The sequence below is a fragment of the Bidens hawaiensis genome, unplaced genomic scaffold (assembly GCF_021521415.1).
Source record: "Bidens hawaiensis isolate Kalapana, Puna unplaced genomic scaffold, B.hawaiensis_p1.1 tig00005873_1, whole genome shotgun sequence".
Lineage (NCBI taxonomy): Eukaryota > Viridiplantae > Streptophyta > Magnoliopsida > Asterales > Asteraceae > Bidens > Bidens hawaiensis.
Genome location: NW_027491386.1, coordinates 125,851 through 197,939, shown reverse-complemented (window position 1 = coordinate 197,939; position 72,089 = coordinate 125,851). Strand labels below are relative to the sequence as shown.

Below are 72,089 nucleotides of genomic sequence, written 5' to 3'. Positions count from 1 at the left end.
AACACCTTCAGCTAATGTTCCATCAGTTGAGGGGGAGAGTCTCATCAAACAAGTTTTCGGTAGTACTCTCATTCCAAATGCTATTCCGAACGAATACATTGCTAGTACCTCGTATTAGCATAGTACAGCAGCTTCTGGTTGGAGAAATCCTCTAATCGATTCACTTGACGAACTCATAAACTTGCCGGCCACCAACAGTGTTCCAGATCATTCTGTTCCATCAAAAATTCAACAGGATCATCCAATCGAAAATATCATTTGTCCCCTTGAGTCGGGTATGTCAACCAGAAGTCAAACAGGAAACATAAACAATTGTCTCTACTCCTATTTCATTTCTCAGATCGAACCAAAATCAGTTGACATGGCACTTCAGGAACCTAGCTAGGTAGATGCAATGCATGAAGAGCTGAATCAGTTTGACAAGCTAAATGTCTGGAAATTGGTGGAACTGCCTAAAGGGAAAAAGTCGCTTGACACAAGATGGGTTTATTGAAATAAACAAAACGATACTGGGGTTATTGTCAGAAACAAGGCTCGTCTTGTAGTTCGTGGATTTCGTCAGGTAAAAGGGTTGGACTACATAGAAGTTTACGCTTCCGTAGCTTGACTTGAGGCAATTCGTATATTGTTGGCATATGCATCCTATATGGGATTTACTGTCTATCAAATGGATGTCAAGACCGCCTTTCTGTACAGGGAAGTAAAGGAAGAAATCTATGTGGATCAGCAACCAGGTTTCAGAAGTTCTAAGTATCCTGATCACGTCTACAAGTTAGACAAAGCTCTTAATGGTATTCACCAAGCCCCTCGAGCGTGGTATGCTAAGATAACGGCTCACTTGTTGGAACATGGTTACAAGTGTGGGACCATTGATCAGACACTGTTTATTAAGACGGTTGGAAAGGACCTCATCCTTGTCCAAATCTATGTGGATGACATCATTTTTGGTTCTACCAGCACCACTTTTTGTACTGAATTTGAGGGGGTTATGAAGAAGATGTTTGAGATGAGTTCACTAGGAGAGATAATGACATTTTTGGGTTTACAGGTTCGTCAGAGTGCAACAGGGATTTTACTGCATCAAGGGAAATATGTCGACGACATTCTAGCAAAGTTCGAGTTCCAAGATTCCAAATCGGCAGCGACTCCCATGGCGGAAAGACCACTTCTTTCTTCTGATGCTAAAGGGAAATCCGTAGATCAAACACACTATCGATCGATGATCGGATCTCTCATGTATCTCACTGCTAGTCGTCCTGACATCATGTTTGCTGTTTGTCAATGCGTGCGTTTCCAGGCTAATCCTAAAATCTCATTTAATTGCTGTTAAACGTATTTTTCGTTATCTGAAAGGGTAACCGAAGCTTGGTCTTTGGTATCCCAAAAACTCAGAATTTGATTTGTATGCCTTTGCTGACAGCAATTATGGAGGTGATGATATTGACAGGAAATCAACATCTGCGGGATGTCAATACTTGGGTGATCGCCTGATTTCGTGGCAATGCAAGAAACAACAGACAGTGTCTACTTCTACCGCTGAGGCTGAGTACGTGGCTGCTTCCGCATGCTGCTCACAAATTATCTGGATGCAACATCAATTGCTGGATTACGGTTTGGAATTTCTTGACACTCCCATTTTTTGTGATAATGATGTTGCTATTGCTATTGTTAAAAATCCTGTTCAGCATTCCAAAACCAAGCACATTGACATCAAAGTCCATTTTATTCGTGACAGTTACAACCGGAAACTGATTCATCTTGAACAAATCCACACCGAAAATAACGTGGCAGACTTATTTACAAAACCGGTCGGAACAGCTAGGTTCAATGTGCTTGTGGGATTCCATAAGATGCTTCGTTTTGATGATTGAGTCTTACGTGAGGTAAATTTGTACGTAAAAGTTTTTCGGTTTTAGGTAAAATTTATGTACAAATTTAGGGGAAGAAAAAGAAAAATACAAAATGAGTGTGTGCTAAAAAAATAAACTAAAATAAAAAAATAACGTTTTGTTCACTTGCTTAAAATCATGCCGGTTACTCAAGTTCAACGGACATATTTCATATGTTTGGTCCTATCATTAATTCTTGACTCACGGGATAGTCATTAACCTTAGGGCTTAAAGTGAACGGGGCAACTAAACATACATAAAAAAACTGTTTTTGTTTAACTATCGTTTTAAGTTCTCCCACTGAAAATTATGTCGGCCGCCTAAAGTTTGAGGGACACATTTTATGTGTTTGGTCCTATCGTCTACCTGTAGACTCATAGGATAGCCATTCACCTGAAAACTTAAGGTAACTGGGGTGATTGGATTTCAAATTGTCTTCGGGATTATCATCTGGGAAGTGATATTATTATTCAGCTAAAAGCTTTTTAGAAGCTCAAAATATTTTCAAATGAAAATTGATCCAACCATTGAGAAATGATAGATAAATTGATTTTGTGTGCCTAACGTGTGAAGTTATTAGGCTAAAAAGGCTTTTGAACAGTCATTGATGTGTATGGTAGCTTTCCATGATAATTAAAAGTTTTAAGTGATATAAACTAAATCTGCTAAACTTATTGTGGAGAGTCATTTTAAAGATGCTTTGCATGTCTCTAGATACATCTCTTCGAATGATAGGCAGAAAAGTAATTACCCAGTCATATACGAGCCCGTTAGTGTCTTGATCACCAAAAATATTATATTTAAAAAAAAATTATGTAAATATATATGAAAATTATTGTCATTCAAATTTGTTTTCCTTAAGCTTAAAGGGGTCCCAGGGAACTACAGGGGTGGGGCATACAAATAAGTCCTAAACACTCTTAATGTAAGGCTTGTAAGTCTAGATGGCATGTAAGTCTAACGTTCAACCTTAAAGCTTAAAATTCTTTTTTGTATAGAGAAAATTCTTTTGATCAAGAATTAGGGGGTTGGAGTCAAATTGGGGTGATCTAGGGAAAACCAAATACGCCTTTTGAATAGATAAGGGGCATCATGGGTCCATAAGTGATATCCATATAAGCTTTATGCCTAATTGAATCTAATCATATCATTGGCGTAATGAAAATCATGATAATTACCTGCTATCAACCTTTTCACTATGTCACAATAATGCTGAAAATGAATCATTGTGAAAGTATCTTGATCAATATGATTTCATGTTCGAATCTTTTCATAAAAAAGGTGTCGTTTGTTAAAACAGCTGAAATTTGATCCCAAAATATGTTAAATTTACTGAAGGCCTGATGGTTAGATTTTTTTTTGTTTTAGTTTAGTTTTTTTTTTTGTTATTTTTAATTTTTAGGTTTACCTCATGTTTACTCGTGTCGAAACAAATGTCTTAAGAAATTGTTTTCACATGAATCGGGATCGTTTTTTTTAATTTGACGGTTGCAAAATGTTGTGGGCCATTAAGTTGAACCAAATGTGTTCTCGGCCCAGTCGTCTTTGGCCCAAGTTGTTTGTGATAATGGCGTTCTCGGCTCTTTCTAGTTTTCAGCCAGATCAATTTGGCCCAGAAAACTCAGTCTTGTGAGTTCTCTGCTTTCAGTTAATGGTTCTCGGCCGTATGTTCTCGGTAAATAAATATTCTCGGCCAAGGTTGATGTGACCAGGTAGTTTAAAAGGCACTCATTACTACTTATTGATCATTCTTGAAACTCACAACTTCGATTATCTTCTAAAATCTTTTCTCATTATAACCATCGAATCTTTCACCTACTCGCCGCCATACATCTATTCTTGTCTCCTTGAACTTTCAAGTAGATTTCTTTAAAAGGTAAAGAACTCCATTATGGTTGAGAGGTTTTCGGTGGTTATAAGATTTTTATTGATTCATCATTCAGAAGGTTTGTTGTTCTATGTTGAAGTTACCGATTATCGGTTTAGTCATTGATTGTAGTTACAGGTTTGGTCATAAATGGTGATTGGCGGTATGTTGAAGATGATGAACAATGCTCTGAGGTTCTCGGCATGGACTGACCAGATTCTTTTGATCAATCAGAGAGATCTTCGTCTTGAAGAGGTTTTGAAGCATTCTCAGTCAAACCTTGACCGAGGTGTAGGTTCCCAGCCGAATCAACACAGGATTATCTCGTAACACGAGGGTGCGGAATCCCCTACGTATACGATACGAGTGTTTAGACGAGACACACCTAAAGGAACACGTAACATGTAAGACAAAGGTTACTTTTCTATTAGATGTGAAGACATGTAGCACCAAGAACCTGCTACACCTTACAAAACGAACAACCCTCAAAACCTTACAACTGACGGCGCAAGTTAGGTTATTATAGGACGACAACTTCGCCTAACACCCAAGGCGAAGTTGTCCCTAACTTCGCCATAACACAAGTTCGCCATAACCAAAACAAACTAACTAGTTTATCATGACAAACCAAACAACGTAATGATTACAGACACGATAAACTCGAGACAAATGAACTACTGGCATAATGCACCAACAGACTCCCCCTTGGCAGTAGCTTCATTTCTCTTACATCTTCGTCTCGTCATGTAATCCAAAAAGCCATACCTTCCATCTTCAAGCATGTACACCTTATCTCACACAAACTGAGACCACCATTTGATATTTCTTCGCTTCATCTTTCCAGGCAGGAATATAAAAAATCTTCTTTTCGTTGAGTACCTGCAAATCAGCTTGAGACAAATTAACCAAGTGCATAGGATCATACACCCTTAAGATCTCCTGTTCATCTTGATCTTCCATCACGGCTTCAGCAGTTTGGCAATCAACATACCACCATTTAAGATCTTTTAACACATCTTGAGGCATAGTCTTCATTGGAACTTCTTTCATACAACGAATCGGTTTGTACTTCATCACCATCCAGGGCTTGCCATCAACCCTCATTCCTCGATCGGTATCTTCAACCAACTTCCCCTTTTAAGGCTTCAACAACTCAAACTTTTTCTCCTTAACAACTTCACTCCACACTATTTTACCAACCTAACTAGCAAAGTTGTCCCCACTCCTATTAATCAACCTTAAATGAGCCAAGTCCTTCACCTCACACTCAGGTAACGTATTGAATGATCTCAACTACTTAGCAAAATACTGAATCCCATCATATCTTTTCACCACAAATACTTTTAGTTGATCATCATACATCCAACAGATAATACCTTTTTTCGATTCAGCATACCCTTTAATATTATAACTCTTTTTGAACATCATTGGTACCACTGGCTTCTTTATTTTGTTAAACCAATGAGCATATTCTTCTTTCCACCGTGGCTGTTCCTCCCACTCAGAATCACCCGACATATTATCATCTTGATCCACACGTTCTTGGCTTGGAATATCATTTTCAACACTATAATCAGGTATCTCACCTTCCTCTAAGCCACTGTCAATCTCAATCTGTTCACCAAGCTTTTCAATCTCACTAAGAGGCAACACATCTTCATCCATATATTCCTCATCATCCACCACAACAGTTTCACCACTTGTACTGCCAGATGGATCAATAGCTTCATCATCCACCACAACCGTCTCACCACTTGCACTGCCAGATGGACTAGTAGACTCCCCCTGAGATGTGGAAGCTCCAAGAGTTTGTTCAGTTCTTGGAAGCTCACCACCTGCATCTTTCAAAGCATTGGGATCATCATCTCTGTCCTCTCTCCTCTTGGTTCTCAACTCATCCCCTTTGCAATTGGTCTCCCCCAGAGATGCTAAGAACTGTTTAAGCGTATCAAAAAGTTTACCATGTTCAATAAGAAGAGATGACTGAATTTGGTTCTCAGCCACTAACCGTTGAAGAGTTTATGTTATTCACAAAAGACAAACGTATAAAATAATATAAAATAAACATAAGAAAAATAGCATTGACGGGATCAAATTTAAGTCTGTAGAGAACCCAACATGTTTAAGAAAAGATCCGAACATGGAATCATACTGATTAAGAGGCTGTCACACAGATCCATGTTCAGCATTATTATGACATAGAGAAACAGGTTGAAGGCATGTATAAAACTTAGCATGATTCTCATTGCTTCAGTGATACGGATTAGGTTCAATTAGGCTCAAAATTTAGATGGACATCACTTAAGGAACTGTGATGCCTCCTATCTATTCTCAAGGTGTATTTGGCTTTCCCTAGATCACCCCGAGTTGACTTCGACCTGTAGTGTCTGATTTAAACAATGTACATCTTGCACAAGACTCAGTTGTTGCCTTATCCATGTTTTTTTAGACTTTGTGAATTTCAAAGGCAATAAGACATAATAATCCCTTTTTTTTTAGAACTATAACAAACGTCTGCAAGTCCCGAATCTGGATCACTGTAGAAGGATAACACAATATACGCGGGAATCAAGACACTAATGGGCTCGTGTATGACTGGGTAATCACTTTTCTGCCTATCATTCGGAGAGATATATGTGGAGACATGCACATTTCAAAATGACTCTCCACAGTAAATCGAGCAGATTTAATTTGTATCACATTTACTTTTACGTACCACGGAAAGCTATCGTACCAAACAATGATTGTTCTAATGTCTTTTAAGCCTAATAACTTCACCCGTTAGGCGCACAAAATCAGTTCATCTATAATTTTCCAAAGGTTGGATCAATTTTCAATTTAACGTCAATTTTGAAGCATCAAGAGAAGCTATAGACTGAAAAAGTATATCATTTCCCAAAAATTTTATATTCAGACGCCCCGATCACTTCTAAGTCTTTGGGTAAATGGCTATCCCGAAAATCCAGTAGATTAGCAGGACCAAACACATACAAAAATGTGTCCCGCCAACTGAGTGTAACCGGCATAATTTTCACCGAAGGAATAAAAACTCATCACAACCGCCCTAGTGGCTTTCAGTTATTAGGTTAACGGCTATCCTTTGAATCTACACGTAGATACAAGGACCAAACATATTTAAGAATATGTCCTTCAACCTTGAGCAACTGACATAATTCTCAGCGATAGTGGATTTTCTTTTTTTTCTTTTTTTTTAAGACAAAAGGAAAACATGGTTACTCGGGATTGATCATCCTATTAAGCTCAATAAGGTTTTGAAAACGGTACCGGTCAAAAGCTTTTGTAAAAAGATCGGCAAAATTATCCAGTGAATCAACCTTTTCAAGCACGATTAATTTCTTCTCAGCACAATCCCGTATGAAATGATGACGAATGTCAATATGTTTTGTTTTACTATGTTTTACGGGATTGTTAGTTACTGAGATAGCAGCAATGTTATCAATGCAAATAGGAGTTGTGCTTTAATCTTCCACAAAATCTGAGAGACGCTCAGAAGATTGTGCTTTAACTCTTCCACAAAATTAACCTTCTCCAACTTGATTTTCCCATTTGTAACAGTACCGACTCCATAAATTCTTCCTCCACTTTCTCCTGAAAAACTAACTCTTCCACCTTGTACAGCTTTCAAATCACGTAAAAATTTCTTGTTACCAGTCATGTGCCGGGAACAGCCGCTGTCGACAACCCACATGTTGTTCACAGCCCTGTTCGACTGTTCCTGCACAGTTAAAGAAACGAATTAAAAACGGGGGACCCAAGCCCTTCTGGTCTTGGGTTGGTCAAACCTGTCAAACGGCATCCAACTCCTTGGTTGCCTAAAGTTCCCTTGAGGGAGGTTTTCATTTGATCTGAATGGAAGATTTCTAGAAAACTGATTATGGGGCCATCCATACATCCTTGATTTTCTAGCGTTAATGGATTCGAAGTTACCTATTCTATGATTAACTGGGAAAAAACGAGGTTGGTTTCTTTGAAATCTTAAATTTGTCCAACGATTAAAGTTGGATGCATTAGAATTTTTACCCGTACCAGTTTTAGTGTTCGTTCCATTTTCAGCTTTGGTTGGCCTCAAATTTTTAGATTTCTTCCTCTTCAGCGGACAGTTGCTGACAAAGTGACCTACCTTGTTACATCGAAAACAGCTTTTGTTCGGACAATTAATTTTCTTTAGACAATCTGTGTCTATCCGAACATTCTTTTCAGAAGTTGCAGCAGAGGATGAAGTTACTTCACTGACAGTTTGTTTCACATAAGGGGGAACAAATGGGTTTAGAGAAGATTTCATTTTGCTAAAAGTATCACTCTCCCCCCTTCTGAGTAACACAACTTCATCATCCACTTTGCGAATGTTCACAGACTCCTTATGCGTGGAGTCTTGATCCACAACTGACGATTCTGTCTGAACCGATTCATTAACATCTTTATTGAGGTTCTCATGATTGCTCAATTTAACGTTGGTGTTGCTTGATTGAACTCTAACGGGTGAGTCGATGGAGCTGACATTTCCTGTTACTGTCTGATCAGGTTTAACAAAGACAGGTGGCTGATTACAAGGATTATAAGTGTAGTTATTGTTAAAAGGTGGTGGAACTTCATTGTATCCAATTCCTCCTTTATCGTTAGGAGAACGTTGAACACTTAGGACATGATTAAGCATCATTGAAGAATTCCTAAACTGTTCAAGTTTTATGTTTAGTTCCACCACTTTCACTTGATAATCAGCTATCTGTTTGTCCTTTTTAGCAATAAGTTTGGTTTTTTCTTCCACAACTTCATAACTTAGATCGATTACTTGGATTTTCTCAGCTAATGTTGCCTTAAGGCATCTTATGTCTTTTTCACCAACATTAATTTTGACTGAGTAACTGCTTTCCCTTTGTTTAGAGTAATGATGTTCTTCTTTTATAATTTTTAATTCTTTTTCCAAACTTACATACTGATCAGTTAAAGCAGTTAATTGATCAGACAGTTTTTCACATTGTTCACAATGAGGCTCAGAACATACCTCTGAGAGCTGATCATTCACTTCTGCCATGTATGCTTGATTCTCCACTGGTTCCTTGTCACATCTTTCACTCACGATATTCACCAGATTTGCTTGCTCAATCACCTCCTCAACTTTGATGTTCCAATTATATCCACCATTCTGTTGAGACACCATGGCCCTTATTTCACTTCCATTCCCATTCTGCTGAGTAGGCCTGTTCTGACCCCGTTCAACTCTCTCATTTGGGCACTCTCTCGCAAAGTGTCCATTCTGTTGACAGTTGTAGCAACGAACCTTTGACTTGTCAAATCCCGGTCTCTCTCCCACGAACTTTCGTCCAGTCTTCTTCATAAACTGTTTTACCCTTCTTACTATCATCGCCATTTGCCACTGCAGATCCATTTCTTCTATATTATCAGCATCTATCTGATCATAGTCCTCATCTAAGGTTGCAGGGTCAACTATCTTCCCCTTGATGTAATTTTCATAAGACGCAATGAAAGAGGCATAAAGAGCAAATTGTTGTTCAGCAGATTTTACACTCATAGGCATCTTTGAGTAATTTACATTGGAAGGACTAGTAGAAGAATTACTGACTGAGGATTGAGATTTTGAAGAACCACTTCCATTTGCTACAAAGCATATATCTCCATCCATAATCATCATCACATGACCATCTTGCGTAGAATTTGGTTCCCCGCCTGAGTAATAGGCGGTCGAATCTATTTTAGAGCTTGAGTTTGCAGAGCCTTTTGCACCATACATTCCCAGATCCTGAACCTGATCAGTAGGCGTCTCTTTTCGTAACATGTTAAGCTCATAATTACGTAACTTGTTAACCACCTTCTCTAAATCAAAACTATCAAATTCTTTATCTTCTTTCATCAGAACTGTGTACATCTCCCATCTTGATGGAAGAGCATCAAGAAGTTTTTCCACAATCTCACTCTCAGAATACCTTATGGAGTAGTTGTCCAATTCGGTCATCAAGTGATAGTATCTTGTAATGATGTCATCAAGCGATTCATTCTTAAAATACTTGAATACCGAGAACTGAGTTTTTAGTAACTTTTATCTTGGAGTTTCGAATTCCGACGTTACCTTCATAGCGGCTCTCCAATGCTTCCCACAATTCTCTAGCCGTCTTGTACTTTCGGAAAGTATGAAGAATTTCCTGAGGTAGTGCCATGGTGATTGCAGCTAGTGCCTTACTTTCTGCCTCATACATCTTCTTCTCATCGTCCTCCATCTTATTATATTTTTTTAGTTGTTCACGTCCTTCAAACTCAGTTGTTGGAGGGATATAACCATCCTGAATGCATACCCACATCTTTGCATCTTGATATTTCACATACTGCTCAAATCTGTCTTTCCACGCAACAAAATCAGTGCCTTTAAGTAACTTTGGAGCTTTAGTCGCTGACCCAGCTTCAACTTCCATTTTCACCAGTTCAGTGATGTTTATTGACGTCATTTTTAAACCGAAACAGGAGCTGGAACAAAATGAAACGGTATTTCGTGAAGACGAAGAAAGTATAACTTCACCAAGGAATAACTTCGCCAAAGAACAACTTCGCCAAAGAACAACTTCACCAGATTACAACTTCACCAAGTAACTTCACCAATGCACAACTTCACCAAATAACTTCACCAAGTAACTTCGCCAATGCACAACTTCACCAAAGAATAACTTCGCCAAAGAACAACTTCGCCAAAGACTAACTTCGCCAAAGAATAACTTCGCTAAAGAATAACTTCACCAAATAACTTCACCAGTTATAACTTCGCTGAAACCCTAGCTACAGGTGATGGCAACTTTGCAGGTCGCGAGATCTAATTTTGAGCATTGTTTTTCTTGTTTCGAATGATTAAAAGGTAGTATGGAGTGCGACAGGGACAATGTAATGTAGGAATGGACTGAACGAACGGTGTTTTACGTGAAACGATTCCGCGAAAAGTCTAGCGGAGTTCGTTTAACACAAGTGTGAAAATCCCGAACCACACAATCACGAGCAAACGCTCTGATACCAATTGTAGGTTTCCAGCCGGATCAACACAGGATTATCTCGTAACACGAGGGTGCGGAAGCCCCTACGTATACGATACGAGTGTTTAGACGAGACACGCGTAAAGAAACACGTAACATGTATGACAAAGGTTACTTTTCTATTAGATGTAAAGACACGTAGCACCAAGAACCTGCTACACCTTACAAAACGAACAACCCTCAAAACTTACAACTGACGGCGCAAGTTAGGTTATTATAGGACGACAACTTCGCCTAACACCCTAGGCGAAGTTGTCCCTAACTTCGCCATAACACAAGTTCGCCATAACCAAAACAAACTAACTAGTTTATCACGACAAACCAAGCAGCGTAATGATTACAAACACGATAAACTCGAGACAAATGAACTACTGGCATAATGCACCAACACGAGGACTTGTTGGTTCTACCAAAGATACATCATCTTTGACTTTTCTGAGTCAATCAAGCCTAATACTTGCTGCTATTCATGATAACAAAGGTCATGTTCATCTACTTCATATGGGTAGTAGCATGACCTATGCTGGATTTCTAGCCAGGTTTTAATAAAGGCCCTAAATAAGACACTCAACTTCCAAGTGTCTATTTAGGAGCCACAGTATATATGCCGAAAGGTCTAAATGAAGGTATAGAAGCACGAAGAATTTGTGATCAAGCAATAAACCAAGGGGGAGAATGTTGGGCAATGACTTGTGGTTTATGCTTGTATTTTGGGCTTAGTTTGGGCTGTATTATGTAAACCGAGATCTGTTGATCTCGGTGGGCTTTTGTTGTTTTGGGCCTAGGTTGGTATAACTATATTTACGATGTATGTAGTTTAGGTCAAGGTTGTTCGTTCATTTTGATTATTCAACCGTGTAAGTTAAGGGCTTAAGCACCCGACGTATAATATATGTGTGTTTTGAAGCTTCTTTGTGTGTTTTGCTTGTGTTCTTTATTGCCTCATAGAATCAGCTTGGTGATTAGTTTCCGCCTAATCATCGAGTATATTTATATCACATTGAAAGATCCGTTCACGGGACTTACATAAGGATTGATGATTATAGTTCAATTACACAAGAGCTTAAACCCTAAATGTTGATGAACAACCAAACAAACGTTACACAAATCAATAATCGCAAACACAAACCTTAATCAACCAAATAACTAATTAAGCAAGACAAATTCATATAAAATCAATCAAGCTATATTCATTAAGCACAAGAATCTGTTCTCAACAGTATTTCACACAAAACCTTAGCCTAGAACGAACACGGGAACTTAGCCGAGCATCGACATAATCATTAAAACAATTATCTTGATGAACATATGATCAATGATGGAACCGGAAGCTACGGGATGGATGAAAATCGTCTTGGAACACCTCTTCTGCCTTTGGAAGTCGTAATAATCCGAATAGGGTCGAAAAATTGTTTATATAGTGCAAACCCTAATTTTTGCCAAATTTAAGCATCTTCGCGTATCGCGAAGATGTCCTGACCTGCTTCTTCGCGTATCGCGAAAGACAAAATAGTCGCGTCTGATTTCTACAACTTCGCATATCGCGAAGTTGCCCCTCCTGCATCTTCGCGTATCGCAAAGATGCAATTTTCACCATAATTATTATTTAATTCTTTTAAATGCCTCGTGATGCGTGCACTTCCAATCTCTCACTTCTAAGCCTTCATTCCAAGCCTGTAAATATCCTCGATAAGCTCCATAACTTCCAAGTTCCTGAAAACACATAACAATGCTTGAAGTACCAATGTTCGTTCATTTATTTAACTAAAATAAACTAATTAATATATAAAATTAACTAACTTTTACCTAACCATCAGTAATCAATTTCATATAAATTTGAAATTTGAAAGATTTTAAAAGATGCAACAAAAATTGGAAAGTTCAAGCCTATAATTTATCTAATTAATACTGTATTAAAAACCATTTGACAATGTGAAATGCATCCTTACTAAATTTTCAACTCTGGAGGTGGTCAATGTGAATCTGAAGTCCAAATTGAGCGTACATTTACAGCGAATAGCAAATGAATTAACACAATAGAGTGACAATGTCACATATACTAGTATAATATTTAATGCTCAAATAAAATAAATCATGAGATGATTACCATACTAAGAAATCGTGGAAGATAAATCGGTTTCAATAAATAAACCCACGAAAACAAATTATCATAATAATAAAGTTGGTTTAACCTTAAAATAGGTTGCATACAAAACCCTGTAAAGAGATAATTAATAAAATCCAACAAGAGATTAACGAAATCACATAAGAGATTAGTCAAACCCCGAAAGTTGATAATAAGTTTATACGAGAAACTAAAATACCAAACAAATATGATATCTCGACAAAATTATGTACAAAAAGTAAAATGTGGAACCAACATAAAACACGTGTTAATAAAATATTTGCATATGCTATAGAAACAAATGTAATTGATGAAAATATTGCGCGCCTAAAACGCTATAAGAGTTCATACACGTAAATGAATGCCAAAACAGCAAGATGCCTTTAAGGCTAAACTAGAATTGCTCGACAAGTTCAAAATGCTTTCAGACCTAGAGTCCGAACACTCATAAACATCAAACTAGTAGGTTATTAATTAGTATCTTTAGAATGAAAAGAAACGAAAAGAATGCGATTTGCGATGTATGGCATGATTTGTAATACAAGGGTTGTTTTACCAAATCCCTACAGTTGATTATGAGGAAACGTATTCCACTGTAATGGATTCGATAACCTTTGGATGTCTTAATCGGCCGCCCATTCTTAGGATCACTTTAGATAAAACTTAGAAATGTTATCACCATATTACATGAAAATTGAACATTAAATTTGCGTAACTATCCTCGAAGGGATAAAATGGCAGAAGCATTAACAACGATACTCGAGACAAGCGTTAGAAAACCTCAAGAGATTTTTATATTTTTAAGTATATGGTATAATTGACTCAATTAACATTCTAATAAAAAAGGGTATAAGTTTAAGCCACATGTATTCATCAAATTCTTCTCCTATAGATTCAATATAATCGCAGCTTACATTGATGATGTTCTACATCATCGAGAAACTCTGTCGAACTTAAGAGAAAATTTTTAAATGAAAGAATTTGACACGACTAAATTACCCATTGACTTGTGTATTTTCCCATCAATCAAGTTACGTCCAAAAGTTGTTAACATTTTGAATACGTACAAAGTCGATTCATTAAACACACTCATCATTGGTTGATTTCCACCTAACCTTATGGATCCTTATCGTCCCTAGTGAGGATTAACATATACTTGATCCAGAAGTCCCGTGGTTAAACCTGATCGATGCTCTAATGTATCTTGTAATTATCATGAGATCGAATATAGGATTATTAATATATGTACTAGTGAAATTTAGTTATAATACAATATGTTGCACTACTTTTTCCTGCACTAAGTTTTTCCCATGGGATTTTTTTGGTGAGATTTTAACTAGGCAACATCCATCATCCAGTAGCATTAGTTTATCTCATAGGCCATGAAATATCGAGTTAATATCATTCTGAAGCATGTTGTTAATTATGCGTTATTCGCACTGAACTCTTTTTCCTTACCTACGGTTTTGTCCCATTGGGTTTTTCTAACAGGGTTTTTAACGATGTAACATCATAAAGCGCATTAAATGATAAGAAAATATATTTAAGAAATTCCAAAAATTGATTTCTTTCTATAAGAATATACGGAGTCCCAAAAATGATTATACAGGATATCTATCAGTTTTGTACAGAGCTCGACCACAATCCAGATACGAGTTCACTTATGGAGGTAAATGATCCAGCACAAGAAGGCGTATGTGGTTTAGATAAACCAAGAAAGATCCAAAGACCATATATGAAGATAATACAACTTGCATAGTTCGGATCAAAGTCGGCTACATCAGATTTCAACCCAAATTGTTGTCACGGAAGGTTGGACTCTACAAACTGAGAGATTATGTAAGATTGAGGAGAACTATACACGTTGTACTCTTTCTCTTAATTAAGTTTTATCACTTTGGGTTTTTTTAATAAGGTTTTCATGAGGCAGCATAGTTGATTCTACAGTATCAGTTAATATCGGTATTGAAAAACTGTACTAGCAGGATCCAGTAGTATAATGTTGATCGTGAATAATATAAAATGTCTAAGGGAAAATGTTAGGATATGCATTAAGTTGGTATATATGTGTATGATCTATTGTAATGCTTACTAATGAATGAAATCAATTTCTCCCTTACTTCTCTATATTCTCTCTAATATTAAACACAACTACGATATTTCATTTTTAATTATTGTATGTAACACGATTTCAATAATAAGATAAGAAATTTAAAGATTCATGAATTATATCTTAATCATTATTTAAATCGTGTAATATAATGGTCTTAAACTAGTATTTCAAACAAAACTAAAGCAAGTAACTATGGGTGGTGGGAACTAAGAAGACCGAAACTTTATGAGTGTGACGGTCTATGGTTCCTTGTCATTATAAAATCTATTTTGTGCGGTTCTTATATGACCATGTACAAAAAGTATGGATGACATTATGGACGAATGACATCATTGCTTACTTGCGACCTCTAGAACCCATTGAATTGTCATCTTGAATTAATATATTGGACACCTAAATTGACTTAATTGCCTTCTCATTCATTCGAATAATTAACCCATATATATTTAAATAATAGAGAAGTTATTGAAATAGCTAGTTAATTGAGGTAGTTAACAAAATCGTCTTTACGTTCTAAAATTATCGACTAATCTAGACATGATATATGTCATTTGGTGCAATTCAAGTAACCATATGTATTTAAATAATAGATACAACGTCTTTACATTATAAAATTATTGACCAATCTGGACATAATATGTGTCATTTGGCCTAATTCAGATAACCATATATGTTTAAATAATAGATACGAAACTGTTCTTTAATGTCATTTAGAAGTTTGTTGGGTTTATCGTAGTCTAATTTGTTATACAATTCTATGTCAAAGTAAGTCATCTATATCTAGCATGTGTAAAGTCGGTTCCGTTTGATTATGGGGGCTTAATCAAAGCCACAACCAAGCTTCGGTTTCGAAATATTGCTTAACCATAACCGGAATCGAATGGTCAATTTGTAGGAAATCGTTAGCGTATAAAAATAAAACACTTTTAATAAAATGATTACAATACAAGGAATCAAACCTATCTAGGAAAGCAAATAAATTACAATACGAATTACACCGGAAAAAAACCAAAATTACAATACAATTGAAATAAAATAATGCAAGAAATGTGTAGAAGAAGAATGGTGTCGTAGTCTTTGTGGCCGAGGATCGTGTTTTACACGGTGCCCTTAAAACAAATTCCGGGTCTCTCCCTGTTTTGTTTCCCATGGTACAACGGCCTAAGCAGTATGTACTGCTGGGGAGGACTCTAGCACCCGAATAGTACCTTAAAGAAAATAATTAAGATGATCAAGAATATTGGAATTCTTTGAGGGAGAAAGTTGGAGAAGACACAAGAAAGAATGTGTTATTTTGTGTGTTTTTATGTCTACAACCAAAGATCTCCCTAGGTATTTATACTAGTAGAAAGTTGAAACCATTCAACCATCATTAATGAAAAAATTGAAACACTTCAATCAACATTAACCAAAGCATTTGAGTTTTGACCAAAACTTAATTGTTGAATGGTCTTGACTAAATCAAAGGTGTTTCAACTAATCATATAACATAAAAGAATTCAAAATTAAAAATATTTTATTTACACAAAAAAAATTTCCAACAATCCCCCACATGTGAAAATAAAACTCGTTCATTTCCACACATTTTCCAACAATCCCCCACATGTGAAAACAAAACTCATTCATTTTCACATTGAGATCAATCCAACATGCAAGTTTCTTAGATTCAATTCAACGGTTGAGCATTGCAGGATAGGTAGGTGTTACCCTTTGAACCTTCCTTTGTGAAGCATACTTAGTCTCCTAGCGTTGCGTAGGCACGATATCTTTGAACATACCCCCATTTATGTAGACGACAATACACTTCATACAACACTCTCCCTGGTCTGGCCAACCCCTCACTGTCGTGTCATATTATGGTCCTGGAACACTAGCCTGGTTCTACGAGAGCTTTAGGATTTTTTCCCCAAAATCCATTCGAACCGACCCTAGTTCTCTCTCACATAGGTGATTCTCGCGTGAGTCATTAAAAGCAATAGGTTTGTTGATTTCCACAAATCATTAACCTTTATTATGCTTATCTTGACAACATGTGTCACTGATTATAATGGACTAGGACGGGCGCGCACACAACGCCCTTTAGTTTGGTTTGGGGTACTCCACCATAGTGACCTCCTTTGGTTTCATGATTAAGTTGTCCTATTGAACCTAGATCATGGGATCTCCAGTCAACTAGGTTAGGTTTCCCTCATGTCCCCTTTTCCCATGGGCTTTAGTCCCATTCCTTTTGACGACTTGTTAACTAACTCTTTGCTTAAGCCTTTTGTTAACGGGTCTGCAATGTTATCTTTTTACTTCACATAGTCAATCGTGATAACACCCGTTGTGAGTAGTTGTCGTACCGTGTTATGTCTACATCGAATATGCCTTGATTTGCCATTGTACATCACGCTATGGGCTCTACCAATCGCTAATTGATTGTCACAATGTATGTAAATAGCCGACAAAGGCTTTGGCCATATTGGAATATCTTCCACAAATTGACGTAGCCATTCCGCCTCTAGTCTCATTCCACAACTTGATCTCTCATCAATCCTCGGGCTGTTGGATCCATAAACATTATCTTTGACTTTGTAAAGTCAACAACAATAATTTATAATTTAAAATAAATCAATAAAATGTTATAGTTCAACGAGTATCCATCTCTAGTAAGCTTACTAGAAAATATTATACCCTTTTGAGACGTTTGAGAACATATAAATTAACTCTCAAAATTAGGATATTTAATGTAGATAACCGAGTTCTACATTTTCTTATTGATGTCCAACGACCATCAATAAGTATCATGCTTCTCATAGCAAGAAGATAGTTCTTTATTTTGAACCATTTTTCATAACAGAATATATGCTTCAAACTATAAGAACTATCCACAAACACCAAATGTCCACATGATTTCATACATCTCTGAAATCGTTCCAATGATGTCATCAAGTGATGCAATTAGGCTCCCCCGCACAAGAGCTCTATGCAATCACAACATCACTCATTTGAGGTTCTCCCTCAGTGGTGCTCCCACATTGAACAACTATTAACTACACGCATGTAGTTATATTTGAACAATTTAATTTGTTCACAACAACATCAAGTTGTTTAAAACCGTTCTAACGTCTTTAGGTTAATAAAAATTATTATGTAACTCTTGTTATAATATTTATGCAACTTCTAACCGGCTTGTTAGAATATTTAACCGATTTGACAAAACCATTTTTAAGACCCTTTGGTTTATACAATAAACCGTGTCTAACATGCTCGTTAGAAAATTAAACGCTTTAAACAAAATGTATTGAAGCCTATAAATCGTTTCTAACACGCTCATTAAAAATAAAATAACCGTTTATACAAAACGTTTTTATAATTTTTGTTTTACAAAATCGAACCCTTCTAACATGCTCGTTAGAATATTAACCGATTTCTTATACAAATATAATTGTTTCTAACACGCTTGTTAGAGAACATAAATGCTTAGACAAAATGATTTTCAAGGCCTTTGGTATATAAAATAAACTGTTTCTAACACGCTCGTTAGAAAATAAGAAAATAAGATTTTAAAAAATCACCGTTGAGTCACACGAGAATGTTTTGAATACACGAACGGTGATTTTTTAAAAATTTGTTTTAAGATTGTAGGAAGCCATTCGCGTATAAAAATAAAACACTTTTAATAAAATGATTACAATACAAGGAATCAAACCTATCTAGGAAAGCAAGTAAATTACAATACGAATTACACCGGAAAAAACCAAAATTACAATACAATTGAAATAAAATAATGCAAGAAAGGTGTAGAAGAAGAATGGTGTCGTAGTCTTTGTGGCTGAGGATCGTGTTTTACACGGTGCCCTTAAAACAAATTCCGGGTCTCTCCTCGTTTTGTTTCCCATGGTACAACGGCCTAAGCAGTATGTACTGCCGGGGAGGACTCTAGCACCCGAATAGTACCTTAAAGAAAATAATGAAGATGATCAAGAATATTGGAATTCTTTGAGGGAGAAAGTTGGAGAAGACACAAGAGAGAATGTGTTATTTTGTGTGTTTTTGTGTCTACAACCAAGGATCTCCCTTGGTATTTATACTAGTAGAAAGTTGAAACCATTCAACCATCATTAATGAAAAAATTGAAACACTCCGATCAACATTAACCAAGGCATTTAAGTTTTGACCAAAACTTAATGACATGTTGAATGGTCTTGACTAAATCAAAGGTGTTTCAACTAATCATATAACATAAAAGAATTCAAAATTAAAAATATTTTATTTACACAAAAAAATTTTCCAACAATCCCCCACATATGAAAATAAAACTCATTCATTTCCACACATTTTTCAACACGATTAACCGTCGATTTTGGTTTAGTTCGTTTAATTGTCTAGTGTATTAGTATTATTTTTTAATCTTTGTTCCGGTTGAAAATGATTCGGTTTCAATGTCTCATACTCAATTATGAAATTTCAAAGCAAAAATATGTCAGTTTCAAACTTGATTGTAGCGTTCCAAGCTGGGTTGTAGATATTTAGATAATTCCGGAATGAATTTAAATGGTCAAATCTAGAAACAAAGGTATAAATGATAAAAGAGAGGTATAAAATGTGAATAAACACAAATATACAAGTTTCGGTAAAAGGCCATTTAGTTAATTAAAGCCTACATCCAAATGTCAATGTTGGTGGCTTGTCAAACATGCCCCTATGGAATTTTCTCCCAGTTGCCCCGGCCAGACATCATGCTTCTAGAACATCCCCCAACTATTCTGCCTTACCTTTGTATTCTTATTAACAACACACCAAAAACTAACTTTAAATACTATATTCAACACCCTTGTTCCGAAAAATCCCACAAAATTGAGCATAATGATACCAACTTCTAACAGTAACGAGTTACCCTTGAACGAGAACGATTCGCAAGATATGATGATCTATCAAGTCCTTAACGAAGCCAACACTATTGTTGGTCCCGGTTCAAGAGATAATCCTGCTAGTGCTTCTAGAAGTAGCCTTGATCCGACTCGGGTGATTTCAAAGACCAAGCACTATAGAGGGGTAAGGCGTCGTCCATGGGGTAAATTTGCAGCTGAGATTCGTGACTCCAATCGACAAGGGGCTAGAGTATGGTTGGGAACATATGAAACGGCTGAGGATGCTGCGTTGGCTTATGATAAAGCCGCGTTTGAAATGAGAGGGGCTAAGGCTCTTTTGAATTTTCCCGCTAGACTTGTGACATCCATAACAAAAGTAAACCAAGAATCATATTCAAGTACTAGTTCTGGTGATATTTTAAGTCTGGCGAGTAATTCACAAGATGATCCAGGGTCATCTAGTGAAGGAAAAGGAAACATGCTTCAGCTGTTTTGAGGTTATTTATATAATATTTAGGAGAGAACTACTAAAGGATTAGATGTCAAATGAACAACTTTTAATCATTGGATCATTCAAATTCGCAATCTATCGATCAACTTATTTTTCTTTTCATTCGCTTCGTATAATCATATATTACAAAGTAGTTCATTTGGTTCATAATCATTTAATAGTTTTCATTTAACGATCTATATATAGCCATGAATGTGTAGAATGTTATGTTGTATAATATATATTCTTTTTAGCAAACTCATCCCTTTTCCCTCCTTTATGTATGCAAATGTTTATATGGTATTTAATGAAGGGGTCACACCCGAGAAACCAAACACTCGTGTATCCGTCACGACAGTACCTTAGTAAAGGATGTGTGGCCAAGTCGCGCCAGCATCTAATTAATAAGGGGACCCATGCCCCAGTCACTAGCCCAAGTCAAAGATCACATGTCCAGAACAATGCCTGATGGTAAGTTTTACTAGGTTGGATTAAAGTTTAGACATGTAATATTGTATTGACGGGTAAGCATGTGTGTCTAATCGATGTCAATCCTGAAGGTAAGATTGAGACACGTTTCACAGTCGTGTTTCGCTTATGTAGTAAGAAAGTGAGTGAGAGATGTCAAATGAGCAGGCAAACGCGGATTTAATTATGTGTGTGAGTCAAGAGGAGGATCCACTGAGGATGTTCACAAGATCAATGCACCATCGGTGGGTAACCAGATGCAGAGTACGTAGCAGCAGTAATGAGGAGTCGATGGATTCTATACGGTTCGAACTACCAATAAAGTAAGGTAATCAGGAGAACCGGGAACTTGAGAACCAACAACTAATGTTGAAGAAAAATAGAGCAAAGGAAAATTATTTGGTTTGCAGGGTCGTCTCCGAGAATTTAAATACCTCGGCCGAGCCGAAATAAAAAAGCCCATAGGCCTTAACGAATAATGAATTATATAACCTATTTTTTATAAATGGTGGTTAATGTTATAACAATAAACATAACAAAAATATGTAGTAATTTAATACCCCAAATTTCGAAACCTTAAAATTTAATGCTTGCACGAGTTATTAATACAAAATTCATGAGAATGAATATAGGTATTTTAACATAAACTTAAGTTTTTAAATCGTTTAAAGGAATATAGAAATGGCGTGTTGTTGAAATAAAAGTTATTAAGTTAAAGGTGAAGTATAATTAAAACAAAACTATAAGTGATGAGTATGTAAATAATAAACTTAATTATGAAATAAAGAACCCTTAAAACATGATTTTGTAGTCATCTGTACCTCAATATCTTTTTTGGATTAGTAGGTTTATGAAAAAAGACTTATGGATACTATGTATATGGATGCATTAGTGATGGACACCGCAATCGCAGATGGAGGAATATGACACCTCATTACGTTTTAATGTTTTCAAACTAGCGATGTTAAAAAAAACTATATATGAATCAACATCATCTTTTAATTTATAGAGACACATAATTATGCGTCAACCGATTCCAAATGTCATAAATTTTAGCGTGAATTCATATGTAAATACCGATCGTAGATCTTTCTTATCAGTTCTTTATTAATCAATAAGAGGGGTTAGTTATACTAACTGTAAGAACTTAAAGATTAAAAGTGGTACTGTTTAAATTAATATTGAAATAAGTCAAGAACCGTTCTTGCCATATGCCAAAACTTGATTGAAACACATTTCAATTGCAAATGCGCTCCTTCCGTCTCCGACTCTCTTCCAATACTCCGGCATTGTGAACCTTTCAGGCGAGTTATAAACACTAAAATTAACTACCAAATCAACCAATTGATGGTGTCGTTTGACTCAGGATCTTTTACCGATAAATCTATATATATACACAAAAAAAGTTTTGATCCCCAAAAATTATGTGCCTCGGTCGAAGGTCCACCTCGCACACCCCCGAGCCGGCCTTGTTGGTTTGCATATGTTCACAATATGCAATGTTATGAAAAATACACAGTAAATAAATTATAGAATATGATATCATTAGAGAATGAATAAAATTACCTTTGATAATTGTTTTCTACGGTTTTCATATTTTGAAAACGATTCAATGCATTTTCAATTTAAACATTCTAAAATAACTCCTTTTCGGCATAACAAGTACAAAACTGTTAACATGATATCAGAAATTATAAAAACCTAACTTGTAATGCCCTGAACCCCGGGAGCCCCACAGTTGGTAACCATTCAGAACACTCGTAAAAATAATTAAACTTAAAAACAATTCTTTTCATTAAAATAAGCATCATTGAGTGTAATTCGGCGGAAAACGTAAATAAATAAATGAGTTCCCAAAACCCGGGAATTTTGCCCAAAACCTACATAATTTATCTTTAAATAAAAATTTTTAAAAATAAATGGTAAATAATAAAATCTTCATTTCCCGTATGCCCTTCACCGTCCAAGTAGCTTCGTGCACGTCCAAGCGATAAGGCATCCTATTCCTAACCTGAAACTCATACTAACATGCACACAAAGTCAGCTTAAGCTGAGTGAGTTCAAGTTTTGAATAAGTAACAAAAGTCTTAATTATCATTCCAACGGTTTTAAAACGGTAAACGGAAGTACATCGGTTAGGTCACCACATTCAAATAAATAATCATCCTTACGTATGAGCATCTCTATACGTGCATTCTTATATATATATATATATATATATATATATATATATATATATATATATATATATATATATATATATATATATATATATAACATTCAATAATAACATTCATGGCCGAGAAAACGTACAACCCAAACACGTAACATTCAGCGCATGCAAACACAAAGTAGGCATATGCAACATTCAGTAGTCGAGACGACTACAACATTCGCCAAATATTGGCCATTCTAAAACATATATATATACATACACACATTCTATAACATTCCAAGGCCTACCAATACTAGCAAGCCTATGCAAAATAGTTTAAAACATTTCATCAAGTAAAATCGCTTAGGTGTGCATGCTAGCCCAAAACTTAAAAAGAGTTAAACGGGGCATCAAGAACTCACCTGAAATCAATCGAACACCTGCAACGAGCTAGGAAATCCCTAAGTGCACAATCACAAACAAGGGCCTGTAAATTATACACAACGAGTTACTAAACTAGACCGTAAGAACACTCTTGCCTAATGTGCCGTTCAAGCCCAACACTTTGGCCCAAGGCCCAACACTTGGCCCAAGGCCCAACAACTTGGCCCAAGGCACAATACTTTGGCCCAAGGCCCAACAACTTGGGCCGAGGCCCAACCCAAACCCAATTACTTTACCTCAGCCCCTAAACCCTTTCAACTAACTAAATCCACCCTACGATTATGGCTGGGGCTAACCATGATGCACAACTCACCCACCGGTAATCAAATCGAGTTGAATACGCGCGTAATAAATCTTAAAACCAATTGTCAAACGAATAAGCCCCAAATGGACCAAATTCCCATCTTAACCTTTTCTTACATCATAATTATGTCACCCGAGTTGATAGGGTTGACGGTTCCTTTTACAACTTTCAATTTAACATTTAAACGAAAATTCGTGCACCTCCGACTCGATTGACCAATCACCAACCAAAGCAGCCCCGAGTATCAAAATTTTAATTTTCCCATAGCCCTTAAACCCCCCTAGGGCTGTACAAACTGATTTGGTTGGTCATCCGATCGATTAACACATTAAACTCAACAATTGCCAATCCTACACCCGGTAAACCCTAGTTTTCGAACTAAAATTGATTGACCGACCTAAATACCTCCATTGGCCATGAAATTATAATATGATGTACATGCCATACCTAGTGGGATTTTGATGCGAAAACCTCACTCAAAACAGCCCCGGAAAAGCTTAATTGGACGGCCACCCGGTTAGCCTACAACAAGACGTTTTCGATCAATACGCGCAATATAAGGATCAATTAACGTGTAAAAGACTTGGGGAATCGTAGTACATACCTTGAATTGAAGTTCTAAGGCTTAGAATTGGCTTCAAAAAAGAAAAATCATGGGTCTTGGGTCTCTTCTTACTGCCGATCGCAACAAGGGGGGGGGTAGGATTAGTTTATGTTATAACATAATATATTACACTCCAGTCCCTCCAGATTGAAGTGTAAGGCAAAATGGAAGGAAAAGTTAGGTTCTTTAACGTACTGGGATGACGTAAAGGCTTCCGAGAAACGTCGGTTAAGTCCCGAGAGTTATACATACTTTACACGCGCTAAATCATTAAACCGGAAGTTTGACGGGTGTTACAGGTCAATGGGCTTAACATATGTTCTCTAAATAACTCTTAATACTCTCTCACATTTGGAGCGAGGGGAAATGGAATGCATAAGACTAAAAACAATAAAAACATCAGAAACTAAAAAGACAGCTTCAATCTCGCTCCACATATATAATTGATTGGTGTAGCAGATTATGCTTAAGTTTGCTATATAATTCATATCTTTATTCTCGGTGATCACGCATGATTTGAAAGTTCTTCGCCTAGTGTCCATATTTTTAATGTCGGTTGCCCGGTAAGATTTGAAAGTTCTTGGCTGCAAAAAGAAGAACTACAATTTTGGAGGATAGTAGGAGCAATGTGGCGGTAAGGAGTTGTTTGCTTCGGAGGACCATTGTCCGGAAAATGGGTCATAAGAGGTGGTGTGACTGGTGGCCAGTAAATTACAAGTGGTGTTTTGGAAGACCGTAATTGTTCAATAGTGGCACACGGTCAAGTAGGGATGAGCTCGATACCGTACCGGCACCAGTACCGATAGGTAGCGGTACCGAAAATCCCGATCTCGAAAATCACATATTTTTGGTACAGGTACCGAAATGTTCGGTTCGGTATTGGTACCGTACCGGTCCCGAAAACTCAAAACCTTGGTACCGATTTCGGTACGGGTACCGGTACCAATACCGATTTTGCTCATCCCTACGGTCAAGGAGAGGCTGGGCGAAGAAGCAGCAACAGATTACGACAAATGGTGGTTTCTGACGACGAAAGTAGGGCAAGAATCACAGTGAAACAACAACACAATTGTGAGCGCATATTGTAACATATCGGGAATACCCTATTCAAATTTGGGCTAAAAATGACAACTTTGAAACTTAGAGGGTTGAAAATGAACTTCTTGATTTTTCTAAACCCATCGCGCTACGCGATGGACAGACAGACAAGATCATCGCGCTACGCGATGCTGTTTCCCAGAAATTATGAAAAAGGGGACGCCGCGCTACGTGATGGTCTGAGATCAGATGGGCATCGCGCTACACGATGACCGGGTTAAGTAACTAGGGCCACGTGGCCAACCACGTGTCAACACGTGGCACCTTCTCATCAGGCGTCGCGCTACGCGATGGCCGAAGAGAAAGCCCATCGCGCTACGCGATGGTGTCCAAAACTTTGCCTATAAAAGGGGGCTGCGGGTTTGAAGCCCATTCATCCCACCTTCACCATCCCTTTCACATAGTTAACATTGGAGAATGTGCCCGAGTGCCGTGAAGTTCCGAGGTCCAGTTTTCTCATGAAACGTGCAAGAATTGAAGCTCTGACGTTCCGTTGATCAGGATACGTGAGATTAGAAGCAAGGTTCTGCCAGTCTAACAATCATTCTGCCTTAGAATTAGTATCCCAAGCATTCACTAAGGTAGGATCTAAGTTTAAGTTATTTCAATCATGTTATAGATAGCTTAGACTCAGTCAAGGCTATGGCCTTTAACCTTGGAAATATTTTCAAATGCATTCACAAACAGTTTTCAATAAGCCTACTTCTATAAGGGTAATGCTATACAAAACTATATTTTGACGGGCATGTAGTAACTGGAAGGGGGATATCGTTAGTAGACTCTTCTTGCCTAAGGTAAGTAATTCGTACAAATCCTAATCAACCACAGGACCCGTTTACTTACCTGGAGAAGTTTGCCAACGTGATAAACTCTATTAGGCCAAAGCATGCCATACCAAACGTCACATAAATGCAAACATGATTTCAAAATATTCACAAACCTAATCAAGGTTAAAACCGGACTTATGGTCTGCAGTCTAATCAAGAAACACCATCAAGGTGATCATTCAAACCTATTTGTTATAGGTTGACAATCATTTACAATCAAGAAGGTTTATCTGACAATCACACCGTCCGTACAGGTGAATACGTTAAACCTTTATAATTAGTCAAAACAGATTTATATACTCTACACGATAGACAGGTTGTTTGTCTTATAGAGTCAGTCAAACGTTTACATGAAATTACGTGGTCTCTAAAACGTTGTAATATAAATTAGAGAATAAAACAACTCAGACCGAATACACATGTGTCTGGATTCAAACATAGTTGTTAAGCCTATACAGTCAAAGGCTACGTGGCCGTTGGCTAACAGTCATATTAAAGTTCTCCAGAATGGGCTACGTGGCTCGGAGACTTGTGTGTGTGTGTGTGTGTGTGTAGGGCAGTGTTACATATACCGGGTATAGCAATATATCTGCCGAGCTTGTCAAGAAAACTATATTTGTATTATGATTCGTATTTAGATGCTTTTAGAGTCATAACGATTCACCAGCACATAGCTGACATGTTTTAATCCCACTTGCAGGTAAATAAGTTTAATGGTATATAGCAAGGATTAAGGGTCGTCAAGAAGATAGAAGTTCGCACCGCATGATGGCTCAATTTTGTTGCAAAATCCTTGTAATATTAAAAACAATATTTTGTAAAACTTCAACTTGGGTATTTAATTCCCAAGTAAATTTTCAATGTAAATTAATATTATATTAAACCTTTAAGTCTTCTACTAAATTTTAACCATAACTCTGATATATTTACAAACCAGGTACCAACTATTAGTCACACTCCTAGGCCCTAAGTTGGGGTGTGACACATATGTAGAAGTTGTAGTAGCGCATATGTTGTATTCATCAACATATGCACCGGCATATGTTATGCGTTCAACATATGCGCCGCATATGTTGGTATATATATACTTTATTTGCTTTCAGTTGTATGTAACAATTGATTCTGAAGCAATAAAATTCTCTCTCCTTCTTTTCATTTTCGTTCGTGTTATCAGTTTTATACCATTACATGGTATCAGAGCATGGATGTTAAGGCCAGCTCTTCGTTTTAAACCAGATTTTTCAAATCTTTTTTCCGGTTTTCTCCTTTATTCCGCTATTTTCTCTTGATTCTTGATCTTTTGATCAATTTCTCCATTTTGTTCTTCTGTTTCATCTGATTTTCAGCTTGTATCTTCCATTAAATATGTTCTTTTCATCCCTTTTCATAATTTTTAGAGTTTTCACCGTCAAAATTTTCTCTAAATCTCTCGGATTACTATCTTATTGTTCCTAAACCTTTTCTCAAGGTTTCAGGCTTTTTCTCTCTTATTTTCACTAATTTTTGATCATCTCTTCTTTGTTAAATTTATACGCCACATGAGTCTTAGACTTATATGGCGCATAAGTCCTCTTATCATTTATACGTCGCATATGTTATGCGCCGCATAAGTGCTTTTCAAATCTTGATCAGAGCATAAGTTCTTTTCTTCGTTTTAGTTCGTTTTTTCCCGTTCTCATAAATAGAAATCCATCACAATACCATTTATCCTTCAAATCCTCTTTATCTTCATCCGTCTGATCACCCTGGCATGATTCTGGTCTCAAAATTTTTTGACGGAAATGGTTATGGAGCTTGGAAACGAGCAATGCCTATTACTCTTTCCGCTAAGAACAAACTTGGGTTCATTAATAGCATCATCCCCATGCCAGCTAATCAAACACATCTTGCTCTCTGGCAAAGGCACAATGATATGGTGATATCTTGGATTCTCAACACTCTTAATCACGATATTCGTGATAATGTTTTGTATGTAGAAACAGCTTAAAATCTTTGGAATGAGCTTAACTCTAGATATGGCCAAGCAAGTGGTGCTAGAGTTTATCAACAGCAAAAGAGTCTATGTCCAATCTCCCAAGGAAGTAGTGACATTGCTACTTATTTTGCTAAAATTAAATCCAATTGGGACAAATTGAATGCTGCAAACTCCATTCCTTCTTGCACGCGTGGGGCTGCTCATGCCTTTGCTAGAAGAGAGGAGGATCAAAGGCTAATTCAGTTTCTTGTTGGACTGAATCCAAGCTATGATATGATCAGAAGTAATATTCTGATGATGCATCCCCTTCCCTCTATTAATCGTGCTTATGGGATCTTGATACAAGATGAAAAACAGAGAGAAATCCACACCACCACCACTGATTTCACTGCATCTTATGTTTCTATGCATGTTAATACTGGAGGACCTGTTAGTGGTGGAATTGGAGAAAATAGAAGAAATTTAGTGTGTACTCACTGCAAACAGGAATGGGTATTCTGTGAGCAAATGCTATAAGTTGATTGGATTTCCAAAAGACTTCCAATTTGCTAAAGGAAAGAAGTTTTCTAACCTTGCTGAGGAACAAGGAAAAGGTGATCAAAATTAGTCTAATCAGCAAGGAATCACTCAGCAACAGTATCATGATTTGATTGTTGCAGCAAAACAAACTTCAACCTGGGCCTTCTAATACTTTTTCTGCTAATAACGCTACAACCATCAATCATGATTCTTTCCGAGATATAATGTCTTGCAATTCTTCCAAATTTTCTTCCAAATGGATCATTGACACTAGTGCAAATGATCATATGTGTCATGATCAAAATTTGTTTTCAAGTGTTTCCTTTCTACAAAATCCAATTTTTTTCACTCTTCCTAATGGCAACAGTGTTACTGTTCATCAGTATGGGATTGTTCCTTTAACTGATAAACTTTCTTTGACCAAAGTTCTTTTAGTACCACGTTTTAGAAATAATCTTCTTTCTATTTCAAGATTATGTTCTGATACTGATGGTACTGTTTTTTTCTCTAAAAACAATTGTGTTTTACATGCCCCTTTTCTGAAAGAACCCTCTGGTTCTTGGTGAGATGCTCAATGGACTTTATCTTCTTGAAGCAACCAAGAATCTTGCTGGTAGTTCTTTTCTTTTCAATAAGACTTGTAACTCTTTTGTAATCGTTGAAACTTGGCATAATCGTCTAGGACATTTGTCAGTTTACAAATTGAAACAATTATCTTTCATTTCTAATTCGTCTTTCAAATTTATCGAGCATTGCGATATTTGTCCTAAGGCAAGACAACATAAATTGCCATTTCCAATTAGCTTCACATCTACTAGCAAAATTTTTGAGCTAATTCATATTGATGTTTGGGGGCCTTATCATACAGCTACTTATAATGGCTTTAGGTATTTTTTAACCATTGTGGATGATTATAGCAGAACCACTTGGACACATTTGCTTTCCACTAAAAGCAATGTTCCTCCTATTCTTCAATCTTTCATTGAAATGGTTAGCAATCAATTTGGTACCACTGTCAAATGCATTCGGTCTGATAATGCTTTTGAACTAGGGGCAGTTTAATGTACTTATTTCTTAAGTAAAGGCATTACTCATTAGATAACTTGTGTCGTTATCCCTCAATAAAATGGTATTGTTGAACGAAAGCATAAACATTTGCTTGAAACCTCGAGAGCTTTAATGTTTCAATCTAAACTCTGTTCAGTTTTGGGGTGATTGTGTTTTAACCGCAACACATTTAATCAATCGATTTCCCACTGAAATTCTTAACAATAAAACCCCGTATGAGGTTTTAGCAGGACAACTTCCTTCTTATGCTCACATGAAGTCTTTTGGTTGCCTTGCTTATGCTTCCACTTTGAGTCATGAACGAGATAAACTCAAACCAAGGGTTGTTCCTTGTGTTTTTCTGGAAATCCACTTGGTAAAAAGGCTTATAGATTATATGATCTTAACACAAATAAGGTCATCATATCAAGAGGTGTCGTTTTCTTTGAAGCTTTATTCCCTTCAATCACAAATTCTAAAGAAAGTTTTGTTTGTCCATCTATTGACATCATCAATCAATTCATTGATGATCCTTCCCTTGCTTCCGCTTCTAATTCAATTCCCGATTTTATTCCTAATCCTTCTGCTGCTTCTGATACTTCTATTCCTTCTTTTAATGATCCACCTGTTAGAAGGTCATCCAGAACTTCTATTCCTCCTTCTTATTTGAATGACTATGTCTGTAATCACTCTAATTCTTCTCACCATTGTTTTCACACTGTCATTAATTCGTGCTCCTCTTCTGTGTCTTGTTCTTCTTCTCAACTCCTTCCTTCCAGTCAAACTCTCACCACAGCTATATCTGAATTATATAAGCCCACTTAGTATAAAGAAGCTGCTACTATTCCTGGGTGGCAAGATGCCATGAAAGCAGAGTCTCAAGCTCTTGAAAATACTAATACTTGGGCTGTTTTTGATCATCCTCCTGGAAAGAAAGCTGTTAAGAGAAAATGGTTGTTTAAAGTTAAACACCGAGCATATGGCACTGTTGAACATTGTAAAGCACGATTGGTGGTAAAAGGAGATACTCAAAAGGAAGGGATTGATTATAATGAGACTTTTTCTCCTGTTGTCAAAATGACTACCATTCACAGCCTTGTTGCTATTGCTACCAAACGAAGTTGGCCCCCTTTTCAACTTAATGTTAATAATGCTTTTCGTCATGGAGATTTAGATGAAGAAATTTATATGCAATCACCGCCTGGTATGGAGCTCCCTAACCATCAAGTGCTTAAACTTCAGAAATCTTTCGATGGTTTAAAACAGGCTTCTCGACAATGGTATGGAAAATTGTCGTCTGCTTTCAAAACAAGAGGGTATATGAGTTCTCAGAATGATCATTATTTGTTTTCCAAATCTATGGGTTCTTCGGCGGTTCTTTGATTTACTGCTGAGCTTGCATGGTCAACTGGATTTCTTACTGAGTTTAATGTTCCTAATATTACTCTGGTTAGCCTCAAGTGTGGCAGCCAAGCTGCAATTTACATTGCCAAGAATCCGGTCTTTCATGAGCGAACTATGCATATAGAGATTGATTGTCTTTTGTTCGCGAGAAGTTACGAGAGGGTCTCATCAATCTGCAACATACAAAGACTACTGATCAGCTTGCTGATTTATTTACCAAGAGCTTACCAAGGCCTCATTTTCATGAGCTTTTGCGCAAGTTGTGGTTTTCTCAACCTCCAACTTGAGGGGGGTGTGAGCGTATATGTAGAAGTTGTAGTAGCGTATATGTTGTATTCATCAACATAAGCGCCACATTGTTATGGGGCGCATATGCTACTCGTCCAACGTATGCGCCACATTTGTTGGTGTATATATATATACTTTGTTTGCTTTCATTTGTATGTAACAATTGATTCTATAGCAATAAAATTCTCTTTCTCCTTCTTTTCATTTTCTTTCGTATTATCAGTTTTATACCATTACAAGAGTGCAAATTTCCTTAATTGAAAAACTTTTGAAAAAGATAAGTTATTGGTCTGGGTTAGTGGTAGATTTTGAATTGATTGTGTAGTATAGTGTATTTTACCTATTGTTTCTATTGAGAAAAGATGTGATGAAATAATATGTTTCTATGTATCTATAATCTATAATCTTTAATAAATAAAGGTTTTTCAATATCATACAAGATAGCTTCTTTTCAAAAAATTTTCACTCTTCTCTCTTATTAAATATATTTTTCTTTCTTATTAATAGTTTTAGATGTAACATTTTTTCTTTTTAATCATTTATTTTCTCTTTTTAATAATTGTTTTTTGATTAAAATTTTTAATACAAACATAAATATATTGTTTAATTTTATATTTTATAAATATATTGTATTAGTTATTAATATTAAGCTTTTATAAGTAGCGATTTTTCACGTTAATTTAGATAATAGTTAATTTCAAATTTTAAAAAAAGAAATTTTCACTTTGTGCTTATTTTGTATATGAAGATTAATAAAAGATAAAGTCAATCATTATATATGGTTGATTTGTTTTTGAGACAACCTATTTTAACACATGGTAATTTATGTGTTTCATTATCTAAATTTGAAATAAAAACGCGAAACTACTAATTTTGATATGGAGGTTAGAATTACAAATATTGTAAAAAAAATATTTAAAGATTTATGAATTTTCAACAACTCTTTATTTCTATATTGTGTAATGTGTAATTCATTATAACATATATTATATCTTTATATCTTTTGAATATATTTTTTATTTTTCACATTGTGTTATTATTTAAATAAATTTATTTATTCTAACTCATGTTCTGTACAGGTCTTAATGCTATATGTCATTACACATGAGCGATCCTTACAAAATTTTTCCATTTCTCTCTCTTATTAAATATATATTTCTTTTTCTTATTAATAGTTTTATATTTTTTTTCTTTTTTTCTTTTTAATCTATTATTTTCTTTTTTTATTAATTATTTTCTGGTTTAAAAAAATTAATATCAACATAAATATATTATTTATTTTTATATAAATATATTGAATTAATTATTAATATTAGGTTTTTATAAATAATGAATTTTCACATTGATTTAGATAAAATAATTAATTTTAAATTTCAAAGAAAGAAATTTTCACCTTATTTTTGTTTTTGCAATAAAAATTAATAAAAGCTAAGGGCAATTGCTTTAGACGATTTGTTTGTTTTTGAGACAATCTATTGTAACACATAGTCAGTTATGTGTTCCATTATTTAGGGTTGAAATAAAAAACAAAGTGAAATTATTAATTTTAATATGGATGATAAAATTACAAATATTTTATACAAAAAAATATGTAAAGAGTTACGAATTTTCAAAAACTTATTATTTCTATATTGTGTAATGTTTAATTTATTTCACCGTATATTATATATTTATATTTTTTGAACATATTTTTGGTATTTCACATTGTGTTATTATTTAAATAAATTTATTTATTCTAACTCGCGTTCCATACGGGTCTTAATGCTATATGTCATTACACATAAGTGATACTTACAAAGTTTTCCCAGCTCTCTCTCAAATTAAATATATATTTTCTTTTTCTTATTAATAGTTTTATATTTAATTCTTGTTTCTTCTTAATCTAATATTTTATTTTTTTAATAATTATTTTTTTATTTAAAAAATTTAATACCAACATAAATATATTATTTAGTTTTATATAAATATATTGTGTTAGTTATTAATATTAAACTTTTATAAGTAACGAATTTTCACTTTGATTTAGATAAAATATTGAATTTCTAAAGAAAGAAATTTTCACTTTATGTTTGTTTTGCAATAAATATTAATAAAAGCTAAGATCAATCGCTTTAGATGGTTTGTTTGTTTTTGAGAAAACCTGTTTTAACACATAGTCAGCTATGTATTTATTATCAAGAGTTGAAACAAAAAACAAAGTGAAACTACTAATTTTAATATGAATGATAAAGTTATAAATTAAATTACAAATATGGTATACAAAAAAAATATTTAGAGATTTACGAAATTTCAGCTTTTTGTGTATTGTGTAATTTATACAACTATAATCACATTTTTTTATATGTTGAACATGTTTTTATAATTTCACATTGTGTTATTATTTAAATAAATTTATTTATTTTAACCCGTGTTCTACACGGGTATCTAACCTAGTTTATAATAAATATTACAAATACTATAACAAGCAATGAAGCAAAGCAATAAAGGTTTTAAATTACGGACTCAGCATCATAAGCTGCGTTTTAGTATAGGTTTTAGGGTGAGTCTAAGCCCTATATAAAAAGGAACAACAGAGCATCATAGAAAGCTATTATTTTTAACATTATTTTGTAATGAAATACTGTATGGAGTGTTAAGTCTTCTGTTGTGTTGTGTTGTGATGTGATGTATAAGCCAAACAAATGACGTACGCCTGGTTTTCGAGGAAGACACATATGGCTTATAGCCCATTAATCCATGAGATGACAAAACACATGGAAGTTGATTGTGACTTCACTAAGAAAATATTATTGATGGATTTCCCGTCTTTCCCGTTCTAAAAAAAGGCCGAAAAGACACAAGGTTGAATAAAAGACACAATGCCAAAAATGAACAAAGAACACAATGATAAATAAAAAAGACACCATACGTCGTAAAATATAACAAAATGCCGAACAAAATATAAAACAATGTTAAGTAATATAATACAATATCAAGAAAAAAAGACACAATGTTAAGGATAAAAGACATAATAAATGACGAAAAAAATAAAAAAACGATGATAAATAGAAAGACACAATGGATTTTTTTCCTTCATAGTGTGTCCTTTTTAAGTTTTTTGTTTTGTGAACGAGGAAGACGGTGAAAACACTTTTGTGTTTTTACATTCTTCGTTTTGTATTAAAAAATGAGTTGATTTTTTATTAACTTTTCATTATTTTTTAAGGGTTTTTTGTTTATGCAAATTCTTCTCATCCTTCCCATTTCTATCCCCTAGGGGACAAAAATGAGAATGATGAGAAGAATTTGCAGCCACAAAAAAACCCCTAACAATAATGAAAATTTAATAAAAAAAAATCATTACTCAAATTTTAATATTAAACGAAAATGTAAAAACACAAAAATGGTTTCCACCATATTTCTCGTTCTTAAAAAATAAAAATAAAAATAAAAATAAAAACTCGAAAAAGACACAATGTTGAGTGAAAAAAATATAATTGTGTCATTTGTTTATTATTATGTTTTGTGTTCATTTTTGTTATTAAATGTGTCTTTTTTCTTAATATTGTGTTATATTACTAAACATTGTGTCATATATTGTTCGTCGTTATATTTTACGATCTACTGTGTTGTTTGTTCATTTTCGGCATTGTGTTTTTTTTCGACGTTTTTTTTAACGGGGGAAACATTTTTTTTTTATTTTTTTTATATATTGAGTTATGATTCTTTAAGGGGTTTTTGTGTGGCCACAAATCCTTCTTACACTTCTTATTTTTGTTTTCCTTAGCATATTAACTTACCATATATATATATATATATCTACCTATATTCTAATAAAGTAAAATAAATATGGACACTTGTCATGTTTTGGTTAATTCTCACAAATTTTTCCCTCCAAAACTAATATACCCTAATATATGTAATAAATCAATAATTATTCACTTTCCCTTTACACTATATTTATATAATATCTATATATTTTTATAAATATGTATATTAACATATTATTTTACTATATATTTCAAAATACTTGGTGAATTCCAAAAATCAACAACAAATCATGTTTCTCAAATGAAAATTGTTTCGTTTTTTTTTTTGAGCTTAAATTTGATTTTATGAGTCAAAAGTTGGTAAATAGATTGTTTGGCACAAGTTAACTAAATTTGGGTCCAAATTTGTTACAGGTCAAAAATGAAAATTTTGAGAATTTTTAAAAGTTTGAGAATGCAAAATAAATTTATCGTCAAATTTGTTATGGGTTCAAAGTGTTGACTTTAAAATGTCAAAAGTATGAAAGTTAGAATTTTAAACATGATTCGGGTTTCAAATTTATTTTTATAGGCATTTTTTGAAATAATCAAAAGGTTAGAGGTTTGGCAACTGACTACTTTTCTCTCAACTATTAAAATTTAAGAAAAGATTGCGAATACTTTCGACATGCCACCCCCATGCCTATCAATGTTTAATTTTTATCAAAATTTGAAATATTTATGTCAACACTATTTTTCCTTCAATGGTGATCAGAACGCTGTATGGGAAGCATGTCATGCAAAACTATAATAAAATGAAACAAAATATTCACAAAGTTGAATGGGTTAACATGTTATTTTTTATGTTGTCATTATAACAAAGTTGAGAAGCCCTCTAAAATTTATCAAAATCTTTTTCACGGTGTAGCTCAGAAAAACATAGTTCTTGAAGAACATCCATTGTTATAATTTAATATTCTACTTTCCTTTGATGGGTGGTAAATTGATAAATATATCAATAAAGGCGACGCTCATTTTGTATTTAGGCTGAGTGGTTAGAACTACTATCGTATGAGAAGCCTTATTTCTGAAATTGGTTCATAACCAAAATTCTTTCAATTATACATATATGACACAGAGAATGAATTTTTCAATAAAAAGAAGCATTCTCGGGTACGTTTTTGCACGGGCATCTTTTTTATTAAGTTCATTTAAAAAAATCATTTTGCGATATAAATAAAATCAACTTATGTACACATTGTATAGATACAAACATAGATGTATTACATTTTTTTCATATACGCTATGCAATTATTTGTTTTTACTTATAATTTTACAATTTGAATTATCCCGTGTGTGACACGGGCTCTAAAACTAGTGTGTGTGTATATATATATATAGGGGAAGGTTAGCGTACAATAATCGCATAACGTACATTACATACGCGACATACGTTCAGCTAAAACGTTCAAACCTTTAAAAGTTCAACTAAAAACTTAAACGTTCAGTTAATACATTCAGCTAAAACTTTCAAACCTTTAAAAGTTCAAGCAAAAACTTAAACGTTCAGCTAAAACGTTCAAACTTAAACATTCAGGCAAAAAATTTATACGTTCAAGCCAAATCTTAAACATTCAATGTCAAAACCCATCATTCAGAACTCAAAATTGATCGATTGAAGCTTCAAATTGATGATTAATTGAATCGATTTCTAGATCATATGACGGGTAACAATCTGGCTAAGCTAGCTTCCTACAAGAAAGTTAAAGATAAGATATTCCAAAGTTCAGGGGTCTGTTTGGTCATTTAAAGAATCCTGATTATGTTGCACCAAAGAGAACAAATGGAGGAATGATGGAAGCGACTCAAATCGGGAAACGGAGAATCGACTGATAGTTGATTATAAGCTAGTGGGTAAAAGGTTTATAAAGATTGATTTTGAGTCAGAAAGGGAAGCTGAATCTGTGGCTCCAAAGACAAAGAAGAGAAAAGTTATCAAGAAAGAAGTTGTTACTCCGGTTATTCAGGAAGAGGTTTATCCTGCTACCTCTGATAAAGACCCTAAAGAGACGGAATCGGATTATGAGGGCAGACGCATGGCATTAGCAAATCCGCGTGCCCGGTTCGAGAAAAAGGCTGAGAGCTCTAGGAAAAGAAAGACTACAGATGTACAGGATGAGTCCTATGTGCCTAAAGCAGTGGTTGAGAAGCAGGTTAAGCGAAAGGTTGTTCGTATCAAGAAAAAGTCAAAGAGGGTTGCCTCTACAAAGTTGAAACTTATCGATGAGCCAGAGATTGAACAACCTGAAGTTATTGTTACTTCGATGAATCCTGAGTTTATGGTTGAAGAACCTGTTGTAGATTTGGGGAGAGTGACGGGCGACCCGTAGGAAAGCAACTAAGTGATTTAAAAGATATAAATATACTTACGGGATTAAGTTAATTCCGTGGAATTATTTGACTACTGTTGCTCGTGTGTTTGCAAGTTTGAGGAGCTAGAGAGCGGCGTTACGAGAACACGGGCAAAAACGGTGAAGAAAACGGAGCTGGAACGAGAATGATACGAAGAAAACAAGAATCGGAAGCGAGCTCCACCGTGGCCCACGATCCAGACCGTGGACCACGGTCCAACTGGAATAAAAGGTCCAGAGTCCACCGTACAGTGGAGGAAAAGGGAACCGTGGGAAGGACCGTGGCCCACGGTCCAGACCGTGTCCCACAGTCTAGCTTGACTGACTATTGACTTTGGTCAACCATGGACCACGGTTCACACCGTGGCCCACAGTCCGGGGCGGAGACAAAATTGCATGTCCTATAATAGGCCTTTTGGGAGTGACTTTTAGACTACTTTTTCACCTTGGCCGGCCTAGAGGCGATTTTGGAGAAGAAAAACATCATTTGGGGTCTTGTATTCATTTGTTTTATGTCTTGGATTGTTAAGAATAAGTTACTTGATGAAAAGATGATATCCCTAGCCATGAGTGGCCAGTTTCTTCGGTATTCCTCTCGGGATGTAAGGTTATTTGCAAAACACTTTTGTTTATTATTCTTGAACTTGGATTGATTATCTAAATGCTATGTTAGTATGATCTTGTGTTTGTGTGATTGTTTGTAACTTATCCATATTGTTTCTATCTAGCTTCTAACCATATGTTCTTGGTGTCGTTGGCAATCGAGATTTAGTGGAAGGAACTAGGAAGAATAGTATTGATTGATTGTTAAGTAACAACCTCGCATTCTAGGAATCCGAGTACTTAGTTCTTGAGTAATCACAAACAATTGCATGTACACAAAACCGAGATATTACGGTTTATCCATTGAATGTTAACTAGAGTGTTGAGCAATAACCCGAACCCCGAGAGGAATGCTTGTTTAGTTATTTGTTTACAACCCTCGTTTAGTTTATTTTAGTTTATACAATCAAATCAAAACCAACTTGAAAATTACTTTGTGTCATTTACGTTTACATTAGTTTAATCGTCAAGCTACTTGGTTAATACATTTTCTACAAACTCCTCGTGTTCGATACCCACTTACCGCTATCTAATTAGTTGTATTTGGTTTAAGTTTGAGTGAGCCTTCGACCTCACGTCAAATTTTGGTGCCGTTGCCAGGGAAGCTCAAAAGCAAATGGATGGGCCCGTATGTGATCACAAGAGTCGGGAAGTTTGGTGATGTGGAGATTGAGGACATGCAAAGTCAAGCTAAACAAGTTGTGAATGGCCATCGTCTCAAACCATACTTAGAAGGGAAAGATGTGAACATGCTTAACAATGACAAGGTGAGTTTCCTTTTAAGCTCAACGGACGGTTTCACCGCATAAAGGCCAAGGTATGTTGTAGGGTGTAAATAGCTTTTGTTAAATTTATTTTTTAAAAAAATTACCTTTCTCTCATTAGGAGTGTGTTCGAGTCAAGTGTGGGGAAGTTCTTAGGAATTTCTCCACCATGTTGAGGATAACTCGGGATTTTCATGGGGGGTAAGGTAATTTTAGTTTTCGTTTTGTTATAAGTATAATATAAGCTGTAGTTTTATTTCGTTTTGTAAAAAAAAAAAGGGTCCACCGTGGACCACGGTTCCAACTGTGGCCCACGGTCCAGCCAACGTAGCTCACGGTCCGGCGAGTCACCACGGTTACGGTGCACTCTACCCAAACTGGTTCAACATCACCATGGACCACGGTGATCACCGTGGCCCACGGTCCGGGCTGGCTCCTTCGTTGACTATGGTCAATCGTGGACCACGGTTCACACCGTGGCCCACGGTTCGCTGATTTCTGCTGCAGTCCAATGGGCTTTGAGGTACATAAACGAGTTTTAAAACCCTTTTACAACCATTTTCAGCCACAAAGTCCACAAAACACTTTCTCCTTCTTCACACATTCCACTCTAAAACCCTGATTTCACCATCTATTTCTCTCAAATTAACCCCAAAATCCAGGTTTCTTAACCCGATTGTGAGTGAATTTCTGTAAGATTTAACAATACAAACCCTTTTCCCTCTCATTCTCAAGTATTATCCCGGTTGTGAGGATTTGGATCCCGAAAATTTCAAAGATTTTTGGGGGTTTCTTGTTTACTTGTAAAAACTTACTTGTTTATCATCCTAAAACACCAACCAACGTATGTCTTTGTCAATTCTTTATGTACATTGCAATATTTGTTAAGGTAGTGTTGATTTGTGTAAACCCACTTGCTTGTTGATGATAATGGTTACAAAATGTAGTCGTGGATAAAAGATAAATGCTTGAAATTGTTGATTTTTCATTGAAAAGTTGGAAATTTAAGTGTTTATTGAAATGAAGGATATTGGTTAATTATATAATGAGTTGGTTATCCACGACTATGGTAACAAGCAAGTGTGGGGATGGACATATTGAATTAACTTGGTTTGTTTTTGGTGGTTTGTGTGTAATAGATGGGAAGAAATTCGGACAAGGGGAAGGGTAAGGCGACATCTTCGAGTGGTCGGGCCGCCCAAGCCAAAAGACAATGGTTGCGGGAAGAGAAAGAGCATGTGCAAGTAGAAATCCCAAAACCCGACTGGAGAGGTGGGGTATTATCGAGTTATGCTTTAGAATGGCAACCTGAGTTGTTCAAGGATAAGATGAGTACCATAAGAGAAAGGTTGGAAGGGTTCATATGTGAGAAGGATGTGACCGACTCAGGGTTTGAAGCATTAGGTTGGGAAGCTGCTCTCCAGTGTTACGATGGAGAGAGCATGGTGTTATATGACAAGGAGATTGAGGAGTGGGTATCTACCATGAGGTGCCCACCGTTTAGGATGGGTTCGGAGATGAAGTTAATCGGTACTGTGGGTGGAACAATGGTGGAGATGTCTTTCGAAACACTCAATCAAATTGCCCAGCTTGATAGCAAGCCAGCCAACTCGTACGTCTACAAATCGGCCAGGGATTTGTTTGACCATCCGGACAAAAGCCCACAATGGTATAATATATTATCGTCCGTGTTGAACGGGGGAAGAGGTACAGGATCAAATTTTAAAAAAGGGAATTGAGGATTGAAGCTCAACTGTTGATGACCATATGTCTCTCCAATGTGGTACCCCGTCGGAGTGACATTTCGGTGGTAAGAAACAGTGACATGCCCGTTTTGGCCGCTTTAATGAGTGGCAAGCAGAGAATTTCCTTTCGCTACTTACCCATGCTCAATATATGGACAAGTAGAGAAAGCAACAAGAGAAAGTTGATCCCTCGCTGCCGGTTGATCACGGCGATACTGAAGTTGCATGGCGCCATTCCAGCAGGCGCAATTGGGTTGAGGAAGGTTTTTTCGGAACATAAATTGGATTCATTGGGCCCAGGTTAGACGTATACAAAGAGCGAAAGGTACCATCAATTGAAAAACGGTGATGTGAAATGGAGAGTATTAAGGAAGGATGTTGAACAAGAGCCGGGTGAAGACCAGGAGGAAATAATTGAGGAAGGAAGTGACGATGATGACATGGAAGTAGTGGGTGGTGATGAGAATGCGGGTGGTAGTGGATCCCAACAAAGGGGTTGGGACTATTCTTCGAGATATGCTTCATATGGAGACAATTGGGCCCACATGGGGTCGATAAATGGGGTGGTGGAGAGGCATCGGCCCTCCACTTTCGATAATTGGTCGGAGGAGGCCCGAAGCCTTTTCAACCACCAAACTTTCATGGGGGCTTATTATGAACGGGCCGAGAAAGAGAGGCATGACCGCAATGAGATGTGGAACCGTGCTCATGCCTATGCGCGCGGGCACGAATCAAACATGCGGTATATGAACGACAGAAACAGAAGAATGCACGAACAATGGCATGCAGGTGAAGAGGTCGTTCCAGATCCACCAAGTGTGGATTACAGTTCTCTCCCACCGTATGATGGCTCAGTTCGATACCCCGAGCCTCCATTGCATCACTCCATGTGGGTGGACCCGATGTAGTCGATGGCACCACCACCACCATCATCGGGAGAGGGCAACAGCGGCGGAAGTGGAGCTTTCAACTTTGGTGAATTTTCGGACTTTATGACCTCCATCTTCGGGACGCCACAGCTGCCGTACTACTGATGAGGGCATCGTCACACCAGGTGCACGTGTTTTTGTATATTGTTATACAGTTGTTTATTTTGTGTTCGGTTTAATTTTTGGGTGGTAAGGAGGAGGATTGAATCTTTTGAGATCATGTTGCGGGTCGGAAAGAGGTGGTGTTTTTGTTTGTGTTTTTAGTTTCTCAAAACCATACCTTAGGGACAATGTATCCCAAGTGTGGGGATAGGGAATCTTTTTGAAAAAAAAAATAAAAACTAAAAAATAAAAAATAAAAAATAAAAAAAGTAAAAAAATAAAAAAATATTTGATGAAAAAGAAGACAATTGAAAGAAAAACATCGGAATGTGGTAAGATTGGCGGGGCAAAGTTTTGGTCCCCGTTCATGGTCATATTTTCCCCAAAATCAAGTTTACATTAGTTACGTTAAAAATGTGGTCGAGTAGTATTCTAGGCAAGTTTAGCATGCTTTCGGTTTATCAAATCACATAACATGCCCACTGTCACTTGGGTATTTGGAAAACAAAGAGCGGTGACGACAAGGTTATTCTCCCTTAGAACTTGTGCCATCAATGCACTTCGAGACCTTAGCATGGTATAAATGCAAAAGTGATTGAGGCACTTAGATTAAAGCCTCGTCTCGGATGAGTGTGAGTGCGGGTTTTTGGGGGTTGGGCCTCATAAATTACATATATGAGCGTGGGTAATGAGAGGGGCGGGGGGTTGGTTCCTTTAGAAAACCTTATGGACCTATTCTTTTTATTTGATCAAACCCCGATATTTTTGTGACACGATTCGGCTTGATAGGTTGTTCTTTGTATTTGTAGTTGTTGGTTATTAATCAATAGAGTAGTAGTAATTGTTTATGCAAGTTTTTATGTTAGTAAAAAAAATTGAAAATGAGAAAAAGAGAAAAGACAAGGAAAAGTCGAGGCAATGTCCAAAGCCTTGTGGTTCGAGTTCATGATGTGAGCTATTATGTATATAGTAGTATGTTTTATTGATGATTGTAGTCTCGATGTAACAAGCCGGGTCGGATCATTTGAGTCATTTTCAATATTCTTATTCCATACCTTTACCCCTAGCCTCATTACAACCCGCTTAAGACCTCTTGATTTGCATTTGTATTAAAGCACGAGTAGGTGGAGATTTGACGGTGGTACAAGCGTATGCGAGGAGAATCGAGCATTATTGTGATATTCGAAACGCACCGATTAATGAGTTAATGAGTGACGGTGTGTTATGTGTGAGTAAAGACCGAAAGCATGTTAAGGTTGACTAGAATTATATGTTTTAAAATGTAATATCAAGTAAGTTAGTGCAAATCTCTAATTACGTGGGAATAGGGTATGACTCGGGACATTAACCGAGCCGGTCTTGTGGTATGTTTGGTGGTGTATTTTGAAAGCAGTTGTGATTTCAAGTGTTGCTTAGGGACAAGCAACAATTAAGTGTGGGAATGTGACGGGCGACCCATAGGAAAGCAACTAAGTGATTTAAAAGATATAAATATGCTTACGGGATTAAGTTAATTCTGTGGAATTAGTTGACTACGATTGCTCTTGTGTTTGCAGGTTTGAGGAGCTAGAGAGTGGCGTTACGAGAACACGGGCGAAAACGGTGAAGAAAACGGAGCTGGAACGAGAAAGATACGAAGAAAACAAGAATCGGAGGCGAGCTCCACCGTGGCCCACGGTCCAGACCGTGGACCATGGTTGTAACGCCCGTAAATTTCGTTAATCGGCTCGATCATTTATAAATGTTTGTCAAAAATCTGGGGTTTCATCTTTCTAATTTAGAGCCTTGTAATACGTTTTAAAAGTCCGTTTGTCCATCCTTTTTCCCAAAACATCCCCTCTTATGACTTAAAGTTTTATATTAGTATGTAGCAACTGACATTTTCGTTTATCGGCATGCACGTTGTAGAGTTTGTTTATTCCCGGGTCCGAACCAGCTTACTTCGGGGACCTCCTTTTCATTCCCGTAAGTTAATTTAATGACCTTTCATCCAAGTTGTTGCATCTTGCAAAGTAGATGAGCTAATGTGTAAATATTATTATAATTATACCCTAATTCCTTTTCTCCCCTACCTGCCGATCGCTGCTGCCACAGCCATTCCAAGCCTAGTTTTTTCTTTTTCCAGCCATAATCAAGGTGTGAAACTTCAATTGAAGGTTAGTTTTATGTTCCCCCAAGTCCTATATACCTTAATTGATCATATTAGCGCGCTTATTGGTCGTTAGGGTTGAGTTTTGATAATAACAGTTTGCTGACAGATTCATATTTGTTTATTGTAGGGCCTATAACTTGATGATAATCCATTGTTTTTGATCGATTCTCCCTTCCATGATGTTCTACTTTGAGTCTAGTTTCCAGAAAGGTATAGTACATAATTTTTGGACGAGATTTGAATACTTTTTATAATTTTATAAGATCGAGTGTCAAAGCTGATACGGGATGACGGATTCTGGTCTGTCTTCCCGACATCATAACTCTTTTTTGACAAGTCAAAATTGGTTGGTTCCACTTCTTAAAGTTAATATTTTGAGTTAGGAATCAAAACCAATTGGAATCGTTTAATTTGGCTGGGTAATGATATTTATAAAAATAAAACCATTTTGTTGCGCACTGAAATAGCTGCACATACCTTTCTTTGTTGGAGGAATTTTTATGATTTTTGTGTGTATTGGAAAAATATAATAAAAATATTTGTAGATACCCAAGACATTTATACAACTCTGGTAAAAATTTCATAATTTATTCCTATGATTTTCCTATGTAAGAAAATACACTTTTGCATGCTAAAATTTGCTCCTTATTCTCGACATTGATCAATTCTTTCGGTTTAGGACTTAACTGGTGGCAGACCAATTGAGGTCCTTTTGGGGCTGTTTTAATTGAAGTTCTTGATCTATCATCTTCTTAGGTATGTCTTGTATATCATACTTTGGTATCATGAGTATTGGAATTGGTTAGGTCGGCCAATTGTTAATAGTTTGAAAACTAGGATTTGGTTGACTTGTTTGTGAGTTGTTGTGTTTAACGCGTTGTTTGAGGGAATTGACAACCAATTCGAATGTTGTAGACTCGACATGATATGTTGGCTGTGAAAAACCGATTTTTTTTAGTATTTGGGGTGAATTGGTTGTCGGTTACATGAACGGGTCGGTACGGCGCAAATTCGCGGTTATTGGTAATTTGTGCATTGTGCTTGCGAATTACCGACCCATTCAACTCGTGTAGCGTCGTGTGGACTTGTTGGCTGTGATTTTACTAAATTTGGTCCACATGGGGCCGATTCGGTATCTATGTGCATAAACAACCCGTTAACGCGCGTATTCGATAAAGTCAACAACTTTCGGGGGTAAATTGGGAATCCTTTGTCCCCGAAATTAACTAAGGGTGGTTTTGGTAAATACATGGCCTCGGGGCTGATGTAATTGGATTTGGTAATGTCAAGGCTTTAGGTCAATCAAATCATGTCAGAACGTCTCGTAGGATAAGCTAGTCGGTACGTTTAGTTAGTAGTCTTTGTGTGCAATCCAACAGGCTTGTAAACTATGGATTGGCTTTGAAGTTCTCATACCTATTGTCATTTGATTGGCTCGTTTCAGGTGAGTTCATGATGCCCTTTTTAATCTTTTTACGTTTTGGGCTAGCATACACACCTTATTATGATTTTAACCGATTTTAATTCGTTTAAACTATTGGTTTGGTATTGTATGATCTTGTTTGTGGTTGTGCCTTTATGAAGACATGTGTAAATTATATTTTATGCCTTAGGATATTTTAGACTCGTTTAAGGTCATATATCCCTTAAGGTTATACATTTTACTTGGGCTCTAAGCCTCGAGGTTGCTATTAGGCTTAGTATTGAATGCCTAGATTATCCATTATTTATGGATTGTATGTGGTGATATTGTTGGTTGGATGTTTGAATTAGATGTTTGTATGTGTGTATGTGAATGTGTATGTGATGATAAACTGTAGCCGGGTCAAATATATTACTCGGGGAGGACCCAGGGTGAGGAGGCCCGTGTTGCATGTTTATGACCCGGCAGGTCAAATATATTACTTGGGGAAGACCAGGGGTGAGGAGGCCAGCCGTTCTATAAACAGTGGTCGGGTCAAATATATTACATAGGGAAGACCCGGGGTGAGGAGGCCCGTATCACGTGTTTGGTATGTTAAACCATGACCGAGTCAAATATATTACTTGGGGATGACCCGGGGTGAGGAGGCTCGTGTTGCGTGATTTTGTTTTAATAAACTGTGACCGAGTCAAATATATTACTTGGGGATGACCCGGGATGAGGAGGCTCGTGTTGCATGATTTTAACGGTTTTGTTAAACCGCGGCTGGGTCAAATATATTACTCGGGGAAGACCCGGGGTGAGGAGGCTCGTGCTGCGTGAAAAGATGTTTAATGTTTTATTTACTTATGATTTGGTTAAGAAAAGCTATTTATGATTTTATGGACTCACGATTTTCCCCTACATTCCATACTCATGGAATATAAATTTTTAATGAATGTCGTTTATGAAAACTTGAACTCACTCAACTCAAGCTGACTTTGTGTGTATGTTAGATTGACTTTCAGGTTAAGAAGTGGATGCTACCGCTTGGATGTGCTGGATGCTACTTGGGAGGTTGAAGGCATTTCTGGTCGAGGATTTCAAGTAAAACAGATATTTTATTTATATTTGATTTTTGGACACTTGTACCCGTATTTAGGATTTTTAAATACTTACACTTTTTCCGCTGTTATTTACTCTGAACTTGTTTTAAATAAAACGAATCGTTTGGTTTTAAATTTTTGTGAATTTGTGGACGTGATTACCAACTGTAGGATTCTCGGGATTCAAGGTCTTACAACGGTACAGACCGTGGACCACGGTCCAACTGGAACAAAAGGTCCAGAGTCCACCATACCGTGGAGGAGAAGGACCTGGGAAGGACCGTGTCCCACGGTCCAGACCGTGTCCCATGGTCCAGCATGACTGACTGTTGACTTTGGTCAACCATGGACCACGGTTCATACCGTGGCCCATGGTCCGGGGCAGAGACAAAATTGCATGTCCTTTAATAGGCCGTTTGGGAGTGACTTTTGGACTACTTTTTCACCTTGGCCGGCCTATAGGTGATTTTGGAGAAGAAAAACATCATTTGGGGTCTTGTATTCATTTGTTTTATGTCTTGGATTGTTATAAATAAGTTACTTGATGAAAAGATGATCTCCCGAGCCATGAGTGGCTAGTTTCTTCGGTATTCCTCTCGGGATGTAAGGTTATTTGCAAACACTTTTGTTTATTGTTCTTGAACTTGGATTGATTATCTAAATGCTATGTTAGTATGATCTTGTGTTTGTGTGATTGTTTGTAACTTGTCCATATTGTTTCTATCTAGCTTCTAGCCATATGTTCTTGGTGTCGTTGGCAACCGAGATTTAGTGGAAGGAACTACGAAGAATAGTGTTGATTGATTGTTAAGTAACAACCTCGCATTCTAGGAATCCGAGTACTTAGTTCTTGAGTAATCACAAACAATTGCATGTACACAAAACCGAGATATTACTATTTATCCGTTGAATGTTAACTAGAGTGTTGAGCAATAACCCGAACCCCGATAGGAATGCTTGTTTAGTTATTTGTTTACAACCCTTGTTTAGTTTATTTTAGTTTATACAATCAAATCAAAACCAACTTGGAAATTACTTTGTGTCATTTACATTTACATTAGTTTAATCGTCGAACTACTTGGTTAATACATTTTCCACAAATTCCTCGTGTTCGATACCCACTTACCGCTATCTAATTAGTTGTATTTGGTTTAAGTTTGAGTGAGCCTTCGACCTCACTTCAGAGAGATGATAATGTTTTGAAGACACCTATTGTGGAACCATCTCCACAAGTCCAAGAACCACATGTATCACCAAAAGCAACTGCAAAAGTTCCTGGTTTAGGTTTACCTTCACTTGATGCAAGCTGCTTTGGTGATTTCCCAACGTTCAGAGATCATGATTCGTTAAAGTGTATTGTTACAGAACTGGGTATTAATATTGAGAGCCTGGTTGCTTAAAATGAGAGATTACGCAAAGAGAATGCTAACCAAAGGAGAATTATGGATTAAGGTGAGTTAAGGCGTAAGCAGTAAGCAGATTTATTACATCTCCATATGAGATATTTTACAATTTTGGAAGAGAAATTGGGAACTAATTTCAAAGGAGAGGTTAAAAGGTCTGATGACAAAGTCTTCACCAAAGTCTATGGTGGTGAAGCACTTGCTGAAGAAATTGAGTTCAAAATGCAATATGATCAGGACAGAATCGATGCTAAGGGGAAAGGAAAGGTGGACGAACCAACTATTCAAGTTGAGATTCCAGAAGTTAGTGATTCATCATCTAGTTTTGTGACGGTAGTTTAAGCTGAAAAGGTTGTTGAACCTATGATTGAACCGGTGGTAGTTGAACCCGTTATTGAATCCGTGATTGCACCTGAGGCACCAGTAGAACCCGTTGTTGATCAAGATGTTGAAGAACATGATGAAGATGAAGAATTGGTAGATTATGGTGATTCTCCTAATCATGATGATTTTGATGATGATGACAAAGATGATCCTAGTTCTGATGGAGGACTTGGAGTTTTGATTGGATCAAGTACAAGTGCTGTAGTTGAATCTGTTATTGAACCAGTTACTGATAGTGAGTCTGCATAAGAACAGACTCAGTCTGGTGAAAATATTGATGAGCTTGAAGTTTTAGATGTTGAACCTATCGCGTTTAAGGTCCAGTTAGGTTTTCGTCTACTGGAGAGGAATTAGAAGAGGGAGAAATTGAGGTGACTAGAGCTGATCTAGCTCGGATGCTGAATGTGACAGAGGATGAGTTTATATTCGATTTTAAGAAAGATTTAGGATTAATTGATGATTTGATTGTTGTTCTGGTGAACGAACCTATTCAAGAAGAGGAATAGACAGAGAGCCGGTGACATACTTCAATGCAGATCAGGTATTTCCTGAGTTTGATGAAGAGATTGAGATATTGAGTCAGGAGTTGGCTAGTCAAGGTAACTCTATACCATTTGACAAAGGTAAGTCTAATGAGGAAGCAGAGGTTAATAGTCAATAGTAGGAAGAATGGTTTGAAAGACGAAAGATCGAGCCTAAACATATCTACTTGAATCCTGTCAATTATTATAAGAAGGAGAAAGAAGTTAAGCTGGGGAAGGTAGTGAGTAATGCTTATTTGCCAAAAATAAGAAAAATTGCAGTCAAGAGGACTTATGGAGTGCAGTATTTCAATAGTCTTTGTGAGTTGAAGTCATTACCATGGATGGATGTTGTGGATATTGTTGAAAAAGAGCTTTTGAATTGTCAAAAGCGAGGGCCGGTGAAAGAAATATGAGATTCTATCAAGAGGCAAGCCAAGTGCAGATTCAGAAGTTGGACACCACAGACACCATTTCTACATATGTCTCGTGTGAAGAAAGACCAAGAGACGGGTGATTTTGTAAAGACATGGAGGTACAAGCAACCACAAACATTGAAAGTTATCCCAATGTACCCGATGGAGCAAGACTTTCATGTATACTTTAGATGGTGGTACTATGATGAGAATCGGGGTGAAGCTCATATAGTGTTGAATCGAGATGGAGTTTGGGAAGTGTTGAATCGAGATGGAGTTTGGGATGTGATCGATGTGATGGATCCAACGTGGTTGGTGAATTGCTCAGAGAAAGACATAGAGACGTTATACAAATGCAAATACAATTCTCGTGAAAAGCATCATGCATCTGCTATGCAATACCAGAAAGTGGTAAGAATTTGTCATAAATATAAGATTCATTTTGGTGAAGTATGGAAGAGCAAGTGGTTTAAAATGGGTGAAGAGGAAGAGCAAATGGAGAAAGAGCGTGAATAAGAGATAAAGGAAAATATCAAAATAGCTTCTTTAAAGAAATACCGATACAAAGGTGTTGGGGTATCAATTCCCACAAATCAGAAGCCCTCAACAAAACGTTCATGGGAAGACATTAGGAGGGAGTACAGGAAAAAGTTTTTGGGATGAAAGAGTGAAGTCTGAATATCAAGACCTAGCAACATCCAAGGGGGAGTTTGTAAGAGCATAATGTCTATTGCTAGGGTCTTAGTTTTGATTGTATAGGGCTTAAATATCATATATGTGTGTGTGTTTGTAAGTAGCGCATAAGTCTACTTGGGGTCCGCATATGTTATGGGGCGCATAACATATGCGCCGTATAAGATATACACCCCAAGTAAGCTTTCAAGTGAATCCTATAAATAGGGGCTTATGCGTGATTAGTTAGACTTTTGGTCATTCACGTCATGTGCTAGAGAGAGAAAGCTCCTAAACTGTCATATCTTGTAATCATTTGATATTATCAATGAAGTATTTGCTTAAAATTACTTGTGATGTTCATTCTCATTATATTCCGCACCTTGAGACATAAGCTGTAACAATTTCAGATCCTAATCAGTGTCTACACAGTCCCTCACCCCCTTTCATTTCAGCCTCAAATGAAGAAAAAAGGGATACACGAAGAAAAAGAAAGAAAATTAAAGAAATTGTGTATCAGTCGGTCTAGCACACCCCATGCCTCACTGACCACGACGCCCCTATGGTCACCTTTCCAGAAGAAGACAAAATCTGATGAGCAAAGCATGGGGCCGTGCATCATCAACCACGCCCCCTTGGTCACCTTTCCAAGAAAAGACAAAATTTGATGAACAAAACATGACGTCGTGCCTCATCTATAACACCCCCATAGTCACCTCCCATGTAAGACAAAAATACAAGAAATTGGCAGCCAAAACATGGGGTTGTGCCTCATGTAACACGCCCCAATGCTTAGTCATTGCATGTACAATCCGACACGCATTAAATGCACATGAAAATTGATCCACGAGGTCATGCACCACCAAGCACGGGGTCGTGCCTGGCTATCCAGACAGGTTATAAATAGCTTGCATGTCTCATTGCTTTAGGTGTTCTTAGAGAGGGTTTGGACAGTTTTATCACTTACAAATACTCACTTTACATTCAAGTTGAAGATCAATCAAGGAGCTTGAAGGCTTGGAAGCATCCATCATCATCTTAGAAGGAAGACACATAAATAATTTGGTTAGAATGTTCTAATTTAATCATGTATTTGATAGCTTCATATTCTTTAGTGTGTATCATCATGCTCATTATGAGCAAAACTTCCATTTACCATCTAAATCTATGATGAAACTTAATTCAGTTTGATGTTGATATTGAATATGTGATTTAGTTTTGGTAAATAATGATTATTTTGAAATTATCTTTCAATGAAACATGTTTTGTCACCTTAATCCATTAATTCAAGATTGATGATTAATATCCTTAAAATAAACTTTTATAATTATTCATGATTCACTCATGTCCTTGGAGACTAGAAATGGTAAAAAGAAAAATCTTGATATTTTATCTAAAACATGCTTCCTTATATTGGACTTTGAAAAGATAAGATACATGCTATGATAAATTTATCTAGTTTTGGTCATTCTAAAATAAGATTGTTAAGTATGATTGATTAGATTATCATGATAGTTAAAGAAATCATATGTTAAAGGAATGTGTAGTTATAATCAACTTAAATCAACCAATGGGGATTGTGTGAATAAACTATAATACCCTAAAAGTTGTTAGGGTTAGTGTTTGAGAAATCAAAGTTAATCATAATCTTTATATTTTGCTAAAAGTACTTGCTTAATTAAATTGACATTCTCATGGTACACATGAAGTTACGCATTCTACTTTCTTTTATGTCATAGGGTAATTCACTTAGGAATGAGGGCTTATTTTATCTTATATTCTTAAAGCAAGTTTTATCACATATTCATACTATTAATCATCAAAGAAGAGTTAAGTGGATTCTTGATTTAGATGGTAACCTTCATATATTGGTTTTCTTGTCTAAATCCTGTCCAATTGCTTATTTTAATTTGAACAAAAATTTAGTTTAAAAACAATCCTAAATGATTATTACTTCCGGTTAATTTAATAACAAATCCTTGGATCGATACTTAGTTCTTACCAATACTATCCTATTTATACGATAGGTACACTTGCATATTTGTGTGTGGCTTATTCTTAGTAGAAATCATTTTACATATTCTGAACATCATATTGTGTTTTATATACACTAACACAAGACATCAACATCTAAAGGATAAGGCTTGAATATTGCAACACTGGTTCAATTACAATGCTGGAATAAGGCTTGAATATTGCAACGCTGATTCAATTACAATGCTTAAATGATGAGGAATTGCTACTTAAAAAAATCAACCTTGCTTATATTTAAGAACAAATGTTGAGGATTTGCTACTTGAAAAAACTTGATTTCACCTCTTGATCCTTGAACGAATGCTTATATTTGAGAAAAAATTTGTGTGCTTACGAAAAAAGAGAAACGAATGGGATAATTCACAGTTTATAAATAGGTGTTACTAAGCGTACCCTCGTTCATATGACTTTTACTAAATATACACTCATCTTGAATTTATCAAATCTATTACTATTTTCCCTTAATATTATTTGCATTCATGTTAGTCCCTTCAATATTTTGTTTCCTTAATAGTCTTTACTAAATATATCAAATTAAAAACTATTTTGTTGTTATTAATTATTTTATTATTATCATTGTAAATATTGTTAATATTTTTTTTTATTTTTTAATAGTGCCAATATTAGTATCAGTCTCTTTCATAAACAAATATTTATATATTGTTTTATAATGTAGTGTAATGCATCGATAGTGATAATAAATATTATTATGATTAACTATAATAAACACAAAAGAGAAAAAAATAAAAATAAAATATTATAGAAATAAAAAATTAAAAATAAAACTTTTAAAGAGAGACCATAAAAATTAAAAAAATGTTAGAAAGTAGTAATATGTTAAATAAAATTGTTAAAGGAATTTAATTCATGTAAGGGAGTATGACAAGTAAGAGAGAGACGCACATTTAGCCTAACCCTTAGTTGACGAGAACACCCACCCCCCCTCCCCCACCCCACCCCACCCCCCGGCGATAAGGGGGGCAACAGGGTGGAGGGACATGTATTTGTCGCCTTTTCTTTTTAAAAAGTATTATTATTTTAATTAAGATCGTTGAACGGTCAAAAACCAAAAAAAAAAATTTAAGTAATATATACATACATATACCTTTTTCTTCTCCAACTTCATCTCCAAAATTTTCAATCTTTCATACAAGTATACCACGTCTCTTCTCCAAAATACCTACGAAAATTAATCCTAAAAACAACCTGAACCATCCATTCCCCCCTTTCAAGCAATACCATGCTCCGCAAAAAACCAACCGAACCTAAACAATCCATGGATCAGTTTCGGCCAACACCCTACTCCGCAAAACCAGCAAACCAACTTTCAAACACCAGTAACCAACCGAACCTAAACTATCTATTTCCTTTTCCCGACCCGAACTTAAGCATGTACGGCAACTAGCTAAACCCCCAAAACCCCGTGTCGGGGTTCTGGTCTAGCCAACCGGTGCCGGAGACTCAATCGGTACGGGGCTCCGGTTCAACTTGAAATGCGGGCCGTAAACACAAAAAGAATAACCGTGGGAGCCGGCGGCGCCACGTGAGTACTTAGCTTGGATGAAGGAGGAGGAACTAGCTCTCACACGAGCTTGGATCACCATTTCGAAGGATCCCGAAGTTTGTAAGTTATTAATATTAAGTATTTATTTAACTTTCTTTAGTATATATTTAAAATTAATATTAATTGTGAAAATAATTTTAATTTTAGTAAACTTCCAAGCCTTCGGAATATTTTGGAAGAAAATATTTAAAGTTTGGCTCCAGATAACTGGCAAACCGATTGAATACCGGAGTAAAGGAGCGGTTCAAGCCCATTGGAAGGTCATAAGCCAAGAATGCCAAAAATATGCTGTGATATACAACCGAGTGAAGCGAACCGGCTGGAGTAGCGGGCAAAACGACGCTAGCATCCAAGCTCCAGCGTTAGTCGACTTTAAAACTCAAGGGCAACTGGAAGGGCGGAAAGGGGACGCATTTAAGTTTTTAACTTCTTGGGAGAAACTTCGGGTTGCCCGAAATGTAATGAGACACCAACCGTTCCGGTTTCTCAACGATTTGGCGCATCATCCCGAGCATCATCCTGGGCTCCAAAACGGTCGAAGAACTCATCTTCGACAAATTCGAGCACACCGCAACACCCTCTGTGCTCATAATGTTTCGCTACCTTCCAACATAGCAACAAAACCAACAATCAGCTTGCCAGTCTATTTGAATTGCGGCAAATGGAACGACGAGTACCTCATCTCAAATGGGTTTACCGAAGAGGCCGCATTATTGAAAAAACAACGATTACAAAAAATGCGAGAATTTTATGGTTTTTAGTTTTATGGTTTCTTTTTATTTTTTTGTTATGTATTTTCTTTCGGTATTTTTTTTTAATTTTAATGTACTTTTTTATTTATTTAATTTAATGAGTTTTTATTTGTTTAATTTAATTATAAAAATAAAATAAAATAAATGGCGTGGCAATGTGATGGGGTTACAAAACCATTACACCCCTAAAATAAAAAACGTCTCTTTGCTACTAGGCGCCACATATCACTTATCCCCCCAATGTGTAGCCCCCCACTACACATAACCTAATAAAGTGAATCAAGTTTAACAATTAAGATCTCATTCAAGTATTTACTATGTATTCGCCTGGTTGTCTTATGTGGTCTAGTGATTAATGAGCTTGCTTTTCCCTGACTACCACTGCTACTATCACTATTATTACTTAAAAAATGTATTTCACATCACTACTTAAAAACAACTTTGTATGGTTTCCCGACGGAATGGTTAATCCAAGCTCTGAAGCTAGCGTGAGCCTGTTTAAAACAACATAATCTGGCTAGAGTATGATAATGGATCTCTCCAATCTAAGAAGTGTGATGGCCTTAAAAACACAATTTATAAGAAAAAAAGAGAGAGAGAGAGAGAGAGAAAAGATGAGTAAAGTGTCAAAATCATCCATATGATTTGATCATTTTTGCGACTTTCGTCCCAAAAGTTCTATTTTTTCAACTGAACCATCAATGTTTTCTATTTCTTGCCAATTACGTCCAAACCGTTAACCCAATTAGCTTTTCATCATCAAATAAGGGGCAAAACCGTCTTTTTGTTATTTATTATTTTAATTTCTTTTTATCTCAAACAAGAATATATGTAATTTTTATATATATTCTTCTTCCCCCAAAAAACCGTCTACCGCAGGCACCACCACCATGTTATCTAAGGCCACTAGATCCATCACCCATCCCCACCTTCATCCACAAACAATAATTCCAATAACAAACCCCCATCCGATGCTCCGTTAAACTCTCTGCAACCAAACCATCTTCCTCTTCTTACATACCGCCCACCTAAAATCCTAATTAAACCCCAACAAACCAAATCCAGAATCCTAATTCCACTTGAACCCGATTCGACCACCAGAGACTCATGTTCCAACTGACACATGTGGTCGTCGCACAACGGTGATGGAGGAATACCATCCGGAAAGACCTAATGATCACGAATAGTGTAAAAGGGAGCAGAAACGGCAAGACCTAATCGCCATCGGCCATGTCGATTTCTTTCAACATGGTGGGGTGGAAATGGTGGCTGATTTTGAGAGAAGGGGGGTAGAGAGGGAGTGACTGGTCGTGGTGGTGACGGGATGATGTTGTCCGGCGTAGCGGTGGAACCGACAGAGATGATGGTGGTGGTGAAGATCATGGGGGGTGTTTGGCATAGCTTTTTTAACAAGGCTTATAGCTTTTTTTACAAAATAAGCTTAATTTGGTTTTTGGTTTAGCTTTTGAAGCTTATGCTTTTAAGCTTATATAAGCTAATTTGAAGAAGCTAATTTGAATATGGTTTTTAGCTTATTTGAAGAAGTTTATTTGTGTAAGGGTGTAAGCTACTCATTTGCCCTCAAATGGTAGTGGATTAATAATTATTGAAGCAACTTATTACTATAATAAATTAAATAATGATAGATTTAACAACTTATTATCAACTTATATAATATAAGTTAATCCAAACACTTAAAAAGAGCTTATCAAATAATAGAAAATAAACTATAAGCTACTTCAAAATATAAGCGTAAGCCAAAAAAATAAAAGCTAGGCCAAACAATCCCCATATATTATTCATATTCACCATCACAATGGTTAAAGAACCGAACATTAAACATATGCAATATAATTAAACTAGTTTTTGGCCCCCGTGTTACGAGGGTTTATTTAGGTTTTTGTTTTATTCTCTTTAGTTTTAGCATGTATGGATTCAAAACTTGAATTACAAACACCTTGTTGTGACAAAACTGAACTTTCTTTTGTATTCTCAAATTGCCCCTATAGTGACAAAAATAATAAAACCTTCTGCAGACCCTTAACCCAAAGACAAACATTCCCAAAATGGCTCGTTTATAATATGTTGTGGAACCTTTATGGGAAAATTATCCTTGCAAACAATCTGCAGTTTACAGTATGATCTGTTAAAGAAATTGTAATTTTAACACTAAATATACTTCCAGATATTATGGTCCGGTTCGGTGTTCTACAACCAGTTTTAGGTATAAACCAAAAACCATACCATTCATTACGGTTTGAAATTATTAAAACCGACTGATCAAAAGTTAAATAAAAAGACCGAACCGCAAGCACCCATAACTAATGTATAGTTTACCTCAAATTGTAGATTAATGGTTTATATGTATTTATTTAAATGTTTTCATTTATGTTTCATGTATGTTTGTTAGTGTTCATTTATGTTCGTTTATCTTTGTTTGGTTATGGTAGTTAACTATTTGTTTAGAATTTAAACAAACGAACACGATTGTGGGGGTATAAAATATAGACAACATAACACAAATTACCATTCATAATAACTTTTATCATCTTCACATTTGAGAAACTCATCAGCACCGGTCTTTCTAGCAGCTATTGCTGAAGGCATAGTGAAAATATGTGAACTTTCTTCAACCGATCCTGCAAAATCTAACAAAACATAACACAAATCCTCATCAAGTAACATATGCATGTAAATTGGCCATTTTGATCTTCATACTTCCAATGGCATTTAAAAATCATGAACACATACAACTAATTATATAAAATCCCCATCATTAGGCAACTAATTACTCTTCTCAAGTTGTAGTAATGGTTCTTCTCCTACCCGTATCGAATAGAGCACCCCTAAGGCAAATCTTCTTTTTTCCTAAATTGAAATGTAATCTTTTTCAATCCTAGTTGATTGATTAGCCAATGAACAAATTGTACATTTTTATTGTCAATTTCAAATAATACTTAATAATGGGAGAGCAAAAACAGAACCATAACCAAAATTCAAACCGTTAACTAGAAAAACTAACCATACCCGACAAAACCAATCGGTTATGGTTTAGTGAATCTAATTAACCAATCATTCGATTATGGCTACAGTTAATGTGTCTTAGTTAAACTGACTTTAACCGAAACCACACCAAACCTTGAATATGTGTTTTCCAAAATTTCATACCCTAATTTCCATCTTTTATACCTCCATCTCCATATTTGAACATTTAAATTCATGCTGAAATGGCTTATAACCGAGTTACCGAGCTTGGAACCAACATATTTCAGCTTCTAAACTTCATAATCGTGTTTCAAACACCATAACCTAGCCATTTCTAACCGGAACAACAAAAATATTCATTTATTTTCTTAAACACATTGAACAATTAACCGAAATTATTCAGCTATGGTTACCGTCTTATCGAACCGACTTCGCAAACACCTAGTTAATACATAATACAAAATGTAACTTATTTGAACAAATTAGTGAATTACTAAGTGATGAATCAAACTCATCTTCTGTATTCTGAAGCAGCAGCTGTTCACACTCTTTCTCTTGTTATCTTATTTCCAAAATAAACACAAATTTCACAACTCCGAAACCCTAAACCCTAAAAACACATCGTATGCACGAAAACCAAAGCAAGCAAATTAGTTTGAAGCTCTGTAGCCCTAATTTGCTTATATTTCGGGTCTAGATCGGGAATTTGAGATGATTTGGTTGTAATGCGTAGAGTGAAAGCGTTCGAGGTGGTATGAAGATGAAGGTTTAGAGAGAGAAAATGGGACACGGGTTAGAGTTATCGAGAGAAAGGTGAAAGGAAGGATTGTAGTCAATTCGAAAGAAAGAAGCTGGTGGCAGTTGTGTTAATAAGGATTGATTATGTGATTTAACCCTTTTTTCTAATCTGGGTATTGAGACCCGTGGATAGTACCATATAGGGGGGGGGGGGACATGAGGACTTTAAACGTAGATAATTATATATATAGATAGATAGTAAAAATAAATAATAAAATTTTAAAAAATAGGTAAAAAGACGTTAATACCCTCGACTCAACGTTGAAGTTAAACGGAGTTAACGATTTAAACGTAATTAACAAGAAAAGAAAAACTTTAATAGTGTAGCTACAAAATTAAGACGATTTCGACACTTTACTGGTTATTAAAAAAACAAGTTAAATAATGTTGAAGGAAAGTTTGTATTAAAAGGAGGCAGCCTCCTCCGTTTAAAATCAAGCACCCTCGGGTGGGTATCACATCCTCCTCCGGCCACCGGAAACAAACCTTCTATCTGTATACAAACCCACATTTATTTCCTAATCCCACATTCACTCGCTCCAAATTACACGAATCATCATACCGATCTGTTTGAGATGACCGGTGATAATAATGAACTGTCGGAACGAAACGTGGGTGAAGAAGTTTATAGGTTTGTGGAGCAAAGCAAAGAGTTGCAGGAATCAGCGTCGACGTTAATTGCTAGAAATTCACAGGATGATGCGTCGTTACGGCAACGAGCCTTAGCTCTGGATTCCAATATCAAAATGCTCCGGTCCTTTATTCATTCTTCGGTTAACAAAGGCACTTTGGATTCCAAACACGCACAAAAAGTAACTTATAATTTTTTTCATTTGAAAGATTCAACCTCATTTGATAGATCTGCTCATTGCAGATGTATGATGAGTTAAGCAGAGCAAGATATGCATTGAGTGAAGGAGATGCAGCTACATATCTTCCCTGCAAATCACATGGTTATGTATTCATTAAACCTAATTTGATTCATATTTGATACTAGAAACAAACAGGATCAAATAGATTTTTTGTTGTTATTATTAGGTTTATTTTTATAGGTGTTTGCTGTTATTTTTTGTTCGTATTTGCTAATTTTCAATTATGGGACATTATAAGTATTTGCTGATTTATATTTTGTTGTTATTATTAGATTTTTTCTTTTGCTGTTATAAATATTTGTTGGTATTATTTTGTTCTTGATTTTGATTCTTTTGTTGTAATTTTTAGGTTTTTTTCTTTGTTATTATAAATCATTGTTTATGTAGATTGGTATTGTAGTTGGTATTGCGTCTTACGTTCTCATTTTTTATAAATTGGTATTATTTCCTACTTCTCGTGTTAAGATTAAAATGTACATGAACCTTCCCCTTTGATACTATTCCAGGAATCATATTATAATTTTAGTATTGTTTCAGGAAGTTTCTTGAGGATGTTTCTTGGTCCAATAAACGTGCGTGCTAACCGGAAGGATGTTCAATTGAAAGCAAAAGAGGAATACTATAGGTTCAGGGTTAGAAGTTCTTCATCTTGCGTCTCGTTATTTAAGTTTTTTCTCATTTTTGTCGTCACTTGCTTATGATATTTTTCATCAACTATGGACAGGATAGAACTGCATATCTGTTTCTGTTTTTGCCATTATTACTACTGGTTCTAAGGTCACAAATTTGGGACGGATGTTTCCCTGCGTTACCTGTCCAGCTGTACCAGGTACCCTCGAGTATAAAATTATGTTATGTTAAACGCATCAATGAATAAGTTTAATCACATGAGCATAACGAGTTATGCGTGTTTCAGGCATGGTTGCTCTTTCTCTACACAGCATTAGGTTTAAGAGAAAATATTTTGAGTGTTAATGGTAGCGATATACGCCCATGGTAATAATATGCGATTGTCTTCATGTTCTATTAACCTTTTATTCAGAAACATATTAATAAAGTTTTAGATAATTATGAATGTATACATGACGGTGCAGGTGGATATATCATCACTATTGTGCTATGGGTATGGCACTCATCAGTCTGACTTGGGAGATAGAAAAGCAACCGGACTGTGCACAGAAGCAGGTTATAATATTATTATTATTGTTAGAGAAAATTGCACAAATTGTTTCTGAAAAGCGGTTAAATACAAATGTGTAACACTCTCAGAAATGTTTGGATTAATATGCAATTTTTCAAATACGGGCACCAAAACTGTAATATGGTCAAACCACAGGGGCCGTTTGTGCAATTTTTATTATCATTTTTGTAAGTTTTAAGGTGTGAACCAAACATTAATTTGTATTTAACTCTTTTCAGAAAGGTATACAATTGTTTTTGAGATGGGCAATCATGCAAGGAGTAGTTATGCTTCTACAAAACAGATATCAAAGGCAGAGGCTTTATACGCGCATAGCAATGGGGAAGGTGCGGTTAATAATATCCCTTATAACTTTTACTTATATTTTGGAATATCGGGATTATTGTAAACTATATGTTTTGGTTGTAGTCTAGAAGAATGGATGTTGTGTGGGGCGAAACTGCAGGAGTAAAAGGTCAAGTATGGCTGTTGTTGCCTTTACTTTTTGTCTTGCAGGTGATTTACTTTCTAGTTAATTATATCTATATATGTGTATTTGTCTGTATATATGTATATTTAATTTATATGAGTTCATATTGTTTTACGCTCAACTGTTTATTCTTATTGCAGGCTTTTGAAGCATATGTAGGTGTGTTATTGCTACAAACTGCAATGGTTGGTGTTGTGTCTGAATGGCAGGTAAGAAATTTCCAAATTATAGCTTCACTGCAGGCTTGTAAGCGAACCGAACGAATGCGAACGGAGCATGCTCGTGTTTATTTGGTTACTTTAACCGAACAAACGATCGGACACGAGCAATCGGATGAATGAGGTTCTCTTGATTATGTTCATTTGTTCTATAACGGTATAATCGAACGATTTATGAACGCAAACGAACGGACATTAGTAAACATAAATGAACGAACATAGATGAGCTAAACCAACTAAAAGTAAATGCGACAGCAATGTGTTGAGCCTAAAAGCTATTTTAACTAGACTAAATTGTAATGGGCCTAAAAAATTTAATGAATATATTAACGAACGTAAATGAACGAACTTAAACAAATTTAAAACTAACGAACCTAAATGAATGTAAACGAACGAATTTAAATGAACGAACGCTCACAAACATAGTTGAACGAACGAGGCTTGTGCTCATGTTCGTTCGTATAACTAAATGAACAAAGAATTTTGGTTATGTTTGTGGGTATACTAAATAAGCAAACATAAATGAACTTCCTGTCTAACGGTTCATGAATGGTTCACTGATCGGTTTGTTTTACTGTGCAAGTGGAAATTTTGACCTTTTAAATGGGTCGGTTCGGGTTATGTTTTATCTCAAACGGGCCACAAAAAAATAGCTAAAAGTTGAATGGGTCAATAGGCTCAAACATTCGAAACATCACCCAAAGTCTAGATCACAATAAAAATATAAAATATTGACAGAAGTGTATTGGTGGGTCAACTCACACGACCCATACCATTTTGAACCACAACGGAAAAAACACATTTCAACACGAACATGTTTTGAACCGTTTTTGTTATCCTTTTTTTTAAACACATTTCGATCCGAGCATGTTTTGAACCGTTTTTTCTTTTTCTATTTTTTTTTGCCAGGTCGTTACCTCTGGAATCCTTCTTATAATAATGGCTGTCGGGAATTTTGTAAACACAGTGCAGACTCTTGTACAGAAATCCCAATTCAAAGCAAAGATGATGAGAGGTAAAAGCAAGAACGACTTAAATTGAGCATCATCCCCAAAAACGGATCAATGATTTGGAAAGTCGTCTCGATAATCAAAACAATGATATATCGAAAAATTTTGCAAAAACAAAGCTCTGATACTGCCATTTATATGCAAGTATGAATCTTTTGAATTCATGAACAGGTTAGCTTAGTGCCAGTTTGTAATTTGTTTCACTTGTACACCAAATTAATATAACATCTGGTTTTCTTTGCATTTTTATTTGTCTTTGTGTGTTTTTTTCTTTTTTCTGGGACATTTTGTGTTATGCGTCTGACTTACATATGTTTTACAAAAATGATGTCCGACCAAGAACTATGATTGATCTTACAAGTTGAGGTTATGCATCATGAGCAAGTAGGGGTGTTTATCGGTTCGGTTTTTGGTTAAACTGAACAATGAACAAACTTATGGCATGGGATGAGAGTTGCCTGGTTTATATGGAATGACCTTTTTGCATACCTTTGATTAGAGGTGCACAAATCAGGTTTTTTAAATACCCGGGTTCGGGTATAGAATCGGGTTCGGGTATGATCGGGTATTGGAAAATCAGGTATTGGTAATACTCGGGTCGGGTTCGGGTCTGGGTATTGTCTCTAAAAATCATACCCTATGCATCGGGTTCGGGTCGGGTATAAAACCGGGTATTCCAAAACCTGGTATTTGAATACCCTATTTTCGGGTATTGAAAAACCCGATTTTTGGGTTTTTTCCGTGCTTTTTTGGGTTATAAATTGGAATTTTTCAAGGGGTTACAATTTTTAGGGGTATTTTCGAGTATTTTTCAGGTATTTTTCGGGTACAGATCGGGTATTTGAAAAACCCGGTTTCGGGTATTGAAAAAACCCGGTTTCGAGTATGGAACCGGTTCCGGTTTTCGGGTAAAAAATCGGGCCGGTTCCGGGTACGGGTTTTGGTACTGAAATATATGCCCTGTCCGTACCCTACAGGTAGGGTCGGTGATGCAGGATATCTCCTTATTTAAATATTAGATTTTTTATCTTTTATAATTTGTTTAAAATTCAAGTTTCCTAACATTTATCTTTCTTGTTTAGTAAGATAGTCTTTAGTATAAATTGGATGCTAGGGTTTGTTGTTTAGTTAGTTTTTAGTTGAATATTAAATTGAAGAACATTGTTCTTGGAACCTATGGTTCAGTTATCGGTCTTTGATTAACTAAAGTGTCATGAGCCATTTGAATGCTTCTGTTCCAGCATTTATGGAAAGTCCAAGCATGAAATCGAAAATCAACTGATGCCGGAACGGAAGCATTCAAATGGCTCATGACACTTTAGTTAATCAAAGACCGATAACTGAACCATAGGTTCCAAGAACAATGTTCTTCAATTTAATATTCAACTAAAAACTAACTAAACAATAAACCCTAGCATCCAATTTATACTAAAGACTATCTTACTAAACAAGAAAGATAAATGTTAGGAAACTTGAATTTTAAACAAATTATAAAAGATATTAAAAATCTAATATTTAAATAAGGAGATATCCCGCATCATTCTCTCCGTCTTCGAAAAAACTCGTCCTCGAGTTTTTGCTTCAAAGCCACCTGGATTGAAAGAAACATCAACCTGATTTTGAGTTATTATTATCACCAGCCTAAAAACCTGAACTTTGTGTGTTGTGTCGCTCGACTTTGGACCGGTACCCGCCTGGATCAAACGGAACCTCGAAAAACCTAACCAGAACTTCCATGTGTTGTCTCAATCGGCTCCAGAGTTGAACCACCCTCGTTTAACTCTAAACAAATACCACCTGGATCGAATCCCATGTTGGGTTGTACACCAAGCAATTTCACGTGTAGTGCCTCGATCACTTTTTCATCTTCTTTGATCACCCCATCATTTCCATCAATAATTCCATTACTTAATTTGAAAAAGGAATCTTCTTTATTTATGTGCTCAATTTTAATTTTGGAAGTTGTTGGATTTTCCAAAATTATTGTTAGATTGACCGAAGCTTTCTCATAAGAAATATGAGGTGATTTGTTCTCTAAATTTGAGATAATTTCTTTATCCCAAGATTCACAAATAATACCACTTACAGATTTTTTTGTTCTTCCCCATCCAACCGACTATTTGATAATTGATAATTAACTAATAAAGAGTTCTTATCTTTGGAAATAAAATCGGTGGTTATTATCTCTCCCCTTTTAAATTTTGAATTATCATCATTAGTGTTAAAATTATAGATATTTACTTGCCATTTCTGATTCCCATTATATTGTTTTGTAAGGTTTTTTATAAGAAGGTCAAAGGGTATCTTTTGTCAAAAAGGAAAGGAGGTGACTTGCATAATTGAAGGAATTCATTGACCGGCAATAAGCTGTACTCATATTGTATTGTGGCTGCTATTTAAGACCACCTCTTCTGCTTGACGAAGACACACCAAAAAACTCAATCTTCATCACATCTCCAAAATTCATTCAACTGGGACAACGTGTCTTGAAGAATCATTGTGTTAATTGCTCGTGTTTCAATCTGTGATAACTAGTTCATACACTACTAGTTTGTTTGATTGATTCTGCAATTGTAACCCTATTTTAGATTCTGTTTAAGAACATTTGTTCTTAGTCTTTTTGATATTCAATCAAGGGTTTTTTTACATGGTACCAGAGCTAGGCTCCTCTTACCCGTGATTGAATTCTTCGATTGATTCTTCATCAGAACCGTTTGTTCTTATTGTGAACAGGAAGAAATAAATCAAGTGAAATTGGTGTCGATTTATTCTACAGTTAACGAGATTTCAAGAATCCCTATTGTTGCTGCAAGCCTTTAACTGGGTTCTTATTCGCTACAATTTACAACTTTGTTATCTCTCTGCAAGAAAAAAAAATATTCTGATTTGGGATTTAATCACCCAAATTTGATACAATTTTCTGATTATCATCCCTGTATCCCCAATCAAAGGATACAGACTCGTTTACCCTAATTAAGGGCACACCCACAGTAAGTTTTTTCTTGCTCTTTTTCCTTATATTGCATTAGGCATTTATCTGGCTGGGTTAGAAGGACCAGTAATTGGCTTTGTTAGCAGGGAGAGACATCCCCTGTTTTTTGTGTGCATTTAGGCATTCTAGGAATTTTGTGATCTACTTTTTTTTCCCTTTTTCTCCGCTGCTTCTTTGGTGCTTCTGTGTCTTTTTTATGACAAATTCAAATTCACAGATTGTTAATCATAATAATAATAATAATAATAATAATAATAATAATCAAATGAGTAACCTTGACTTTGGTGACCCGCTTTATCTTCATGCTTCGGATACCAACAATCTGACCATTGTCAATATTAAGCTAATAGGGACAGAAAATTATAGTGTGTGGGCTAACTCTATGGAACTGGCTTTAAATGTAAAAAACAAAATTGGTTTTATAGACAAAACATGTAATCGGCCCACCACAAATGAAAATCTAGGCAAACAATGGGATAGATGCAATGCAGTTGTGTTATCTTGGATTTTAAACTCTATTTCCGAAGATCTTTTTATGGGTCAAGTGTTTTCTAAAATTACGTCAGTTGTTTGGGAGGAATTGAAAGAAACCTATTCAAAAGTTGACGGGTCTATCTTGTATAACCTTCATCAAAAGATTTCTATGTTTAAACAAAATGGTTGCGCAATTTTTGAATATTATCATAAACTTACATCTATGTGGAGACAATTTGATTCATTATCAGAATTGCCTTCATGTACCTGTAATGCAGCTAATGCAACAAGTAAATTTAATCAAAATATGAGACTGATGCAATTCCTTATGGGTTTAGATGATGTTTATCAACCTATGAGAACCTCCATTCTAACTAAGGATCCTTTACCCTCAGTAAAGAGTGCCTTTGCCATTATATCTAGTGAAGAGTCTCACAGAACGATAACATCATCTAACAAGTCTCAAACTGCTGCGTTTGCATCTAAAACTTCTAATTACAAGAAACCTAGTAGTCCTTTAAAATGCACTCATTGTAACAAAAATGGTCATGTGGTTGAAAAGTGTTATGAACTTGTTGGGTATCCAACAAATTATAAGGCAAAAATAAAAAACACAACAAGCAACAATGTTGTGTCTGAAACAAAGAAGACCGATGAAGTCCCATGTCAGTTGACTCCTGAACAATACTCTAAACTCATGATCATGCTAAATGGATCTACGACTACTGATCAGAATACTTCACATATGGCAAGTAACTTTCGCTCTGCCTGTGCTACCTCTTTTTTCACATGTGCTACTCCACCTAAAGAGGGAAATTGCAGGGGTTGGGTAATAGACTCGGATGCTAACCAACATATGGTCTTGTCAAGCAAAAACATGTTTGACCTTGTCGACGTGTCAAACTATAACATGACTGTTGGTCACCCCAATGGGACTAATACAAAAATAACATCAATTGGCAAACTAAAAATTGGCAAAAATGTTGTCCTTGTTGATGTCTTAGTTGTTCCAGAGTATTGCGTGAACCTTTTATCTGTCCACAAACTTGCAAAAGATAACAAACTTGGTAGTTGGTTTAATGAATTCGAATGCTTAATTCAGGACCTAACTCGCATGACGACACTTCTGACCGGTAAACAGATCAATGGCTTGTATTATTTTGGGGATGTTACTTCAGGTGTGTTCGTTTGCGACAATGTTATTGGCCCCCATAGTGATAACTTAAAATTGTGGCACTCTAGACTTGGTCATCCCTCACATCAAGTTTTATTCGCTTTAAAACTAGACCTCAATCTTAAAACCCATGTCTCAAACATTCCATGTGAAATTTGTCACCGGGCTAAACAAACTAGAAATCCATTTCCTCTAAGTGAACATAAAACCCAAATAGTAGGAGAACTTGTTCACCTAGACTTATGGGGACCTTTTAAAATAACAAGTAAAGATGGGTTTAGATTCTTCTTAACTGTGGTGGATGATCACTCTAGAGCTACATGGGTATACCTTCTTAAGTCAAAAGATGAAGTCTTTCAAAATATCATGAGCTTTGTAATGTTAATTAAAACTCAGTTTGATAAACAAGTCAAATGTTTTAGAACCGATAACGGAACTGAATTTGTTAACAAGTATTCTTCATCAAACGACTTGTGTGCATACCCCACAACAAAATTGGATAGTAGAGAGAAAGCACCGACATCTCTTAAATATTGCTAGATCTCTACTATTTCAAAGTGGCATTCCCTTATACATGTGGCCTGAATGTATTCTAACAGCTACCTACTTGATTAACAGGACTCCATCTTCCGTGTTAAACGGAAAGTCCCCTTACGAGTTGCTAATAAATAAAAAACCCTCTCTATTACATCTTCAGTCATTCGGTTGTCTATGTTTTTCAACTAATTTAAACCCAAAAACAAAATTTGATAGCAGAGCATCAAAGTGTGTTTTGATTGGATACTCTTTTGATAAAAAAGGCTACAAATTGTATTCTTTAGATGACAAAACTGTGTTTTATTCACGTGATGTAAAGTTTTATGAAAACTATTTTCCCTTAAAAGATAAAATAGAAACTTTACCCGAAGTAAACGGTCTAAATCATCTGAATTTTTTTTACTTTTGTTTTGAACCGAATGATTCTGAGATTAAAATGCCCGATGATGAGAGGGTGGGGGGGGGGGGAATCCAAAGATGTTAACCAAAAATTGGATGGTTCGACTGAGAATGAGTTTAGTTACAAGGACAACTCCGGGAACCAACAAAGGTCAGCCAACAATAACTTAGGTAACAGCCCGAAAACTGTTGCCCTAGATATTGGTTCAGACCCGTTGGAAGCCGATGTTCCGATCGATAACAACATTCCAAGTCAGCAACCAGTTGAGGTTGAAAATCTTAATGAGGAAATAGCTGATGCTAACTTCCCTGAGGGTACCTCCGCAAATCATAATAAAAGCACTCGTAAGTCAAGTAGAATTAGCAATTTTCCAAAAAAATTCACTGACTATGTGGTAGACGGGAAAGTTAAATATGGGATAGAAAAGTCTGTTAATTATTCTAATCTATCCTATAATAATAAGTCTTTGGTCTCCCTTCTTGACAAAAGCATCGAACCCAAAACTTATTCTGAAGCATGTAATGACATTAACTGGGTAAATGCTATGAATCAAGAAATGGAAGCTTTAAACAGAAATAAAACATGGATCATCACTGATTTACCACCTAATAGAAAAACTATAGGGTGTAAATGGATCTATAAAGTAAAATACAAGTCAAATGGCGAGATTGAGAAATACAAAGCCAGACTCGTTGCTAAAGGGTACAATCAACGTGAGGGCCTTGACTTTGATGAAACATTCTCTCCCGTTGTCAAAATGGTGACGATACGTACCTTACTTGCCCTTTCTATTCAAAACAATTGGAATATTTTTCAGCTTGATTGTAAGACCCCGAATCCCGGGAATCCTACAGTTGGTAATCACGTCCACAAATTCACAAAAATTTAAAACCAATCGATTCGTTTTATTTAAAACAAGTTCAGAGTAAATAACAGCGGAAAAGTTTAAGTATTAAAAATCCCAAACACGGGTGCAAGTGTGAAAAAATCAAATGCAAATAAAATATTCGTTTTATTTGAAATCTTCATCTCATTAAAATCGTTTCAGAGTAGTAAACAGCGGAATAGATAACATCAAAATTCCCAAAACCAGGAAAGTGACCAAAATTAAAATTTAAATACTTATGGTAATAATTTAAAAGAAACAGTTTGCGTTATTAATTCTTCGACTAGATGTGCCTTCAACCGTCCGGGTAGTCTCTAGCACGTCCAAGCGGAAATCTCTAATCCTCAACCTGAAAGTCAATCTAACATACACACAAAGTCAGCTTGAGCTGAGTGAGTTCAAGTTTTGATAAACAATAATTCATACTTTATTTCAAAGCTATAGTTATAAACAATAGAGAAGGTATAAATAAAATAAATTATATATAATTCACCAAGTAATACAATCATCGTCGAACACACGTACACGGGCCTCTCTACCACGAGTCAAGACTCGAGTAATATATTTGACCCGGACGCGGTAAGACCTAAGCATGTGACACAAGCCTCTCCACCACGAGTCAAACCCGAGTAATATATTTGACTCGGTCACAGCTTATACATCCGAGCACGAGATACGGGCCTCTCCACCACGGGTACAACCCGAGTAATATATTTGACCTGATCCCGGCTCACACATCCAAGCACGTGATACGGGCCTCTTCACCACGGGTACAACCCGAGTAATATATTTGACCCGATCACGGCTCAACATCCAACGGGCCTCTTCACCACGGGATTTTAAAACCCGAGTAATATATTTGACCCGCCAGAATGATGATTACGTCACACGGGCCTCTTCATCACGGGTACAACCCGAGTAATATATTTGACCCGGCCGTGAATCACCATGCACACACACAACAATAAGCCTACATACATCATTCTTAGTCACGAGAAACTAAATATCATTACACAATCGTAGGCTATAAGGTACACATCCTCATACGTACATACATACCTCCATATATACATACATATATATATTCCTACATAAATATATATATATATATATATCATCCCATACGGGAACTAAGTAGATAGGTCTACTCATATTCAATTACTACCAAGTCTGCTAACGTCCTCGAGTCTAGACCATCAATAGTGTATGTAACCTTAAGGACACAAGACCATGAACGAGTCTAAAATATCCTAAGGCATATAAAATAATTCAAATATAGCTTTCAAAATGCACCATCACGAGTGAGACCATGTAAAACTATTCAAATCATTGTAACGAGTAAAATCGTTTAAAATTGTATTTCGGTGTGTATGCTAGCCCAAAACGTAAAAGAGTAAAAAGGGCATCATGAACTCACCTGAATCAACCGAACACCTGCAATGAGCTAGGAAATCCCTAAGTGCACAATTACAAGCAAGGGCCTGTAAATTATACACAACGCGTTACTAAACTAGACTGTAAGAACACTCTAGCCTAATGGGCTGTTCAAGCCCAACAACTTGGCCCAAGGCCCAACAACTTGGCTCAAGGCCCAACACTTGGCCCAAGGCCCAACAACTTGGCCCAAGGCCCAACACTTGGCCCAAGACCCGACAACTTGGCCTAAGGCCCAACGATAATCAAATCAAGTCGAATGCGCGCGAAATAAACCTTAAAACCATTTGTTAAACGAATCAGCCCCGAATGGACCAAATTCCATTTTAAAAATATTTTCATTCATCAAGATTATGTCACCCGAGTTGATAGGGTTGACGGTTCCTTTTTACAACTCTTACTTTACGTTTAAACGAAAATTCACGCATCGCCGACTCGATTGACGAAGCACTAACCCCAACAGCCCCGTGCATCAAAAATATAATTTTCCCATGGCCCTTAAACTCCCCTAGGGCTGTACAAACTGATTCGGTCGGTCATCCGATCGTTTAACGCATCAAACTCAACAATTGCCAATCCTACACCAGATAAACCCTAGTTTTTGAACTAAAATCGATGGACCGACCTAAACACCTCCATTGGCCATGAAATTTTAGTATATTGTAAGTGACATACCTAAGAATATTACGGAGTACGAACTTCAATTATAACAGCCCCGAAAGATGCGAGAAAGGGCAGCCACCGGTTAAGCCTAAAACGAACTTATTGATCAATACGAATATAACATGCAGATTTTAGCATGCAAAGATGTATTTTATTGCATAGGAAAACCATGGAATTAAATTATTAAATTTTTACCAGTGTTACATAAATATCTTAAGTTTATAAAACTATTTTTATTATATTTTTCTAGTGGACACAAAAATCATAAAAATTCTTCTAACACAGAAAGGTATGTGCAGCTATTTCAGCTGCGCAACAAAATGGTTTTATTTTTATAAAATTCATTACCCAGCCAAATTAAACGATTCCAATTGGGTTTGGTTCCTAACTCAAAATATTAACTTCTAGAAGTGGAACCAACCAATTTAGACTTGTCGAAAAAAGGTTATGATGTCGGGAAGACGGACCAGAATCCGTCGTCCCGCATCAGGTTTGACACTCGATTTTATAAAATCATAAAAAGTATTCAAATCTCGTCCAAAAATTACGTATTATACCTTTCTGGAAACTAGACTCAAAGTAGAACATCATGGAATCAAGAATCGATCAAAAATAGTGGATTAACATCGCGTTACAGACCCTACAATAAACGTATACGAATCTGTAAGCAAGCTGTTATCATCAAAACTCAATCTTAACGAACAATAAGCGCGTTAATATGATCAATTAAGGTGTAAAAAACATTGGGAATCATAAAACCGACCTTGAATTGAAGTTTTCATGGCTGAAACTTGGCTAGGCAGAAGAAAACGAGCAGGGGGGGTCCAGGTCCGACGGCTACGAATAGGTTTAGGGTTTGAGTTTTCTTTTGTTTTATGATATAAAATAGTTACATCCAAGTCCCTCCAAATTGAACTATGTAGCAACTTGGGTGGAAAGTTAAGTGAGAACGTTTACGAGGTTTGCAAGGAGCTCCCGGGAGAATGCCGGGTCAAGCCCGAAAGGTGTATATAACACTACAAGATTAAACCTTTTGTCGGAAATTAACGGGCGTTACATTGATGTTAATAATGCTTTCCTCTATGGGGAGCTAGATGAAGACGTCTACATGAACATACCCGGAAAGGTATGGTGATAGTTCTGATGTCCAATTTGGCAAAGTTTGCAAACTTGTTAAGTCTCTATGTGGGTTAAAACAGGCTCCAAGAAAGTGGAACGAGAAACTTACCTCAACCCTAACCATAATTGGGTTTATACAAAGCAAAAACAACCCATCCTTATTCATGAAAATTATTGAAAAATCTTCAGTTTTCCTTTTTGTTTATGTCGATGACATTATCAAAACTGAAAACAATGATTTAGAAGTAAATGAAGTTAAACAAAAATTAAGTCAGTGATTTCAAATTAAGGATCTAGGAAAATTAAAATACTTTCTTGGGATTGAGGTTTATGAGCACCAAAATGAGTTGTATTTATCTCAACGCAAGTACTGTCTTGACCTAATTCATGAGTTTGGTCTCCTTGCAAGCAAACCTGTCGGGAATCCCTTGGAACAAAATATTGCTTTACGTAACAATACTAATGCCGAGAAAGATGATTTTGAATTAAAAAACATCACCCAATACCAAATTCTGGTCGGAAAATTAATTTATCTAACCTTGCCAGACCTGACATCTCCTACACGGTGCAATGTCTAAGTCAATTCATGCACAAACCCTTAAATTCACACTTACAAGTCGCCTTAAGGCTTCTAAGATACCTAAAAG

At 36.1% G+C, this 72,089-nt stretch overlaps 2 protein-coding genes across 2 annotated transcripts; both read left to right on the top strand.

Annotated features, from left to right (window-relative positions):
- Window positions 1–19,737: 19,737 nt before the first annotated feature.
- LOC143630969 (pathogenesis-related genes transcriptional activator PTI5-like) lies at window positions 19,738–20,452 on the top strand. Its single transcript, XM_077099847.1, has one exon. It carries the CDS (start codon window positions 19,895–19,897, stop codon window positions 20,393–20,395), a length of 501 nt encoding a protein of 166 aa, XP_076955962.1. The 5' UTR covers window positions 19,738–19,894; the 3' UTR covers window positions 20,396–20,452.
- A 38,116-nt stretch (window positions 20,453–58,568) lies between these two features.
- On the top strand, window positions 58,569–61,847 carry LOC143630968 (uncharacterized). The gene is made up of 10 exons (XM_077099846.1): window positions 58,569–58,805; window positions 58,868–58,946; window positions 59,403–59,497; window positions 59,590–59,694; window positions 59,782–59,861; window positions 59,960–60,050; window positions 60,285–60,392; window positions 60,475–60,561; window positions 60,676–60,744; window positions 61,663–61,847. Exons 1-10 carry the CDS (start codon window positions 58,569–58,571, stop codon window positions 61,792–61,794), a joined length of 1,083 nt encoding a protein of 360 aa, XP_076955961.1. The 3' UTR covers window positions 61,795–61,847.
- The last annotated feature ends 10,242 nt before the right edge of the window (window positions 61,848–72,089 follow it).

What these genes read in the sequence shown, in the direction of transcription:
- LOC143630969 (XM_077099847.1), top strand. Translation starts at nt 19,895, where the DNA reads ATGATACCAACTTCTAACAGTAACGAGTTACCCTTGAACGAGAACGAT.
- LOC143630968 (XM_077099846.1), top strand. Translation starts at nt 58,569, where the DNA reads ATGACCGGTGATAATAATGAACTGTCGGAACGAAACGTGGGTGAAGAA. An exon ending in TCTTCCCTGCAAATCACATG is followed by an intron (nt 58,947 to 59,402) that starts GTTATGTATTCA and finishes GTATTGTTTCAG; the next exon opens with GAAGTTTCTTGAGGATGTTT. An exon ending in CTTTACTTTTTGTCTTGCAG is followed by an intron (nt 60,562 to 60,675) that starts GTGATTTACTTT and finishes TTCTTATTGCAG; the next exon opens with GCTTTTGAAGCATATGTAGG.